The sequence below is a fragment of the Ictalurus punctatus genome, chromosome 19 (assembly GCF_001660625.3).
Source record: "Ictalurus punctatus breed USDA103 chromosome 19, Coco_2.0, whole genome shotgun sequence".
NCBI classification, from domain to species: domain Eukaryota; kingdom Metazoa; phylum Chordata; class Actinopteri; order Siluriformes; family Ictaluridae; genus Ictalurus; species Ictalurus punctatus.
Window position 1 is genome coordinate 1,704,645 of NC_030434.2, and position 57,816 is coordinate 1,762,460.

General features: G+C 41.4%; 3 protein-coding genes across 11 annotated transcripts in view; 1 reads left to right on the top strand and 2 right to left on the bottom strand.

Moving 5' to 3' along the window:
• LOC108279538 (protein PHTF2) overlaps window positions 1–10,374 on the bottom strand; it is a 25,384-nt gene extending 15,010 nt beyond the window's left edge. For 3 of the 9 annotated variants that reach the window (XM_017493862.3, XM_017493863.3, XM_017493864.3), the window contains exons 1-2: window positions 10,105–10,372; window positions 5,209–5,289 (exon numbers count right to left, since the gene is read on the bottom strand). In XM_017493862.3, coding sequence (XP_017349351.1) covers window positions 5,209–5,253 — 45 coding nt within the window. In that variant the 5' untranslated portion in view covers window positions 5,254–5,289; window positions 10,105–10,372. Of the gene's footprint in view, window positions 1–5,208; window positions 5,290–5,407; window positions 5,567–8,651; window positions 8,751–9,602; window positions 9,958–10,104 lie in introns of those variants that run through there. The other 6 variants (XM_017493861.3, XM_017493860.3, XM_017493866.3 and 3 more) reach the window with 6 other exon arrangements.
• Window positions 10,375–14,978: 4,604 nt separating this feature from the next.
• LOC108279531 (lysine-specific demethylase RSBN1L) lies at window positions 14,979–29,429 on the bottom strand. The gene is made up of 8 exons (XM_017493841.3): window positions 28,874–29,429; window positions 27,354–27,545; window positions 23,065–23,747; window positions 18,971–19,108; window positions 18,447–18,589; window positions 17,267–17,434; window positions 17,024–17,132; window positions 14,979–16,585 (listed from the first exon to the last, which is right to left on the bottom strand). Exons 1-8 carry the CDS (start codon window positions 29,379–29,381, stop codon window positions 15,605–15,607), a joined length of 2,922 nt encoding a protein of 973 aa, XP_017349330.1. The 5' UTR covers window positions 29,382–29,429; the 3' UTR covers window positions 14,979–15,604.
• Window positions 29,430–36,217: 6,788 nt separating this feature from the next.
• si:dkey-159a18.1 (sortilin) lies at window positions 36,218–48,486 on the top strand. Its single transcript, XM_017493844.3, has 21 exons — window positions 36,218–36,585; window positions 37,363–37,425; window positions 38,134–38,210; window positions 38,323–38,425; window positions 39,812–39,979; window positions 40,838–40,911; window positions 41,054–41,100; window positions 41,214–41,350; window positions 41,442–41,525; window positions 41,907–41,967; window positions 42,453–42,608; window positions 42,825–42,922; window positions 42,994–43,093; window positions 43,176–43,347; window positions 43,474–43,667; window positions 44,050–44,245; window positions 44,375–44,491; window positions 44,597–44,723; window positions 44,865–44,968; window positions 45,053–45,164; window positions 47,301–48,486. Exons 1-21 carry the CDS (start codon window positions 36,325–36,327, stop codon window positions 47,358–47,360), a joined length of 2,511 nt encoding a protein of 836 aa, XP_017349333.1. The 5' UTR covers window positions 36,218–36,324; the 3' UTR covers window positions 47,361–48,486.
• Window positions 48,487–57,816: the final 9,330 nt, after the last annotated feature.

The following is a 57,816-nucleotide window of genomic DNA, read 5'->3' on the forward strand; positions in this document are numbered from 1 at the left end:
TCATAAAGGAAACGATGCGAGTGTGAGTGAAGGGACTGGGACAGCTGAAGGAGGAGACACAGGGGTGACGAGCAGTGTTTCTGGAGTGTTGTTTGCACACTCCGGCACAGCAATGGAAAAGTCTGCATCATTCATGAGCTGCCGTCCAAGCTTCATCAAACATGTAGCAGCAACGCAAAAGAAAGCAGCATCAGGGTCAGGCCACACCAGGCAAAGAAATGCCACGTATGGAAATAGTTTATTTAAAGCAACCTGCCTACGTAATTAAAGTCATTTATTTTTTTGGTCCTGAGGTTCAATATTTTTAACTAAACATTTTATTTAAAAGGTTTTATTTAAACGGTTACTTGTGAGCAGGAATCATCTTCCTGTAAATATGCAACCTGTAATTATTAATGATGAATCATACATGAGCCCTTGTTTGGGTTGAGCAGAGACACTTGTGGTGGAAAACCACCACCCAGAGAAGGAATATTTATTTAGATAGTAATGCCGCAGAACCAGTTTAATTGGATCCAGCGCCATGCAAATTCACGATTACACACAAAGCTCACACACCAGGGCCTTCTGAACTCACGTCACACCTGCTGCTACACAAGGTCCAAACAAATCAATCGGTAGTTACAGTCTGCTAAATAAACTCCACAGTAGAGGAAGCCGGTGTAACACACACACACACACGCACACACGCACACACGCGTCTACTGGTAGTGGACAATGCTGCATATACCCTCCTTTAAACCATAAGCAAGCCTGCGTTCACTTACCACACCCAGCTCTGAACGTTAGAGACAAGAAGAAAAACACAGCGTCATGTCTCAGTGATATTTACGGTCAAATATGCTCCGTAAAGCAACAGGAGACGTTTTCAAGGCTCGAGGCTAAGAATAGAATCTGATATGTTATACGGTGCTTTAATTCCTACTGATAAAGTGCACATATATAAGTGCACATTAGGGGGAAATGAATACGTGCACTTTAAACATAATTCAAATCATTCTGCTAGAAAGATAGTCAGCTGTTGCTTCAGGGTCAGAGTTACTGAGCCCCCCCTCTGTCGGTAATGTGCAGTTCTGGGGGGGTGGGGGGTGTACTGGACTCTAATAAATACACCGATCAGACATAACATTAAAACCACTGACAGGTGAAAAGAATAACATTGATTATCTCGTTACAGTGGCAGGGGTAGGATATATTAGACAGCAAGTTGGAAGCATTAAAAATGGGCAAGCTTAAGGATCTGAGTGACTTTGAAAAGGGCCAAATTGTGATGTCTAGTTATCTGGGTCAGAGCATCTCCAAAATGGCAGGTCTTGAGGGGTGTTCCCAATATGCAGTGGTTAGTACCTACTAAAAGTGGTCCAAAGAACGACAAGGTCATGGGCGGTCAAGATTCGTTGAGGAGCCTTGACCCGTTTTAATGTTATGGCTGATTGGTGTACACATATTTGTGTTACAAATATAATTTTATCATTATTTGTACAAAACATTTTGAATAGAAAATGCAGAACAACCTGTTCCAAATTAAAATGTCATGAAGGACTGTATGTAAATAAATCATGAACGGAGTATAAAAGTACAGAATGTGGTATGTTGCGGTTTACACAAATACATACTAAGACAGGAGAAATAAAAGTGGGTACATGAACAATAGAGTTCATTACGCATTTAAAATGGTGTCAGACAGAAACTCAGTGACATGTCATCCAGCCAAACCTTGATCAGTGGACTGCTGTGTAAAGTCACCAAAATGACTCTCTTCCCTTCTTCCTCTCTCTCGCGCGCTCTCTCTTGCTTGCTCGCTCTCTCTCTCGCTTGCTCTCTCTCTCTCTCTCTTGCACTCTCTCTCTTTCTCTCTCTCTTGCGCTCTCTCGCTTGCTCTCGCTCTCTCACCCTCTCGCTCTCTCTCTCTTGCGCTCTCTCGCTTGCTCTTGCTCTCTCACCCTCTCGCTCTCTCTCCCTCTCTCTCTTGCACTCTCTCGCTTGCTCTCGCTCTCTCACCCTCTCGCTCGCTCTCTCTCTCGCTCGCTCTCCCTCCCTCTCACTCTCTCTCTCTCTCGCGCTCTCTCTTGCTCTCTCTCTCTCACTCTCTTGCGCTCTCTCTCACCCTCTCTCTCTCTCTCTCTCTCTCACCCTCTCGCTCTCTCTCTCCCTCTTTCTCTCCCTCTCGCTTTCTCTCTCTCTCTCTCTCTCTCTCTCGCTCTCTCCCTCCCTCTCGCTCTCTCTCAATCCCTCTCCCTCTCTTGCGCTCTCTCGCTTGCTCTCTCTCACTCTCTCTCTCTCTCTTTTGCTCTCTCTCTCTCTCCCTCTTGCTCTCCCTCTCTCTCCCTCTTGCTCTCTCTCTCTCTCCCACCCTCTCCCTCTCTTGCGCTCTCTCGCTTGCTCTCTCTCTCACTCTCTCACCCTCTCGCTCTCTCTCTCGCTCTCCCTCCCTCCCTCTCTCTCTCTCTCTCTCTCTCTCTCTCTCACTCTCTCTCTCCCTCTCTCTCCCCAAGTCTCTCGTTCTCCCCAGGTCTCTCGCTCTCCCCAGGTCTCTCTGTAAGGGAACATGTCCAGGTCTCTGATCCCACCTACTACATTTGAGCACAGCATCTCAAGTTCTTTCCTGAGAGGATCTCTAAAAATCAGCCTCAGGTGAGCATCAGGTCACGCTGTGGGCTTGCATTAAGTCCAGGTGGGTTTAAAGGGGTCACCTGAACAGAGCAGCCTCAAGGACAACATCCCAAATTAGCTCCATATTCGGGGCAGGCTAGAGTGAAACAGGCTCGAGTGAAACACACAGACGGAGTTGTGATTTCTGGCTCCCACATATAAACCGTCATAACATTAGTATTTCTTTATCAAGCCAAAAAATATCATTCTTTCTATGGAGATATTTAAGATAAAACTCAACGATGAATCACTACTTGAAAGTGTGCAGAGCACAACATGTAACACCTACCAGTTATCGTCAGTCATGTGACTTTTGACAGCATTATTTTGTGTTGTCTCAAACAAATCTTGCAAACGCATGAATACGATTATGCACATCAATAATCGCCGTACCGCTAAGCTTCAATTCCACTATTTCAGATAGTTGACCTTGCTGTGACTTTGACGCTGTTCGAATCAGTTTCATAAACGCTCATCTGCGGGTTACAATTATGAATCAAAAATAAAATAAAACATCCTACAAATATTCAACCGCTCGCTCTGGAACGCTAACGAGAATCTTAGACAGACACACAGATGGACAGTGCTGTGTGTGTGTGTGTGTGTGTGTGTGTGTGTGCGCGCACGTGCGCATGCATGTGCAGTATACACTGGTTTGTAAATGCCGCATGTGAGGAGACTTTAACTGTTTAACACAGAGAGAGAGAGAGAGAGAGAGTGAAACTGGTGAAGAATGACTATTTCTCTCAGCTATACCGTAGGTGAGAACAGGAACTAACTCGTCTCTCAGATGTTTCACAACATTAAATCTAAAATGTGTGATGTGTCGTACATTAAAAAATGAAACCGTGTAACTGTAGTAAATGGCTGTGATATAAGTGGAATAACAGGACAAAGGGAAGTATTTCCTAACTGATGAAAGTAACACAGTTCGCGGTAGTGGTACTCATTCAACTATATGATTGATCTTCTCCTGTTCCAGAGGGATCGTGTGACTGAAACACTTATCCTCCTGTTCAGTAGCTCCATTAAGACTGATTGGTTTATATAATGAATGTGACAGGGGTCTCCATCAAGTGCATCACAACCACTCGATTGGCTCAGAGAGCGCAGTCCAGCAATGGATCAGTTACACGCTTCCTCAACAGATCTCTGGAACTGTACAGGGCCTTCGTTGCCTTATTTTGTGCTTCATAATGCGCCACACATTCTCAGTGGGAGACAGGTCAGGACTGCAGGAGGCCACGCTAAGACCCGCACTCTCTGCTTATACAACCATGCACTTGTAATCCGGGCAGAATGTGGTGCGGCGTTGTCCTGCTCTGGAAGGCAGCATATGCTGCTCCAAAACGTGTACCTATCTTTCTGCATTAATGCTGCCCTCACAGATGTATAACTTACCCATACCATGGGCACTGACACGCCCCCATGCCATGACAGACGCTGGATTTTGGACCTGACGCTGATAACAGCTCGGATGGTCCTTTTCTCTTTGTCCCGGAGAACACGACGGCTGTTTTGTCCAAAAATTATTTGAAATGTCGACTCGTCGGACCACAAAACACGATTCCACTGTGCTACTGTCCATCTTAGATGAGACCGAGCCCAGAGGAGTGGCGGAGCTTCTGGCAGTATGGATGTACGGCTTCTGCTTTGCATAGTAAAGCCTTAACTTGCATCTATGGATACAGCGGCGAATGGTGTCGAGTGTCAAAGGTTTACCAAAGTATTCCAGAGCCCATGTCAGGATCTCCATTACAGACTCATGAAGGTTTTTAAGACAGTGACGTCTGAGGGATCGGAGATCACACGCATTCAGAAGTGGTTTTTGGCTGCGCCCTTTACGCACCGAGATCTGACCGGATTCCTTGAAACGTTTAATTATACTGTGCAGTGTAGAAGGTGAAAAGCCCAAAATCCTCCCGATTTGTCTTCGGGAAATCTTCTTTTCAAAGTGTTGGATTATTCTCTGATGCATCTGTTGGCAGATTGGCGAGCCTTGACTCATCCTTGTTCTTGACGGTCTCGGCCATACTTGGAGGCTCCTTATATACTATGATTAGAAGAATGCCTCACCTGTTTCACATCACCTTCTTATTTCAACTTCTCACATCGCTTTTAGTCCAAACTCATGCCAACTTTTTTGTTGTGTGTTGAATGAATCAATTTCAAAATAAAAGTTTTTATCTTCAACAAAAAAAAAACTATGCAGTTGATTAGGTAAAACATCAAATACCTTGTCTTTATACTTTTTTTGTTTAAATATAAAAGTCAAAGCACATTTACAAATCACTCCGCTTTGTTTTTATTAGCATTTTCCATACTGTCCCAACTTTTTCAGACTTGGGTTTATACACCATTGACTTCAACGGATCCCTAACCGCCTGTCCCGAGCGCTGTGTGATCTAATCCTTGCTATATTACACCACTGATGAGCTGAAGAACCTGCCCAAGAGTTCTCAATATTCTAAAATATAAATATGATACAAATGGCAAATCCCACTGCTCTAAACTGCTGACAGGCAACTAGAGGGATTAAAAAGCCAGAGTACTCACCTTTTTCTGGTACCACACCACCGCATCGCGCACTTTGGAAGCCATTTACATTTCACGAGTCACCACATGGGTCATTTTAGGCTGAAACAGAGAGAACAGAAGACCAAAGAGGTTAGAGGAGGAGGAAGAGGAGGTGAGCAGTGTTCCAGCGTGTAGGCAAGTCCAAGTCTCTCTGTGAACGTAGAAAGCCAGTTCTTACCTGTGGGGTAGGTGTGTCTAATACACTGCATCACACACCAACCCAGTAATATTGGAGAGTCAACCTCGCCCTTAATACCTCCCTCACTGAGCGCTCGTCTGAGAAAACCTGTCTGCGTACTTGACTAAGACTGACTGTGGTCATGCTAACTGATATTCACTGCAACATACAAAAAAAAAAAGTGTGAGAGAGTAAGAAAGAGGAGGAGAGAGAGAGAGAAGAGAAGAGAGGCAGATGTGTGTGTGTATGTAAGTGTGAAAATCTTCACTGCTGCTTGAGAAGTTTAAGAACAGGAAATGCATACAAGTAAATGAAAAACACACACACACACACACACACACACACACACACACACACACACACACACACACACAACTGTTCACATTTTCAGCTTGGTAGGTTTTGGGTAAGATGTGTGTTTTTTGCTGATTAGCTAGCACCTGAAATGTTCATCACTACTCCAATGGAAGCATCCAGAAGTGTTAGGTGATCATTTAGCTATGTTTGATGATATGTAGAAGCTGCAAAGGAGATAATAAACCATGTTCAAGTTTCCAAAATAAATATTTCACACACGCACACACACACACACACACACACACACACACACACACACACAGGTCTCATTGTGTGTAATAATGTTATCATACAAAATTACAGGTGACGTCAGAATGCTTAACCAGTATCTGTAATCATCCATCATTACACGCTGCTCCACTGTAATGAGCTCAGAGGCACAGAGGAAAGATAATACAAGCTCCCATCATGCACTGCTGCTGCTGCAAGAGTGCAGGGTTTCATTTCAGCTGCTGACATTTCACACAGAACGCTGGCTGATTTAGCACCGGAACACACACACACACACACACACACACACACACACACACGATCACCAGGGTGAGACTGCAAGATAATGAACTATAATAAGCATCAATAAGATCATCTCTAAACCTGGACTCGTGAGAATGGAAAAGATTTCAACCTTGGGATTAGTCCTCACTAATGCACCGTGTGGATAAACTACACACACACTGACTGATGTAGTTAGCAGGTTACGTAATCTGTCTGTCTGGAAGTGTTTTAAAACCGCTACTGGAAAACACACAACGTCTAAAAAGCAATGACTAGATCATCAGTTTTAAAACAGATCCCCACACACACACACACACACACACACACACACACACACACACACACACACACACACACACACACACACACACACTCATACACACGTTCCCCCACATCTAATCTCTCTGCCTTCCTGTGTCTCCATGTACAGACTAACACAAGGGAAGGAAGAGGGTTAGAGTAGAACACGATGGCGGTGATCAGCAGCATGTAAATTATTCAAATCCTCCTGCTTGGTCATGTGTGACACATCCAAAAAAAAAAAAAAAAAAAAAAAAAAAAAAACACACTCCATACGCTTTCCTCCTGCGCAGTAGTTTTAGTCCAGGATTAAGCTCCTTTTTAAACAATCAGTTCATAATCTATAGATTATTCTGCATATCCTATTAATCCATTAGTTGGATTGTTGTTGTTTTTTTTAAACATATGAAATAAAAAGAATTTAGGACAAAAGCATTTCGTTGCAGCATTTGACTAGCAACTCTTCACTAGGTTTTACGTTCCATTGTCTCTTGGCCATTCTATCTCTCTCTCTCTCTTTCATATGTACTTTGTTTTCTCTAACTAAAGGACTATCCCAGGATGTGCATTAGGAAGTGAAAATGAGAACAACTTCAGGTTAAAAATAAAACCCAAGCACGTAAGATGCTGTCCAGCTGCTACACTGTGCTAGCAGTCAGAGATATAATACACTGTGATATCTAACACACAAGCTGATCATGAGGGACATGCGTAATAACGTGAGGTGGATCTTTTGTGAAGAAACAGGTTGGGTAAGCAAACGGTTTTGGGTGAGACACACATTCCTGGGAGCTTTATTCTGTACCTTATAAGAACCTGATTTTGGATGGATTGTATGTAATGTAACTCACAAAATACTAAAACAATAAACCTTTACTAAAATAGGACATGAAAACATTTATAAAATCGTACACTACAACCTATACTAAAACCTACACTGATCAGCCATAACATTAAAACCACTGACAGGTGACGTGAATAACACTGATTATCTTATTATAACTGCACCGGTCAAGGGGTTGGATATATTAGGGAGCAAGTGAAGCGAATAGTTCTCGAAATTGATGTGCTGGAAGCAGGAAAAATGGGTAAGTGTAAAGATCTGAGCGACTTTGACAAGGGCCAAATTGTAACGTCTAGACAACTGGGTCAGAGCATCTCCAAAACGGCAGGTCTTCTGCGGTGTTCCCAGTATGCAGTGGTTAGTACTTACTAAAAGTGGTCCAAAGAAGGACAACCGGTAACCCGGCGACAAGGCTCACTGATGCGCATGGGGAGTGAAGGCTAGCCCGTCTGGTCCAATCCCACAGAAGAGATTCTGTAGCACAAACTGCTGAAGAAGCTGACCCCCTGTCCACTTCCGAAAGCACCTACAATGGGCATGTGAGCATCAGAACTGGACCATGGAGAAATGGAAGAAGGTTGCCTGGTCTGATGAATCCAATTTCTTTTACATCATGTGAACCTGCACCAGTGGTTTGGTCAGGAAAGACCTGGCTGAAGTGGTCAAGAAAAGCAACTTTTGGCTCTGGGTGAGTAGGAAGGAGAAGGGTTGGAGTAGTAACACCTAACCCGAACTCTACTTGGCAGGGAGGCATCCGTGCCACCGCTCCGCCACCAAGAGACGTTCTGGGGTTCAAGGAGTGAAGCGTTGTTGAGCGGTGGTACCCGGCTTACGACCCTACAGCTGACCAATGCCATATGTAACCAGTGGCACTGAGCATGCATTAATGATGCCAGTATGGCTTGTTACAGCCTTAGTCACTAGGAAGGCCAGTATTGCTCTGGTTGTGTTAGTCATGTTGGCAAGGCTGAAGGGTAATCCTATGGGCACCAGAGGTGGTGTGATAGGCAGTAATGCCGTAGCAGGTCAACATCTACCTGCGCAATTAATAAAAATCTATACGGAGACCTTGACTGAGACCTCTGGTTGTCAGGAGTTCTTTCCTACTATTTGATCCTTAGTGGACAGGATTAGTACACGACATGCTCTGAGGAAGGATCGCAGCGGTGTAGAAAGACAAAGGGGAAAAAGCACCGCAGAGAAAACACCTCACAATCAGATTAAACGACTTAAAAGGAAGAGGTTTACCTCAGAAGAGAGCAGCAGAGCGCAGGACCAAGCTTGCAAGAGTTTTGGGTTTAGAGGAAGAAGAAGAAGCAGCCCCCGTTCAAGGGCACAGAATAGCTCAGGTTATATAAAGAACTGATCCACATACAGCTCAGACACAAATACACCAGTGGCTCATCCATCACTCACACTCTAAATACAGCCAGCAAACACACTGTTAAACACAACATACAACACACACTGACGCACACACCAGGCCTCTCATCCTTAACCTGTTAAGCATAGCTGAAACCAAATCACCAATGTTTTCATGAACAGTTATGAATTTAGCAGCATTAAATATTAGGATTTTTTATATATATAATAATAATTTTATAAAAAACTGACCATGTGACGCAAACATCTGGGTTCTTAGACGGGTAAAATACTATTTATTACAGACATCCCTCTGACAAAATAATCCCGTCCGAATACGGCTAACGTACTGGCACAGTTCTGCGAGGACAGGAACGAGACGTAGGTACGTAAACACTCTGTTCATCTAGTTTATTTACTGTTATGACATCATGAAACTATTTCACCTGGATCATTGTTCATCCTTGGACTGCTTCATTTGTTCTTATCAAACCGGCTCCAAACTGACCACTGGGTCATAGAGACACTGTATATATACACACACACACACACACACACACACACACACACACACACACACACACACGTAGATGATCTGAATTAAATGTAAATAATTTCGACAAACAAAGACAGGCAGAGAGAGAGAGAGAGAGAGAGAGAGAGAGAGAGAGAGAGAGAGAGAGAGGGAAAAGATGGAAAGTGTGTCTCTTTTCCTCTGGCTGGGTGAGTGGGGTTAGTTTGTGAGATGGAGTAAAACCTGACACACACACACACACACACACACACACACACACTAACAGTATGGAGAACACTGAGCTGAACACAGCTCCATCCTACCCGAGCTGCTGGACTGGACACTGCAGGCTGTCTGATACAGGCTGTCTGATACAGGCTGTCTGATACAGGCTGTCTGATACAGGCTGTCTGATACAGGCTGTCTGATACAGGCTGTCTGATACAGGCTGTCTGATACAGGCTGTCTGATACAGGCTGTCTGATACAGGCTGTCTGATACAGGCTGTCTGATACAGGCTGTCTCTACACCTTCACTCAGGTGATCAGCTTCTCCACTTCATTCCCGGTCATGTCATTATTCCTGTCTGCACCGCACTCTGTCTCTCTGCCTCTGCTATAAACCCCCACTGCTCTGCTCCAGCTAGCATGCTAACTAGCACAGCGCTTACTGAGGGCTAGATTCAGAGCTAAAGTGTAAACATTAGCCTCCGCTTCACATGGGTAAGCTACTTCACCAGCCGCACAGCTGCTGGAGATAAAACACTCACCCAGTGGCTAAAAATAAACACGTCGTAAACACAGGAAAACAACCGCTCAGTCTTACCTCTGTCTGTAGCTCCCCGCTCCCCTTCCTGTCGCGGAAAAGCTTACATGCACTTTCTACTGCTTCTATATGGCGGCATCAAACTGAAAACCTGAACATGAACGCTTTAACAGATTCGCTTCATTTCCTTTTCCCTTTTGCGACTGAACTCCGATCAGTGATGAGTACTCAGCCCCTAACCTTACCCTAACCCTTACCGAGCAGCCTGGAGTATAGGCGCACCTACAACTAATCTACTGCTACAAGTACTCAGCCCCTAGCCTTACCCTAACACTTACCGACAGCCTGGAGTATAGGCGCACCTACAACTAATCTACTGCTACAAGTACTCAGCCCCTAGCCTTACCCTAACCCTTACCGAGCAGCCTGGAGTATAGGTGCACTCCCACTAATCTACTGCTACAAGTACTCAGCCCCTAGCCTTACCCTAACCCTTACCGAGCAGCCTGGAGTATAGGCGCACTTGCACTAATCTACTGCTACTAGTAATCAACCCCTGGCTTTACCCTTACCATTACAGAGCAGCCTGGAGTATAGGCGCACTCCCACTAATCTACTGCTACTAGTAATCAACCCCTGGCTTTACCCTTACCATTACAGAGCAGCCTGGAGTATAGGCGCACTCCCACTAATCTACTGCTACTAGTAATCAACCCCTGGCTTTACCCTTACCATTAAAGAGCAGCCTGGAGTATAGGCGCACTCCCACTAATCTACTGCTACTAGTAATCAACCCCTGGCTTTACCCTTACCATTAAAGAGCAGCCTGGAGTATAGGCGCACTCCCACTAATCTACTGCTACTAGTAATCAACCCCTGGCTTTACCCTTACCATTAAAGAGCAGCCTGGAGTATAGGCGCACTCCCACTAATCTACTGTTACTAGTAATCAACCCCTGGCTTTACCCTAACCATTACAGAGCAGCCTGGAGTATAGGCGCACTAGCACTCCTCTACTCAGCTTCACTGCTCTATATGTATGTATATGTGTGTCGGTGTGTGTGTGTGTGTGTGTGTGTGTGTGTGTGTGTGTGTGTGTGTGCGCGCGTGCGTGTGTTTGTGTGTAGCTGCTACAAACCAATCATGCGCATGTGTGTTTTTACTGTAAATTTGCAGGCAGAAAGAAAGTGACTTGAACAAAAAGTTTTGAGAAATCAAATATGTACTTTATTTAGCAGAGATATGTCCAAAAGTATGTGCCCCCTGACCTGCACACCCATATATGGTTCTACCCCAAACTGTTCCCACAAATTCTGAAGCACACAATTGTATATGAGGTCTCTGTATGCTGTAGCATCACAATTTCCCTTCACTGGAACTAAGAGGCCCAAACCTGTTCCAGCATCACGATGCCTCTGTACACAAAGCGAGCTCCATGAAGACATGGTGTGTTAAGGTTTGGAAGAAGGTGGAAGAACCTAAGTGTCCTGCACAGAGCCCTGATATCAACCGGTTTTCCAGGCTTTTACTACTGCTTCAGTCAGATGTTTGCTTCAGTCTCCTCTTCCGGAAGTGAAATTCTTTTCAGTTGGGTGAAGGTCTGGTGATTGACTTGTCCAGTCTAAAACCTTCCACTTTTCCCCCTGATGAAGTCCTGTGTTGAGTTGGCGGTGTGTTTTGTTTTTGTTTTTTTGCTTGTATTTTCTCATCTGTAAGTCGCTTGGATAAAAGCGTCTGCTAAATGAATAAATGTTTTGGATCACTGTCTTGCTGCATGAAGAAGTTCCCCCTGATTCATTTGGATGCATTTCTCTGTAAATTGTCAGACAAAATGTTTCTGTAAACTTCTGCTACCATCATGAGTTCCATCATCAGTAAAGATTAGTGAGCTTGTTCCAGAAACAGCCATGAAAGCCCAACCTGCAGCACTACCACCACCATGTTTCACAGATGAGCTTGTATGTTTTGGATCATAAGCAGATGAGCAATTCCAGTGTTATGGATCTGACATTTACAGTCAACACTTGAAATCTAAATTCTCAGAGAATGTATTTATTATCAATTATCAGTGTACTGAACAATCTTTTTATATTTTACTCAACCCCCGATGATAGAGTCCAAACATCAGAAAAATACCAGTCTATACAAATGTTTTCTATGTTTTTGGGAGACAACATACTTTGTAGGAATTCTGTGCAATAAAATGCACAAACCAGAAGTATTAATACACACCAAACGGAGAAGCGTTGGCTTCTCCATAGAACATGAAATTTTATTTTAATTTTCACATTTATGAGGAAAACCCTAACGGACGTGACGGTTCGGAAAGCAGCACTTACCTGACTATAGAAAAGCATAACAAAAATGCTTTAAAACTTTAACAGAGACCTCTAGTGGGTATTCAATCCACCAAACCTCTGAGACACCAGTATGGTAAGGCTGCACAATTAGTCAACTTTAAAGTGAAATCACAGTGCCACAAGGGGTTAAACCAGAGTTCATAGCGTCTCTTACGCTGTTAAGGTGTAACCAGCATGGCATTGTTCAAGACTCAGTTTAGAGACCACGAAAGGAACAGAATTGCTTTCTAGATACATCAGCAGCTATTTTAAATATTTATCATATCGGAGTTCAAATCGCCAGTTTCCCCTCACAATCCAAAGACATGCAGGTCAGGTGAATCTATGACACTAAATTGACCGTAGGTGTGAGTGCGAGTGTATGAGTATATGTTTGTGTGTTATCCCTGTGATGTCCAGGGTGTTTCCCTTCCTACAGCATAAGATGCAGGGATCTAGCATCACCACGACCCTACAGAGGATAAGCAGTGTGGAGAGTGGATGGATGGATGGATGGAGTTCAAATCACAGTCATGTGTCAAAAAAAACAATAACATAGTGATCTGTAAATCCCCATGGTGCTCTTGTTAGAATTTCATTTCTTCTATGTTACTAGAAAAAAGGAATGAATTACATTTCTAAAATGTTCTGATATACAGTAAGTCAGAAACAGATTGCAGTAATATAAGTCAGTCATCTAACAGCAGAATCTGGGTAAACAAATGTGCGCTGGTGCATACGATTAAATATGAAGCCTCCGTAACACATTATTATGGTTGTTCAGAGCAAAGAACGGAGATGAGGTGTTGGTCATAATTAGTATGGACATAATTTGGCATTGTACAGAAAGTTGGAAGTTTTTATATTATCTATATAAACTTAATCTTGAAAAAGTTATGGATGACACAGCACTGAAGCTTGGTGACTTCCTAAGTATAGCCATTATAAACCAAAAGACATCAGTGTTGTTACAAAGCGAGTGTATTTATTTCTCAGACATTTGTCCTTCTGCAAAAACGATTATTGTTAATATAACATTTTAAAAAATAGGTTTTTGACACCTCATTTGAAAACATGAAACATGGCTGGTTGAAAATGGTATTTTAGTATTGGTGGATAAACATGGCAATTTCCTTAACATTTCTATTACAGCACATTAATGCAGACCTGAATGGACAACGTCAAAAAGGGGTTTGTTCTATTGTTAAGAGCTTTATTTTTTTTAAGGTAAGGTTTATATTTGCATGGAAATACTCAGATCCTTTCTTTCTCCACACTTTGGTCGAGGTTCATCTTGGTTCCAGAACTTTTTTGGCTCGTCTCTGTATTTCTTTGTGAATTCCAGTCTGGCTTTCTTATACTTACTGCTGATGAGAAGTTTGTATCTTGTGGTTTGGCCTCGATATTTTCTGCTTTCAAAGTCTTCTTTGAACGGTGGATTGTGAGACCTTCACCCCTGCCCTGTGGATGTTGTTGGTGATATCACTGACTGTTGTTTTTGGGTTTTTCTTCACAGATCTCACAATATTTCTGCCATCAGCTGCTGTTTTCCTTGGGCGACCCGTTCCATGTCTGGTTGTCAGTACACCAGTGGTTTCTTTCTTTTTCAGGACATTCCAAAATGTTGTATTGGTTATGCCCAATGTTTGTGCAATGCCTCGGATTTATTTTCCCTCTTTTCTCAGCTTCCAGAATGGCTTGCTTTTCTCCCATAGACAGCTCTCTAATCTTCATGTTGGCTTATCCTTTTTAACAACAAATGCAGTCTACACAGATGAAACCCAGAGTTATTAATTGTTTAAACAACCAATCTAACAGGACACACCAGTCAGTCACATGTTCCAATACTTTTTATAACTTGAAAAATGGGTGCAATCAAACAAAAGTTGCCGTGTCCCAAGTTGTTTAACACGTTTAGATGCGAATATGAGGAAATGAAAGCTGAAATTCTGAGCAGTAGAATTGGTCTTGCTGTTCCAATACTTTCAGGAGGGACTGAACTGTATATGTGTGTATATTTCTTTTTCAGAAAGTATATTCTGTGTATGTGTGTGTGTTGTGCAGATGTTCTCCAGGTGCTGGAGCTGATTGGCAAACATGTCCTTGGTTCAGCAGATTGGGGGGGTGAAAGTGGTGGACCAGTGCAGAGTGGTCAGAGCATCATGGAAGCTTGTTATTCTGCACCTGGTGTACATCTGCATGTGTGATGGAGAGGTGTCCACATACTATCTGGGTCTATTAATCATGTGAAAGGCTTATTTTTGCCAAAACAAAATGCATCTGGTGTGCAGGAGCTTGGTGTCCCTGGCTGGATGCTAGACAAATGCAAATTTAACAAAAAATCAATTTTGACAACAGCACAAAAAAATAATAAATCTCCTTGTGCAGTGATCCTATGCTTTTAATCTTCATATCTCTTTAAACATAGCTGTCGTACGGTCTACACAGAGCAACTGGGGAAAGGTTGACAGGTTAATGAAGACTGCAGACACGTGTAACAGGCAGGGAGGGGCAGCCCACACCTTTACCTTAAACACGGTCAGTCTGATCATTCGGTGTAGCCCTTGTTTACATGATGACAATCCAAATCTCAAGAACTTTTTTTTTTTTATTACAAGGTTCTTAATTAGATATAAATCAAACTACACATTTTCTTAGAAAAAAAAATGTTATATACACACACTACAGTGCTGACAAAAAAAAGAGGAACAAAAAAAAAAGAAAGAAAAAAAACTTGATATAAATAAGCTCTATGGAAAAGCCTGGAGTCATTAAAAGAAGTCTGTCTCATCTCATCTTAAAAAAAATATATATATGTTCATGTCAGCTCTAATACATAACTATAGCCTACAACTTAAAAATATATTATTGGAGGACCTGTTTGGGTTTATTTTGTTTTGTATTAATCCGACCTGCAGGGTAGCAGTGCAGCTGGCCCTAAGTGCTTATGACGACAGTTCACAGTTACAGGCAGGCACTGAGGAATGTTATTCGCTACATTTGCTGTGTATTTCGATCGGTCACGGCCAAACTGGACATCCTTCCATCTCATCTCGCACTGTCGCTGGAGAAGTGGTCAGGCCCACCTTTCCTTTCAGCGTTGCCTCTTTGCATCGATAGAAATGAAAAGTTGACCCCAAAAAAGAAAAAAATGATAAAAGAAAAAAAAACTAAGAAGATAAAACCGAAAAAAAGCCCATTTAAAAACAGTTATGTACAAATCAGCATAAAAAGTCTTTCTGCTGTTCACGAGAGAGGGGGCTGAGTGGCTGGTGTGGCCGAGTGTCCTGTGGGGTGACCTTTGGGTGAAGAGAGTCTGAGGCTCTGTCCGGCCAGGACGACTGCTGCTGAGGCAGAACCGACTGGTGAAGAACCTGCGATTGTGATGGAAATGATTGGTGAACAGAAATAATCTGTGACTGAGACGAACCTGACTGGGGCGGGGCAGTCCGACTGTCCGAATGTCCAGAGCTGGTTTTGGGATTGTGGGAATAAAGATGTTTAGGTATTGAAGTAGTAGTGTGTGTGTGTTTGGTTGGCGTGGTGCCCGAGGAGTGGGTCGGTTTGAACGTGATGGAAGAGTGGCCGTGTCTACCTGCTGAGCTGGAGTGCGCGTGTTTGACGGACGTCGAGCTGTAGGGATGTTTGGTCGGCAGGGACGGCTGCGCATGTTTGGTTGGTGTCGAGGCGGGCGTGTGCTTCGTCGGCACCGAACTCAGGCCGGGCATGGACCTCGGGGCGAGTGTGTGCGAGTGATGGTGTGCTTTGGCTTGGTCCAATACAGGAGCCGACGGCGGCGTTGCTGCTGCGCCAGAAGAGGGGGCTTTCGGCGTCCTGTCAGGGAGAAGCTCTGCCTCCTCCACCTTGATCCGGGGCACGGGTGGGACATCTCTGGCCTGTTTAGGGTCGATGAAGGTGGGCGAACCTGGCACACTCCGAGCTTCACACAAGGGATCCTGCTTGATAAATGTGGAGGGGGAGGTGACTGTCTTCTTGTCCTCCTTCTCATCCTCGGCGTCATGGTGGTACTGTTTGAGGCGGACGTGCCAGGCCAGGCTGCACACCGCCGACACAGTCTTAAACTGGTGCACCACGCTGCGCGGGATGTAGTAGATGTCGTTGTCATACAACTGGATGCGAGCGTATCGGATGCCCTCACGCCTCAGCTGGTTCAGCTTGGCATCATCCACCCACTGGACACACTGAGGACAAGCACAGACACATCTGTTAACAGTGGCCACATTATTAGATAAACTTAGTGCATAGCTCTAGCTAATACACTGTCTCAGTTTCAGGGACTGGTGTGTGGCAGGTCACGAGTAATCAGATTTGGAATGGTAATAAAAAAATAAATTAAAAAAACCATAAAGGATTCAGTTATAAGACGGTTATTCCGTCTCATATGACGACACTGTCACGGTCAATTCACAGTCTTCACACACACCTAGGGGCAATTTACAGTCAGCAATCCACCTAGTGGCATGATACTTGGTGATGGGAGGAAACCTGGAGAACCCAGGAAGAAACCCTTTTTCCTTTAACCATAAAAATATTAAAACTGTACTAGATGACGTTTAAAAATACACGGCATCTAGAGCATTAGAAGAAAGAGGATAAGCGTGCAGGGACTCAAGACTCACCTGCGACAGGGGCGGCTCATGCAGATCCAGCTGTAATCGCTGCACGACATCTACAAAATCCGCAGCGTGGAAGCAGACCACGTCTTTGGTAATACGAGGAGGCTCCATGCTGCATGCAACACATCAATCAGTTACTAGTTAATGAAGTAACTTGTACATATAATCGGATCTATATTGCACAGATTTTGATGTGTGTGTGTGTGTGTGTGTGTGTGTGTGTGTGTGTGTGTGTGTGAGACTCACCCCTCTTCACAACGTACAGCTTTAAGCACACCCACTGCAGCAGTGGTCTGCCTCTCAAAGCCTTGTCCAATGTGGTCGGCGTGCGCACGTGTCCGGTCCTCAAACAGCATCTCACGCGGCTCACTTGCCCGAGGTAGGTACTGCAGGTTCTTGATCTCATTGGTTGACCTGTAAAGGGGCAAAATGTAAGGTGTCCAGACATCTGAGACTATGGCCTGGGATGGAAATTTCGAAATATTTAATATTGACAATTCTGCACTATTTACACACTATCTTACATACATTTGTAAACCCTCACAACACTTCATTTTGTATGTGGTGTAGAGTTAAAAATAAATAAACAAACAAACAAACATCATTTTCTAAATTCATTGCTGTGTTTTTGGGTCCAGTGTGTTGATGTAGTACGTTTAAATGGGGGGGGAGAAAGATACCAAACACCAGTATGGTGAATGTTTTTACAAAGGTTCTCTGAATAAATAATTTTAATAAACAGGTATCTGAGAAACACACACACACACGCATATATATACATACATATATATGTAAAAAAAAAAAAAAAAAAAAAATTTAAATAAAAAGCACACAGGTCAGATTTACAGACCGCTGCTACCCTCTTGTGGTACACTGTGCATTGTATTTATTATAATAAAGTTAACAGTTCACAATAAAGTATAAATATCTATAGAGTCATAAATAAATAAAGCCATAAATTCAGACTTTGAGAATTACAGAATATGAGAAACTGTATTTAAATGTAACCCCACCCCCTATGGGTGACCACACCCCACTCTTTGCAGACTTCCCCAGAAACATATCCTCCTGAGCATCGCTTTCAACTCTGAAGGCTTTAAAGTTTCCTGCAAATCCCTCCAGCAGTCCTGTATTACGGCGGCTGCTTGATTAAATCAAGCTCCGGAAGACTGAGATGCCCATGACCACGAGTGTTCTGAAGGTAAAATCCTAGGACTAGTTCACAAAATCTTACGCAAAATATCTTAAATAAGAGTGGGTGGGGCTAAATGGAGTAAAAAAGCGTTAAGTCCATTTAAATGAAACAAACAGATTATTTGAAAAATGTGTTTCTCCAACCCGTTCTCGTTGTTAATCCTCTCCTTGTATACAGACTACTCTGCTTTACTTTATCGGTTGCTTAAAAAAACAGAAGCCAGTGTGTTACCTTTTCCTTTTGAAAGGAGACTTTGGCATGTCAGTGACGGGGATCATCTGCTCTCCAGGCCGAACCCACATGATCGGCCCGTCATCACTCTCTGTAGGGCTTTTCAGGTTCAGACTGGAGAATGTTCCCCATGGCAACGTCCGCTACACACACACACACACACACACACACACATACAGACACAGACACACACACAAATGACTATGGAGATTCCAAAGCGTGCGCATCAGCACAACGTCTTAATATGAATATGAACTTCACAAATTGCCTAACGCTGTATTCAAGATGGTCAGTTACTCAAACAAATTCATCCACTCCATGTTGCAGATTATATACACTCGCCATCTACTTTATTAGAAACCCCTGCACATTTACTTACATGCAGTTATCCAGTGGTTGTACAGGTGTTCCTAATAAAGTGGATGGCAAGTGTATGGATTCAGACACAGCATAAAATGTGTTTGTTTACATCCAAGAACTTTTCGGCAGGTCTGCCCAAAACACACGTCTAAAATCATACTCACTTCGAGGAAGGGGGACTGCTGTAACATGCCGAGGAATTCTGGGAAGTAATCCCCCACCTCCTCATCCACGGCTCCCACCAGACTGATCTGGCGCATGGCCCCGGCGCGGTACGTCCCGTGGGAGTAGGTTCTCTTTACCTACAGCCACACAGAACAGAGAGAACACACAATCAGGGCGGGTACAACACAACTCGTTCTAATACGAACTACACCGGACCTGACCTGAGGAGGAGCCGAACCTTCCGCGTAAGCTTTACAACAACAGTCATGTGATAAACAAAAGTATGTACTTCATTAAAAGGCTTTCCGCATGACAGACGGCTCTCTGTTCAACATCTCTCCCAGCTCGGGCGTCATGCAGAGAACCGAGACGCACCAGCAATCATAAATCACACTGCTGAGGGCCAATGCACCTAAACCGACCGTGCTCTCTGGGTGGGAGGGGCATACTCTTGCTCTCTTCTGTGAATCACAGCGACACTGGCAAACCACGGGCTAGCTAATTCTGTAATTGTAGTGATTCTTTATTGTGAAAATCCTACACAAAACAGAATAAAATGTTTATAAAGCATGTAGAACGGTCACAGTTGCATCAACAGAGGATCAGACGAGTGACAAAACGCTCCAGACTTACCACCACGTAGATCACGCTGATAAACAAAGCACTTGTGCGTGCGTGCGTGCTTATGTGTGTAAAGCTAGTTAAACCAGAAGGGCCTGTTCTGCACACTCTATTTTAAAGGTCCGTCTCCCCCTCTCTGTATTGATCTGCTTAATTTTTTTTTTTTAATCTGTTTGGGTCTGGAGATCTATGACAACCAGTGGACAATAGTTTCCCAGGCCCTGGTGCACCACGTTTTCCCCCTCATCCACGTGCGGTTCTTAAACAGATAGTAAGGAGAAGAGTCCGTGACACGCAGAAAACACTGCTCAGATATTCATCTGCCCCATGTTCAGTGCTGAAAGTAACACACGTTTATCCATCTGCATTATGCCTTTACTCATCTCCACTGAGCGATGCGATACAGCGCATCATTACAGAATTTTAATATTAAGGCAAGGCTAATTTAGGCTGTATTTATAACGTGCTGCCTCGAGACACCTCCGCATCATGCCATATCGATATTTGTAGCAGCCATGTTTACTTAAGCAGCACCACTACAGTGTATTATAGTGTTACATAAGCACACACAAAGCTCCATTTCTGGGTGGTGTGTAATAAATGCCTGACCGCTGGAGAGCAGCTACAGCCCTGCTCCCTCACACAGTGCTGTGTGTGCACCACTATCTTCACTTTGCCCTCTAATCACTTTTTGTTATTTCTTCTCTCGGATTAGGACACATTAGGAGTGTTCAGGGTCATGAGTTCAAATGAATTCATGACCCTTGGAATCATGAGCACCAGAAACTAAGTGGACAAGCCACATGGTCTTCTCTCCGGAGTAAATAACTGAAATATGACATGATATTTACAGTTAAGCATCAAGAGACACACGCAAGATTAAAAACCAAGGCCAGAAATTAACCCATGTGATTATTCTGCTTTCATTTATTTCCACTGCAAACCTGGTACAGTTATTATGAATGCAAAACGCATGTTACATAGATGCAGTAACAAAATATTTCTCATACATATAAATTCTGCCAGCCCTGTTGAAATCAAATCTTTCCAGCAATATGAAGTGTGCCACGGTCAAAAGAGAACTTTGTTATCAAAATATATCAGTCTGGAAAGGGTTATAAAGCCATTTCTAAGGTTCTGGGGTGCCAGTGAACCGCAACAAATGGAGCTCCAAATGGAGAAAAGCCTGGTACAGTGGTGAAGCTGTCCTGAAGTGGCCTAACAAAATTCCTCCAAGAGGGTATAGACGGCTCATCCAGGACGTCACAAAAGGATCTGCTGGCCTTGCTCGCCGTAGGTATGGACAGCTTTTATGATGTCACTGTTAGAAAGACGGTATCCACTGCTCACCAGGAGGACCACAAAGACGCGTCTAATATTTGCCAACCCCCAAAAGCCTTTAGGATCATGTTCTGTGAACTGATGAGTAGAAAGTGGACATTTTTAGATGACATGAGTCCCGTTACATCTTCTGTACAGCTAACACAGCGTTCCAGGATAAAAACAGTCAAACATGGTGGTGGTAGCGTGATAGTGTAGGGATGCTGGACGACTTGCCATAATTGATGGAGCCACGAATTCTGCTTTTGAGGAAGAACGTCCAGTCAGCAGTCTGTGATCTGAAAGCTCATGTGCAATTGGGGTTATGCGGCAAGACAACAACCTGAAGCACAAGAGCAAGCGCCCCTCTGAATGGGTCAAAAGAAACTAAATGAAGATGTTGGAGTGGCCAAGTCAAAGTCCTGACTTGACTTAAACAGCAGTTCTTGCTCAAAATCCTCATCCTCCCCAGTGTGGCTGAATTACAGCACTTCTGCAATTAGAGTAAAAATTCCCTCACAGCAATGCGAAAGACTGACCGCCAAAGTTTTCCAAAGCCATTTCCATTTGCCTTTTTTTTTTGATGCTCAGTGCAAGCACTCATACTACAAAGGTAAACTTAGCAAAGAGCTCTAGTTCTATGAAAGTCTGGTTTTTATACACATCAACAACCATAAGCATCCTGTCCTGGAAATCATAAAAGTAGACAAGTAAGCTGAATCAATAAAATCACTTCACACGACACGTTAGGCCAAGCACGGACAGCTTCCACACACATTGTAGACCATGCTATGGTTCGGTTGAAGCTAGCCCCGGACCACCGTTTGCAAGAGGACCAAGAATCAGTTCTCTGAATCACTCCGGGGCTCGAAAATAGCTTTCACGGTACACCTGACCAAATGTACCAAACCTAGTTCACCCCTAACAATCATTCTTTAGCATGAAACCCAATCCGGTTGCTTTCTTATTTTCAGCGACTAACAGCAACAGGGACTCCGGTACTGGCGTACACTGAGACAGCAAGGCCATGCTGGCGTGGCATGTGATGGAGGTCAAGTTTCTATTCATGGTGCAGAGCAGGTGGAAAGAGTTTGTGTGAAGAGAGGACCCACAGTAACTATTCAAGAGAACAGTCTTTTTAACCCGGAGGACTAACACCAGTGGCAGTGACATGGCTTGATATTAAGAATGGGCCATCTGGCAAAAATATATCATGATTTCTTCAGGCTGGCTCAAGAGCTACAATATGATCACAATTATTTTTGGTTTTGTTTTATAAGACTGTTGTGCAAGTTACTGAACAAAGCCACAAAACTAATATCCCTACTGTTGAAAATACCGTTATTCTACAAAGAAAGAGAAAAATCAATCACAGGCATTGTACAAACATTGGGCATAGCCAATACTACAATTTGGAATGCCCTGAAATTTTTTCATGTCACCTCCTGAAGAGACTGAGGGGAGAACCCCCACCATGCCAAAACAAACAACTGAAAAAGGCTGCCGAAAAACCCTGGAAAAGCAACACAAAAGAAGAAACCAATAGTTTGGTGATGTCATTGAGTCTGTGTCTCATGTGAACTCTGTGTAGTCCTGTGTATAATGTGCATCATCATGTGTAGCTGGCCTATATACAATGTGGACTAAAAATAGTCATGTCCTGAAACAGTTATTTACTATACCTATGGGAAAGATGACTAGTCGATTACTTTTTGTTATGTATTGGTCAACTAATATAAATGCTACTCCTACCATCACCATCCTTCTCCTCAGATTTAACCTTTGACTGTAGTCAGAAACTGCAGTCACTTCATAGTGACTTTCCTTACAGTAAATATAGACAACCGAGTCATTGGATCCCTGGTCAGTCATTAGGTCAGGATAGTAATCGGATCCCTGGTCAGTCAACAGATCAGGATAGTAATCGGAACCCTGGTCAGTTATTAGGTCAGTGTAGCCATCGGATCCCTGGTCAGTCAATAGATCAGGATCATCAGATCACGGGTCAGTCAATAGATAACCGTCATCAGATCACTGGTCAGTCGTTAGGTCAGGATAGTCAGCAGATCACGGGTCAGTCGTTAGATGAGGACTGGAACTGCTGAAATGAATTTATTGCTCGTGTTCCGACTTACAGTTTGCAGTGACTCACCTGAGTGTGGAAATTTGCCATGGTGGTCGTTTCAATGTCTTTCTTGCCAAGGATCTCCATCTTTACAGGCGAATTGGGGAATTTGGAAGAAAAATATTCCAGGAAGTCAGGGAGGTAGGAGGCAGCTCCATGGACGATGCCCATGACGTAGTGCGCAGCTCCGTTATGGTCCTCGCAGAATGCCAGCGTCACAAATTCATGAGCGAACCTTTGCATCTCCTCGGGTGAGAGAACAGAGAGTTCGCGGATGTAGGCGTGCACGACCAGGGCGCCGCCGTTCGGCTGCTGCTCCACGTGCACAAACCGGCCAAATTCCAAACCATCTATCCCCGGGAGCCGGGAATGGAGCTGTGAAGTTTTCCCACTGCTTGCCGTACCGGTGTCCCCGGCTCCACAGCTGGACTTTGAGCAGCTGCCCTTCTCCTGCTTGACAGTGGCAGTAGAAGAGGAGGAGAGTGAGAGTGTTTTACAGACGGGAAATGGGGATTTGAATTCGTTCTCCGATTTGGACAGCATTCCTGGGAGCTCGGGGCTCAGCAGGGCTGAATACAGCGTTTGAATGGACTTGCTGTACATCTTGGGCCGCTTGCGTCTCTCCGCCTCTTTGTGTTTCTTTTTCTTTTTCTTCTTCGCCTTTTTGAGCAGCAGCTCCTCTGCATTTGCCTTCGGTTTCTCCGTGTCAACTAGAAGAAGAGAGACAGGGGCATTACTCAGTGAGGCCACAGAGGTAATAATGGTGGAACTGAAACAGGAAATCAAAAGTGTTTATACTTGGCTTGTGCGATACTGATTGTTCGCCGACTGTGATTTTCTATTTTAGACAATCGCAATAAATGATTTAATCATCCTGAACAGTAGGGGGTGTAGCGTTATCAGCTGTGGCAATTGTAAACAGTTCTCCACAGCAATAATTGAAGGTGTTACTTAACCCTGAACCACTATGAGTTCCTTTCAGCTAATGATGTTCTTAAGATGGGAAATAATTATTGTAGCTAAGCTTCTAAGGGTGTAAAAATAACAAAATTAAAAGTTAATATGATACATATTGATGTGATCATATCAGTCTGCCCTTTTTTTTTTGAACCATGATAACCCTTATGCAACAGAGTAGGACTGCACAATTAACCGACTATTGATCTCGATTACGATTTTGACTGCCCACGATTACATGAACATAATCGACTGCGATACTGACGTCTAAAGTTGGTCCTCCGCTCATAGAAAACTCCGGTGCAGATCAAATCAAGCGCTTCCTAAACTTACCGTCACCATAGAGTGGCGCAGGGATTCCGTCAATTTGTAATGCCAAAGCCCAGAAACGAGTTAGCATTTTAGCGCTCACGCTGCCAGCTTCGGGCTCCAATGCTATGACACTAACATGTTGCTAAATGAGACTACAGAGGTTGTCGGGGACATTAATCTTCATCACGCCGAACAAGAAAAGTCTGTGCAAATAAACTGGTTCAGGTTTGCTGTGCACAATTTCCAAAAAAACGTGGATGAAGATTCACCCACAGAGTAAATCCGTATTATGGAAAATGTTTTAAATAAAGTTTGGAGAAGTTGTGGGAAGCTCGGTGATGGTGACGGTGAAGCCGAGCGACCGTGGTGTAGATCGTTTATACCGTACGGTTAGCTGTTTATTTCTGGAGATTGTATTTAGGCTTCAAACTTCATAAATGTCGTGCTGATTTGTGAAAATGATCTTGATGGACAGAACGTGTTAGTGTTGTAATCTTGTGTTGATCAGAGATTATTTTTTGCGATAATCCAAAAGTCTATGTGAAAATCCTATTGGGTTTTTGTCGAGGGAACCGGTGTGATGATAAATTCCGGGTTTCGGTACAAAATGACATCATCCCTGTGTCACCGCTCTACTGGGTGATTTGTCTGCATCTCTCCTCCTGTAAACACTGTTAGTGACTTTTCCGCATTCGCCTGAATTGTTCTCATTTGGTTGCTGGTATTTTTTTTATTTTTACTTATGCTATATTTTGGGTACAATTTTATTTATATTTTGCTTCTACGAGATGATGCACTTTAAGGACCAGTCGTATTTGATGTAAAGATTTGTACATGAGCAGGAATGTAGCACAACATGGATGTGAAAGCAGAGGTCTGTTTATTTAAATGTGAAAGTGCAGTAAAAATATATTGTCCCTAAAATCAATGAACAATGGTGATCTCAATATTGCTCAAAATAATCGTGATTATCATTTTGACCATAATCGTGCAGCCCTACTACAGAGAGAACATTACTATTGTACCTGGAACAGAATTTCATGTTAGGTGAGCTATGACACTGGGTCTTCACCTATCCACCATGGTTTCTGGATTCAGCTAGCTGATCTGGTGTGAAGCCTTCCTAGCTTCACGTGGGTGGATATGGAGAAATGGTTATGACGTTTTTTTTAACTGTCGTCTCCTGAGGTCACTCCGAGCTGGGAAGCTGCTGTACACAGAGGGACACGACGGTGCTGAGAATATTCTCTGTTATTTTTGGAAAATGTTCGGTCTTGTAGTGGACGCTCACTCTGAAGTGGCGTTATGAAGGACAGGTCGCTGCCTCACCGCAGTGACTAACCTGAACAATGCTGCTGGAAACTCGAGAGCCGCGCTACCATAAAACGGAAACCTGTCACACCACTGAATACAGCTAGCCCATTGAAGCATAATAACTGAAATGGAATAATGACACCGCGTGAGTGTGTGTGAGAGATTCAGGCTCGTAGCGGCATACAACACAACAAAAGCTGTGCATTAGTATGGAACAAAATTAAACATTAACACCCTGGCCGTGACTGGTGTGCATGCATGCCAGGTCTCAGCAAAATGTCCACCACAACCGCCCTTTAAAAAAACCCACATTAAAAAGACGTGAACCTAGCCACAGAAGTTCCCAAAATATTTTCGCCATTCTCCAAGTCTTCGCAGTCTAACAAATATTTCATTATTGCTCATGTCTTCCAGCCACTACCTCACTTCAAAACTATTCGGATTTGGTGTAGAACCTACAGACCTGGCCAGCCTAAAATGTGTCAGATGTCACGCAGCTCGCTCTTATATGTAACTTGTATATGCTGGATGTTTTAATGAACTGAAAATGGGAATGCAAGGCACATGTTCAGGCAGTATTCATCGGTGAAGATGTGCGGTACGACCCCTGCAGGGCACAGGTGTGCAGAAGCTGTTGGAGACATCCCCAAACATCTGCAGCTGTAATTGCAGCTAAAGCTCATTTAAAGTAATGGCCAAAGGGGGGGCGGGTAGCGGTGAAGGAAACACATGCCTGCTTGTTTGTTTGTTCACTTAACCTTTGTGTCACAATAAATATATTTTGCATGTATTAAGCATACATTTTAAAGACTATAAAAAAAAAAGACGTAGAAGTGTTAAAGGGTTTAAAGAGTTCTCGCATACACGCACCACGGCTGAAGACGTTCAACTCCTTCACACCTCCAAACACTTCATGTACTCGTACAGTTCCTGTGTTAGTATCTACTGTGTTTACTTATAAGAGCTCACAGCAATACCAGAGACAGATTGATTTCAGCTTGTATTTAACTGCATCGGGTTTTCAGTGGCTCAGAACTTCTTTAGACAGGATGAAAAGTTCTTTACAATATCTAGATAATCCTCCTTGATGCCATCTATTTCACTTTTCCAGCAAAACACGTCCATAACATCGTTCTGCCACCCCACGCTTCACATTTGGGACGGTGTTGTTCAGACTGAAAGCCACGCTCTTTCTCCTCCATAGACAGCGCTGATAACCAAAAGGCTGGTGATCACCTGCACACGTTGGGAAGAGGTAGGAGCTTCTTCCTCACGCAACAGCCTTCCAGATCATGGTGATGTATGACTTAACGGTGGGTGTACATGCTGTGGCACCCGATGACTCGAAATCCTTCAACAGTTTCTTTGTTGTCGTCGTCTAAGGGTTCAGGGGAACCTTTCAGACCAAAGCTCGCGTTCACCCCTGGGAGTTAATGAACCTTTGGTTGTGTGATAATTGCTTCTAAGGAGGAAAAGAACTCGCAGAGATCTACAACTTCTTTTCTGATGACTTTTGAGGAGTTACTCAGATTTTCCACGGTAGCAAAGGCAAAAAGATCACTACATCTAACGGCAGGCGCCCTTTTACAGTCACAGGTCCTACTTATGACAGCTGGCCAATCAGAAGTTTCTAAAACTTACACCAATTACCTTAATTGACCCATACAAACTTAAACAGAGGTTAAACTTTTAACCTTTACTGTATGTACCACATCTACAGGTCTGTGACTCACCTTTCTGTGGCAGCTTCACTTCTCCGTTCTCTCGTTTGATCTCGTTCGTCAACTTGTGCTTCTTCTTCTCCCTCTCTTTGTCTTTCTCCTTCGTCTGTTCCTTTTCTTTATCCCTTTCCTTTTTCTTTTCCTTCTCCCGCACTCTTTCCTTCTCTCTCTCCCTCTCCTTCAGTTTGTCCTTGATGATGTGCTCTGGAGGGAAATAAAAGAGGAAAAGGAATGAATGAATTTGGTAAACTGCGTGTGACATGCCTGACATCCTGTAGCCTGTCAAACAAAGTCAAACAAAAAATAAGACTGGAATTATGTTTTATCTGTTAATTAAGATGATAATAAGCCTGTTGTGTATTATAACACCACTATTAGAAATACTCTCTCATATACAGTTGGATTTAGGGCAGTAATGGTACGGCTGTGTCGTTTAATACGAAGCTCTCGATTTAATATGGCTGCGCTTTGAACAATACACTCAACATGCTGCATAATAAAGCAGGCTGTTCGTGAGGTGTAATAAACTCTTAACGTTCCACAGCTCCACACTCTCTCCTCTTTATCGTCTTTATCAGGAGATTTAGAAAACAAAACTAACAAACAAGAGACACGTTTCTCCCAAGCGCACTATCTCTCTCTCTCTGCATTTAGGATGGCGTTTCCCCAGAGAAACCACCACAGTGTGTGTGTGTGTGTGTGAGAGTGTGCGAGACGTTCACATTCAGAAAGTTGAGAAGACAGGATTAGTAAATCAGGTTCGAGTTACAGAGAGCTGACCAATTTTGTTGTGTTATTTGAAGTGTTTTACTTTTTAAATGTGAAATATCTTTAGGATTACAACTGTACATTTTTAAACACGGGAATAAGTCAACACACACCAGCGCAGCACTGTGCACCTTTCTATTAAAACTGGTTCGGATCGCTGCTGGAACTGGTAGTCTAATCTCATCTGATCTAATACAAATAAATAAGCTTCACTAAATTTTTGAGAGTGTGTTATTAGATTATTAATAAGCTGCAACTTTACTTAATGTGTGTGTGTGTGTACACACAGACGACTAAAGCTTTAAAAACTAATGTAAATAAGTCAAATAATACACAATAACTTCTGATTAAGAATATAATGTGAGGATTATAAGTCAAATGTCCATGTGTTATTAATACACACAGTAAATAATAATAATGTTTTGAAATCAGCAAGTGTTCAAAAAAGTAGATTAAAACTAATAGATAATAATTAAAATTAATTCCTGATTAGCATTCTGATTCGAATTCTGAATTATCTCTCTCACACACTCTCTCTCATATACACACACACACACACATCGTGTTGTTGTGCTCTTACACTGCGGCCATCACTTACTAACGACTGAAATCCACACGCTAGCTTTAGCCACATGGCTAACCGATTAGCTTAGCCCTGCAGGCTAGCTGCTGAAAGCTACTCCGCTAGATCATATATCCGGTGTAAATCGTGCTGTGAGTGCGTGTAGATGTTGGATGAGGAGCTGAGACAGCTGCTGCGTTACCTTTCTGCACTAACTTCAGCTCTCCGTTCTCCTTCTTGACCGCAGCACTGACGCTCCCGAGGCTGCTGCTCTCCAGCCTGTGCTTCCTCTTCTCCTTCTCTCGCTCCTTGTCGTGCTCTCGCTTTTCCTTCAGCTTTTTGGGTTTGGATGGTGAAGCGAGGAAGGCGCTCTGCTTGAACACGCTGTGCACTTTGTGGAGAGGAGGCTGCTGCTGCTGCTGCTGCGGCGGCGCGGGGCTGCTCGGCTTGACGGGAGAGACGCTCCATGTTGTCGGGCTGCCATAACTCTGCTGCTTCCCCTCTCCTCCTCCTCCGCCGCCGCCGCCTTCGCCATTCAGTTTCTTGGGCTTCAGGCTCTTCTCTTCGCTTCGAACTTTTTTAGGTGGTGGAGCCTGGTGGTCCCGGGAAGACTGCGTTCGGTTTTCGGACGACGGCTTCGACTCCTTGGGCTTGGAGAGCGGGCTCTTCGTCGCTGAACCAAAGTGAATGAGGCTCATTGGCTCCGCCATCTTAGGGCTTTTCTCTATTTACTCTCTCTGCCGCTGTTTGTGTGAGAGGCAGGAGGGGGGCGGGGCTTAGCGTCTACTGTCCTGCAGGGTGGGTGGGTCGTTCGCTGACGTCAGATCGGTAGTGGGCGGAGACACGAGAAACAGACATGGCGCGTCATTACTCCTTTAGGCGGGAAAAGAGAGTGAAGCAGGATGGTGCTGCTAAACTGAGGCTCCTCATGATACACATGTTAAAAATGACCCCTGTGTCCTGTTTATTTATCTTCTGTAAAGCTTTATCCTCATCAGGGTTGTGGTCAAAGCTGGTTAACATTAACATTTGTGGGCCTTTAGTGACACCTTACTCAGGGGCTCCACTAGTGCTGCCATGGAAGCCATGTTTCCATCCAAGTTATGTATTTAAAGTGGAATATCACATAAAACATTTGTGAATAAAGCACCGTTTCCATCCCATGTGCTCAAGAGGACAAAAACCGTCACTTCCTGGGAAATCGCCACATCTCTCTCTCGCTCATTTTTACTTTTCTGAGCCGATTATCCAATCGCGTGAATTGTTGAGGCAAAGTCACTTTTTTTAATTCTCATTGGGGATTTTATTAGCTAAATGTGTTTCCATCGTAGTTTATGCACATGTCTTGTTATCAAATAAATTTGAAACAATTATCCGGCTCAGTTGAGCGCATGCAGCTTTTCCATCCAGCGTTTTTTGTTTTTATGTGATATCCAAAAATTCTCATAAGAATGGATGGAAGTGGATGGAAACATAGCTATACTTAGCCTGATGTTAACAAACTTGATAGTGCCCCTGTTACTAGTTACCCCAAGAGCCTAACTGTTATGGCTGATTTAAACAACGACAACTTCAGTGGGGGAAATAAGTATTGAACGTGTCAACATTTTTTCAGTAAATATATTTCCAATGAGGCTATTCACATGAAATTTTCACCAGACATCAGCATTAACTCAAGAAATCTGCATATATAAAGAATTCACAACATTAAAGTCCCTAAATGAAGTTATGTGCAATAAAGTGGAATGACACGGGGGAAAAAAGCATTGAACACGCTAAGAAAAAGCAGTTCTCCAAGGCAAGGAACCAGATGAAATCCATAAATAATTATACCTCCTATCTGTGCAAATTAATATCAGCTGGGTTAGTAAATTGATGGTCTCTAAAAAGGCTTTTCATTACCAAGGTGTCACACAAGAAACGTCTCATTATGGGTAAAAGCAAAGAGCTCTCCCAAGACCTTCGCAACCTTATTGTTGAGAAACTTATTGATGGAATCAGATACAGACATATTTTAAAACTTCTGAATCCTCCAGTAAATACCATTGGGGCCATTATCCACAAGTGGAAGCAACATCACTCCATCATCAACCGGCCACGCACAGGAGCTCCTCACAAGATTTCTGACCAGGGAGTCAGAAGAATAGTCAGAAGAGTAGCCCAAGAGCCAAGGACCACTCAGAAAGAGCTCCAGAAACACTTGGAGGCAGCAGATACCATCGTCACAGAGAAAACAATAGGCAATCCACTCCACTGCTCATGCTCACCCCACAAGACTCCATTCCTAAAGAAAAGGCATGTTGAAGCTTGTTTAAAGTTTGCTACAACTCATTTGGACAAGCCTATGAAATACTAGGAGAGTGTAGTCTGGTCAGACGAGAGCAAAATTTAACTTTTTGGATGTGATACTACACACCATGTTTGGAGAAAAAATGGCACTGCACATCACCCTAAAAACACTACACCAACAGTTAAGTCTGGAGGTGAAGCATCATGATGTGGGGCTGTTTTTCATCACATGGTACTGGCAGACTTCATATAATTGAAGGAACGATGAATGGAGCCCTTTACCAGGAGATTCTTGAGAAGAATCTGCTGCCAAACACCAGGATGAAGAAGATGAGACGTGGGTGGACTTCCAACAGGGCAACGATCCAAAGGAAACTCTCAATTGGTTCAGAGAAAAAAAATCAAGGTGTTAGAATGGCCCAGTCAACATATTGTCTTTAAATAAAAAAAGATTTAAAGACAATATGTTTAGAAGAATGGGCCAAAATCCCGCCTGAATATTTGACTGTCGTACAGTCTGACATTAATGATGTCAGAGATCCTATAGAGTGACGTGGATTACAGCGGGGACCGTGTTCATACAGTCTGACAAGCAACAGTCGCAAAGGACTATTGAAAATTGCAAAGTGTGCACCCGGCTTTACTCTAGTGCAGTGGTCACCCCCCTCCCCATGAAGTCCTTTTGTTGTGTTTTTGGTCATTGTCTTGCTGCATGATGAAGTTCTTCCCAATTAGATGCATTACTCTGATATCGCCATAAACAATATCCAAAACTGATTAAATAAATACTAGCGGTTTGTTTATGCCAAACTATGTGAAACATTTTATTTTCTTGCATGGCTGCATACGGTACTGATGGTAAAATAAAGCTTTCTGAAGCAATCAACTTTCCTTCCTAAATGTAGTGAGAGAGGTTCATTATTTAGAGTTTTCCACCAGTGTGCGCTAGTGACATCTGGCGGTCAAAATTGTGAAGTGCAGTTCCTGGTAGCTCATGAAGCAGGAGTTTTGGGTTCCAACTAACAAATCTGTGCACTCCAATGCTTTCAAATGGGTTTTATTTCTTAACAATAAAGTCAACTGGTAACATTAAGTATGCTGTGTATTACTTAATAAACAAAAAGCAAAAAAACAACAAACAACCCTAACTTTAAAAAAAATAATTCAATTTTCTTGAATTATTTTAGAAACACATGCCAGGGTTTGCACTTCTTTTAAGTCAATTTCCAGTCATATGGTTATAACAAAGTTTCAGACATCACTGATTACATCTTTTTGGCAGAACGAATCAAGCACCTACTGTATTAAGTGTTTCAAAGCAAAGGGTCGTATTTTCCCAGAAACATTACAGATTCAAACATGAGACCAGTGGTGAAAAATAAATAATCCACAGTCACTAATATATAAAATACATCTGCACTTACACTAGTGAACAGCGCACAGTGAGTGAGTATGAGGTATTCATTTGAAATATTTTTCCACTGAAATATAAAATAAAAGTTAGCCTGTATTAGCTCACTTAGGACGCAGGTAGACCCCAGACAATAATGCCCACCTGGACCCCAGTCATAGCCCATAGCCCACTAAATATTAAATCCTATTTTAAACCCAAGTGAACATGTATATGTGCAGTATTGGTGGATTAGATATCATAAAGGGAGATTTTTGTAAATGTCACTGAATTATTCAGATTTTAGGAGGCATAAAAGAGTGATTTGGAGCTCACTGTAATAATTAACATTAAAAGCAATTTTAAATGAAGTATTGAAGAGAAGAGATTATGACCAGGACAGAGTACTGAAACAAGCCCACCAAGGGCATATGTGGGCCACCTTCTAATATATATTAGAAGAAGGAAGCCCAGGAAGTAAGAGAATATCTCAGTAAGAGATTCAGGTGCATATTAGAAACTTTATGCACTTTCATGAGAAGTTTCTGTCCACCCCAAAACGGTCTATCATCTCATCAACCATGCCCTTTTATTTATCATAGAAAAATTAAGGTCAACTGTACTCCAACAAGCCACCAGAGGGCCTCAGAGTCATTTTGGCTTCACCTGTTCCCATTCTTACTTCAAATACTCTGATATCTATCACTAAACGTTTATTAGCATTAATAGCATTAGGCAGACGCCCTTATCCACAGTGACTTACGTTGATCTCATTTATGTAATCAAACGAGACAATGTTTTTAGGAATCCTGTCTCAATCAATCAAGATTGGCATCTCTCTGCACAGGACCTCCAGCCTGTTACTTACACACACTGTTATCTTGCCTCCACCATTGTCTTGTCATTGTTTGTCTCCCTAATGTGTCATGATTACTCTCACCTGTGTTCATTTTGCCCTTGATTAGTTTATGTATGTATATGTAGCCCTTATGTTTCTTTGTTTGAATGAAGTATATGTTCTGTGTCTCTTTATACCAGTCATTACCAAGCCATTTGATTCATCATTTGCTTCTCTGGTTTTGACCTAGCTCTGCTGTTCATATTTGTGATCTTGCCTGTCCTTGTTTATGTTGTTTGTGCATCGCCGGACCCTTGCCTGTTGTTTGACCACGCTTTTGGATTACGTCTTTGTCATGTTTGCCAAGATTAATAAAGCCATCGAGTACCTGCACATGCATCCTCATCAGATCCCTGACAGAATACTTCGCCCAAACAATGGATGCAGCAGGTGCTCGAGAGTGGCATAACGCCAAGCTGTCCATGCCGGCATTTGACTCTATCCAATTCCCCCAATTTATGTTCACAGGCAGTCCGGCTCCCTTTGATGGCACTGAATTTGCGCCAGATGGATTCCTGCTTCGGTGGCAATTTTTTTGGCTGCAATTCATGCTGTCCCGGCTAACTGAGTGCGCCTTTGGCCAGAAATCCTGGTCACCATGGGAGACCCAAGCCTAAAGAGTTTGTCAGCCTTGAAAACGGTGTTCCGGCTGCCCAGATATGAGCTTCCCCTAGAAATTGTGGGGGTTTTTTTGTTTGTTTTTTTGTTGGGGGGTAAGAACTTGTGTATCAGCTGACCATGAGCTATGTCACAGAGGGGAGAGCTGGAGACATGGCAGCTTTCCCAGTTGAGCTCATGCCCTGCTCAAGTCCAAAGCCGAAGGCGAGACTTCCCATGCCATAGCTCTCGGCTTTCACCCCATTCCAGTTCAGCTGCCATGTGCTCAAAGAACTCCATGAAGGCCTCCAGATCTTCCATGGAGGACATCTTCATGATGCAATATTGATTCTTTTCCTATGTTAACATGCCTGTCGTGTTTTATTCCTTATGTATTGTTCAAAGCCAAATATGACAGTGGAAAAGACAGCCTCCTTTCAAACACACCTCCTGACTTTCTGAAAAGTCCCTTCTGTTACATACATGTTACTGACATAATAAAATGCTCAAACAGTACAGTAGTCCTTTATTGTAAATCTGTAATTTCAAAAATGTAGGGTGGTCAAGGCTTGGGGTTGCAGAAAATTCATAATTCATAATGGCCATTTTAGGTTGTTTGCCCAAAAATGTCTGGGAACTCCTGGTCTAACATATGATGGGACTGAGTGGGAACTTAGACAGTTAAATAGAAAATACATGGATTCCCAATTGACTGTGTAAATGTTCTGTAATAACTACATAATTGCTAAATTTATGTTGCTCTGACATAATACACAATTATACATAATTTATACATAATTTATGCAAAAACATATTTTATACCAATATCTAATACTTAGCTACTTGTTTCATTTGTAAATGTAAAAATATCGTGCACCTTACCATAAATATGGACTCTGGAATTGGACATTACACTCTGAACTTACTACAAGTACATATATAACTAAAAGTGTTATATGTGTGTGTGTATATATATATATATATATATATATATATATATATATATATATATATATATATATATATATATATATATATATATACACACATAGAAAATGTGACTGTTTTTGAGCCAACTTATCACTCGCTGACCCATCCATCCATTTTCTGTACCGCATTATCCTACACAGGGTCGCGGGGCGCCTGGACCCTATCCCAGGGAGCTCAGGGCATGACGGGGGTACACATCGCAGGGAACAATCGCACACATATACTCACACTACAGACAATTTGGAAATGTCAATCAACCTACAACGCATGCGTTTGGACTGGGGGAGGAAACTGGAGTACCTGGAGGAAACCCCCGAAGCGCAGGGGGGCAGGATTCGAACCCCCCCAACCCTGGAGGTGTGAGACAAATGTGCTAACCACTAAGCCACTGTGCTGCCCTCATTCTTAATTCATAATATGTACATATTTAAGTAGTAATCTGGATTGTTAAAATTGGTTTTAAAAAATGTGATATTCAATTTAGGAACATTGCTATGGTTTGTAATAACCTAAAAAATTGGTTGTTGCCAATGCAATCAACAGATCTAAACAGATCGTTTGGTCTATGGAGGTATCTACTTGAAATGTGCGCTCTGTAGTAGGTTACACTTCTGTCACCTTAATACGACTCATTCATCTTTTAAACTTGAAGGTGAAATATGCTAACTTTCTAGAATCAAATGAATACATCTTTTATTGGCTGTATAGAGTACTGATGTAAGCAGGTTTTAAGATAAGATAAGATCGTTGATCTGGGATGTGAAATGTCAAGTTTATAATCAATTACAAAGTGCCTCCTCCGGGTTCAACTGTATTGACAGATCCAGTGATTATTTTTTTTTAATTAAAAATTGCTTTTACTTTAAAATTCTACAGAGAAATCAGTTGAGTGGGTTTGATCATCTACCCATTTGAAATGTCCATTGTGACAAGGGATTACAAAGTGCCTCCGAGTTCAATCATACTGACAGATTTAGTGAGTTTGAAGAGCAATTACTTTAAAATGCTACAGTAAAATGAGTTGATCCTAATGGTGAGCATAGAGTACTTCAGTGTAAACTGACATGAGTGACTTGAAATGAAGTAAGTTTCCTCTGTGCAATGAACCATCTAGATTTAAAACATGTATTTACGTTTTGATTAATAATAATAATAATAATAATAATAGTTGCTTAAATTATGTTTTTAGTAAATGTGTTTTTATTTGACTGAATGCACTGAAAGATTGAAGAAAACGTTTAGTCTGTATACTCACAGACACTGTGAAAAGTTGTGTGTTTGTTTTGTTACTTATTTAAAATGGTAATTTAATATCAAAGTTAAGTTGCTGTGGTTGTGCCGTTACCGCGAAGTGTGTACAAGCCGCGCCCATAAAAATCTAGGTGCGGTTCCATTAACGGTGATTTCAGGAGGAGCGGCAGGTTTAACCGCGGTGTCTGGAAGCGCGGTGTCTCTCACACTGCTGGGGTACTGAGGTACTGATGTACTGATGCTGGATCACTGTGGATCAGTGTGCGCTGTGCGTCTAGATGACCTAGTGATGATCTGGAGACTGGCTGCTGTAGCTCTTACAGGTTCACTGGTGCTTGTAGATGCAGGGGTGCTGTGTGAAACACTGACTTTCTCCAGGTCTCTTCCAGAGGACTTCAGCGCTTTTCGGACCAAACGGTCGCTCCAGTCCAACTTCGTAGAATGTACGACTCCCGTGAGTCCCAGAGAGCACACAGCCCTGGAGAGCAACACGTACGAGGTGAGAGAGAGAGAGAGAGAGAGAGAGAGAGAGAGAGAGAGATGTGTACTATGTATTTGTCTGCTTAATGGTAACTGTGTGACTCCACTGCCTACATGCTACATTGTATGTACCTGAGCTAGTCTGAAGATATGTAGTTATACTATATTGATATCAAAAACCTTTTAAAACTAGTCAGCTCACTCTTAGAATATTCATATGTTCCCAGTCCCCTGCTGGAAAAACAAACAAACAAACAAAAACATTAGAATGGTATCCACTGGTCCTTAATGGTATCCACTAGACATAAAAATGACCAGTAGAGTCCCATTACAGTTTCCATTAAAATCAATACAGTTCCCGTTTAAACCATTAAAGGGTTTCTATTGTTTTTGTTGTTGCTGTGTTGCAGCAGGTGTGTATCAGTGCTGTAGGTCTTCATCATACACTTTGGAGTTTTTTGTACTGTAAATAAGAACAAACAGGTAAATTGTCAGGTGTTACAGTAGTAGTGTTCCACACTGAGGACTGAGGACGTTGCTGTGTGTTCACTCGCTGTGTACACACTGTAGGACTGATCAGTGTTCAGGGTTCTAACACAATCACACAAAAGGTAACCGGGTATGAAGCGACAGATATTATAGCAGATCCTTAGGTATCCATGCATAGCTTTCTTTTTCATACTACTACTACTACTACTACTACTAATAATAATAATAATAACAATAATCGAAAACTATTTCTATTGTGTATTAACCAGTATGTTATATGTAAAGTTTCTGTTCTTTTCCATTATAGACTGTCTTCCACGGAGATGACGGATCTAGTTTTATTCTAGCACGGGTAGGCGATGGAACTGGGGTAAGTAAAAATTTTGCATGAAAAAAGTGTTAGGAATCGTCATATCTTTTGACGTGTTTTACTTTAGTTTGTTTACTATTTTCTTGGTTGTATTTTTAAAAAAAAGCATTCATGTGCATTCGCATGGCAGACACTTTTATTTAAAGTAACTTAAAAATGAGGCAGAATGATCATACAAGTGCAGTAAGACTATGTCTCTTTATGGTAGTATTAATCAGTCCATACAGGATTTCTCAGAGTTCTTTTTTGTGATCGTTACAGCCAAAAAATGCTTGATTTTACTACAGGTTTTTAAAAGTTTTGCGGAGTTTTCTTGTGCTTTTTTTTTTTTTTGCGGAAAACTACTTGAATTGGGAAAATCGCAATCGCACAAAATTGTCTTTCGCAGTAATGTTTGTTGGTAAATGAGACCTTTTAGCTGTACTCATTTTCGACGCACGTGAATCAGAGAGGACTTTGGCTGAATGCGTGTTGTGATGACGTGTCTCTGACCAAATCTGCGGAAAATCTGCAGTAATTTTGAAATAAAAAGAGAAAATATTGCAAAGTTTGCTTGATATTGTGTTAATTGAGAAATTGAAAAATCCTGGCAGGACTGACTGGAGTACAAGAGTGCTATAAAGAAGACTAACACAGTAGACTGATGAGTAATACTTCTGAACTGACCCTGACGCGAACTGTGTAAAATCTAAATCTCTTTTCTCTCAGGTTATTCTGGTTTTATCCACAGTTACCGCGCCACTGGAATCCATTTATGAGCGTGGCTCCATGCGACTGTACAGGAGGTTAGTGCACAGCAAGCGGTGGTCAATTATGTGGTGTTATCCGTTCTTGTTAATCTCTGTTACACACTTTACCAAACATTTTATAACCTAGTTTTTCTCTGCTTTCTGCTAGTGAAGATTTTGGGAAATCCTTTCATGACATCTCGTATACCATCAACAGTTCCTTCATAAGAAAGGACTTTGGGATATCTGTTGGACCGGGGAATTCACAGCAGGTGAAACCACTTTATAGTTGTTTAGCACATTCATTGAAACACAACATCGCTGGGCCTCATTTATCAGATTCTTTAGTAAAGGTGTCTTTAAATGTTTTTGTAGGACAACTAATGAGATTTTCAAATCTGGTAGATTTGCAAAAGTGTCATTAACGCTGATATTCTTCTTACTCAGAAGTATGTTGATGAACGCCGTTCACCCAAAAATTTGCATTTAGTGACGTCCACAGGACAAAATAGCAAAGTGGAATTTATTTTGACTCAGGTCTAGACGACCAATTTATAAAAAAAAAAACTAAAAAAAAACGAGTAGTGTAACAGCACCTAGAGATGCAGTCTAGAGACAAATTACAGAAATTTCAGAATTAGGTGTGTATCTAGTGAGGTGAAAGGAAATGGTCTGACATTGAAATTATGCTATGATTAATTGTGACAGAAGTCTCTCACTTCGTACACCAATTCATCCCTCCCTGGTGTCGGTGTCGTGTTCGGAAACACAGGAGAGCGTGTGTCGTAAAGGAAACCTGATACACTGGGAATGCCTGATGATGGCAGTACATTAGGGAATATACGGCACGTTATAGATCAAGACATACCAGATCAGTCTCTCATTGATCATGGTATTGCGCAGCGTTAAAATAAGATGCAATGGCACCCTCCTTTTTTTTTTTTACAGCAGCATTTCTTTTTATTCAATTTAATGCCTGGTCTTATTTATCTTTTTTTCATATTATGTCTTTAATGAACAACATTAATATGACGATGTGTGTGTGTCATTGAAATTTAAGCTTGAGTGTTATATAAAATTGCAGTAACTCATCTGATTTGGAAGTGATCACGGTTTTACAGTAGTGTGTCTCTTTATAAGTCTCCTTTCGTTTGGATACGAATATATATTTCTGAACGAACAGGAATTTCATGAATGCCAAATTTCAGCGTAAATTCCCCTACAAACAACCTACAAAAAAATTGAGCTCATATCCAGCTTGACGAATTAGGTCCATCAAAAGGTGGAGGAGTAAGCGTAAGCGTCGTGTCAGATTAGGGAAAACAGTCCTGAAACGCTGTAATGCTCTTGAAAACGAATAAATGTGTATTATTTTAAAAAACAACAACAACAATTTGTATTAATCTACAAACATAAATGTGACAGCTGATCAAGATCAAAGAAAGTATTAGCAGGGTGCAGTTCACTTCCATCTGTAAACATACTATTCATTCTGAACAGTCCTGTATGTTTTTATCAAATGTCCTGGCTTATGATGGACAGAATTAACAGAGACAGAAAAAAAAAGCTTTCTTGAAATTTAAACTGTTTTATTTCACTATGTACAGTAAGTCACGTTGAAACTTTGTCACAGCTATTGTCATATTATATTTTCACAGGTGATTTTGACAGCTGAGCTACCCATTACCAGTGTCCCAGGAGGACTTATATTTACCTCCACAGACTCAGGAAAGACGTTCAGACCAGTACAGCTGCCATTCCACCCAGCTCAGCCCATTTCCTTCCATCACCACAACCCAGACTGCCTCTTGGTCATCAGCACCAAGGTGAGTCAAATCAAACCTCCAGTGGTTCAACATTCAGTGTGATAATAAATAGTCTTTGTACCTTGTTTTGATTGTAACTATCTGATGGTAAATCCTATCATACAATTCAAACTTAAGTCAATACTTACTCCATACTTAATTTAATGTTGCCCTTTTACAGTAGGGGTGTACAGTCTTATCCGGAAAGAACCGAGCAGAAGCCACACCTGAGCCTATTTAAAGCCAAGCTCAATTGATTAAACAGGCAGAATCAGGTGTGGCTCCTGCTTGGTTGGGATGAAAACCTGCACCCACACCGGTTCTTTGCACATAAGATCAGACAGCCCTGTTCTACCCTGTTCACCATCTCTGTTCCTTGAGATCTACCTTCCTGCAGGTTTCATCTCCCACTAAAATCCAACACAGCTATTTTAGTTGATCAGGAACATTTTAAGGCGATGATTAGATGGTCAGGTGGACACCATTATGGTTGGAGCTAAAGTCTTCTGGAAGGTAGATCTCCAGGAACAGGGTTGGTGACTACTGGTGTAGTAGTCCATTGTTAGGATCTTTCAGTTTTAACTTTTGTTCTGGACAGTTTTCTGGGAACAGTTTGTGGAACATGTCCCATTAATGTGATATAATAGTATCTCCTCCTGCAGAATTATTGATTAACATAAAATGTCTTTATGTATATATGTAGTATGTATGTACAATAGAGTCATGTAAGACGAACGATGAAATCCTGAAAGTGTTTTCTTAGTTAGTTCAGGTGAATTTGAGTTAACAGTATGCAGTATACTAGCTGGGCATTTTAGAGGCAGAACCCAGACTTGAATCATTACAGAGACTGCTCTGTTTCTTATAACGTGTTTACAGGGCAGTCTATGGCTCTCACAGAACTTTGGGAGCAGCTGGTCTAAAATCCATGACGGAGTTTACTCTTTTACATGGTGAGATCGACACTGCTTTAATAATATAGATTGTGAGAGACACGTTTATTTCTATTTCTAGTCCTGCTTGTCAGAGGGACTCAGCACTGTCTTTTAATCTCTCGTACAGTTCCTTCTCTTTTTTCTCTTTTTCTCTCTGAAGGGGACCTGGCGACACTCTTTTTTTCAGTTATAGCCCTAAAGACACAGGTGAGAGTTCCTTGTTCACTGTTCCTTGTTCCTTGTTCAAGGATAAATAAATGAAACAAAAGCCGTGTAAATGGTTTCTTTCTATGTGCCTTCGCGATTTCAAACGGATGCAGCGGAGGCCGACAGGCGAGGAGACCTTTTCTTGAGACGCACGCAGGACCTGGGCCGAACCTTCTCCACCATCGCTCAGAATATTTTCTCGTTTGGCTACATTGGAGGCTTCCTCTTCACCTCCGTCATGGAGAGACCGGTTGCAAAAATGCATCCACAATTAAATGTTTGACCATAAGTTACACTATGCAGTATTTTCAGCTTTACGTCTGATACATGTTTGTGTGTAGGGTTCTCCTCGGGCTATTTACGTGTCTTCGGACCATGGCGATCGATTCACCAAAGCCGTACTCCCATCAGCCACCTCAGAGCAGGTGAGGAAGAATGACTGAATGAACTTACACACTATATCCATCACCTTGTTCAAATTTTTCACCTGGTGGAAGGTCAGAAATTTAAAACAGGACAAAACAGAGGTTATTTCCTCACACGCACACACACGCACACACACACAGAAATGCTTATGCACATGGCTGGAGATTTGTAAGGATGCTGGTCTCAGTATATTTTTATCGATTCAGCAGAAAAAAGACTTTCTCCCACAACCTCTATGTTGACAGTCTGCCAGGTGCACACACACACACACACACACACACACACACACACACACACACACACACACACACCTAGACATCCACAGAGCTGTGTCACTCAGGTGTTTATCATACCCGCATGTTCCTACTCTCTGTTTTCAGTTCTACTCCGTTCTGGATGGTGATGAAGATATGATCTTCATGCACGTGGATAGCCCTGGAGGTACAAAATCTAACAGATGATCTTTCTCTCAAATGACTTCGTTCTTAAAAATACTAAGTACTTAAGGATGTTACCGAATCTAAAGTGACACATCATGTCATCCTGGTTTAATGTGAAACCACTTGATTTAAAAAAAATATTTTTTTAAATATACACAGTCTAATGCTTTATCTGCTCGGTTTGTCTGTGTTGCTAAGTGCTGACCAGACAAGTCCTTGAAAGTGCTGACAAATCGGGACTATTTGAGAAACTAGCATGAAACCTGGCTTTTTTTTGGCTTCATATTTCACTAATCCTAGAAGGTGTAGCTAAGGCAGAGGGCAGTGTTGTTGTTTTTTTTTGTTTGTTTGTTTTCAGCTAAAATGCAGTGGCAGTGACTTTATGGCCATGTCTGAACAAAATGAGAAGCTTGACAGGGACAAAGAAAGCCTTGACTAACCTAAGACTCGGCTAACACTTTACACTGTGTGATCCCATGCATGTAGATGAGACGTATTTTGGGACAGTGTACACGTCTGATGACCGCGGCATCCTGTACTCCAAGTCTCTCGAACGGCATCTGTTCGGTGGCGAAAGGAAGAGCGACTTTACAAATGTGACGTCATTGCGAGGAGCATATCTCACCAATGTTTTGGAGGAGGGTACGATACACATTCATGCCCTGTGTTCGTTTTATGATCAGGCCTCTGTGTCATACAGTGGTAAAGAAATTAATTTTGAATATTTTTTGTAAGGCAAACTGGATTATTAAAAGGTTTGACGTGCAGTACAGTGTGTGAAACCTGTCTTCTAGTCTATCAAGTCTATCTATGTGCTCGTCTTGTGAATTCTAAAGCGCGTTGTAACGTTTGTTACAGATGGACGGATTTGCACAGTCATCACATTCAATAACGGTGGAAAATGGCGGCCAGTAAAAAAGCCGAAAAACGTGGAATGCGAAGGAAGAGTTAAAAGGGTACGTACATTTGGTATTAATAAAATGTTTCAGAGCAGACAGAGATAACACCCTGTGTTTGTATGTTTCAGTGTAACTTGCACATTCATGGAGAGCACAGCCACTACAGCGGCATTTCTCCCATGCTGCCTCTGTCTCATCCTTCTGCTGTTGGTCTGATCATTGCTCATGGTAACAACCCTGAACCAGCATCGGCTAATCATTCACATGCTGTCACCCAGTGTACGAGCCTACAGCCTCTGTATTTTCACAGGCAGTGTCGGGGACTCCATTTCTGTGTCTAAGCCGGACGTGTACGTGTCCTCGGATGGAGGGTACAACTGGATACGTGCGCTGAGAGGACCTCACCAGTATGGCATACTGGATTCAGGAGGCCTGATTGTGGCTGTGGAGGTTCGCAGAGATCGACAGGCTAATGCGATAAAGTAAGCTCTAGGAAATTCACATAAATGATGTAGAAATCATAGCAGTTCAAGCTTGTTTATACAAGTGTGTGTGTGTGTGTGTGTGTGTGTGTGTGTGTGTGTGTGTGTGTGTGTGTGTGTTTTCAGATTCTCCACAGATGAGGGTCAATGTTGGAAGGCTTATAATTTCACAGAGCATCCCATCTTCTTCGCTGGCATTGCAGCTGAGCCTGGTGCCAAGACTCTGAACATCAGTGTGTTCGGTTACCGGCCTGATGATGACGATCAGCCCACGTGGGTTGCAGTGACTATAGACTTTGAGCAGCTTCTAACCAGAGAATGTGAGTGAAAAAATAGTGGCTATGAGTAAAGATAGAAAGTAAACTTTTTAACTTTTTAATCTGTTTTTTTTGTAGTTTATTATAATTCAGTAGGAACATGATGTGTATTGTGGGATGGTTACTTTCTAAATGAATTCCATTATATTCTATTAAAGCTGTATTCAGTGACATTTTTCATATTCATTTTTTTTCTCTTCTCTTGAGAAGCAAGCTTGAAAAATCTTCCATTGAAATACAACCCTATGAAGTTCATCCTTTTTGTCAGCCTATGTCAGCTTCTATTTTCTACTGCGGTCATATAGGAATAAACACTGTAATACATGTTACAGCATTATTAAAGCAGTATTAAAATGTTTCTCTGACTGTTGGTGATGTTCACCAGGTGGTGAACCGGACTACATCGAGTGGTTGGCCCACTCTGATGAAGGAGAACAAGATACAGAGACAGGTGGATGTGTCTTAGGCTACAAGGAAACTTTTCAGAGGCTGAGGAAGACATCAGTCTGCAGAAAGGGGCGCAACTACGTGGTCAGTAAGCACCAGAAATCGTGTCCCTGCTCCAGAGAGGATTACATGTGGTAATGAGACACCTCGTTAGGACTCCAGTATCCTGTGACATACAGTATTTCTTGCATCAACCAAGATTTTCGTCAAGTGAAACAGCCTCTGACATAATCTCTGTGTCCATTTATCTCTCTTTATTATAGTGATTATGGTTATTACCAACATGAAAACAGCTCTGAATGTGTGAAACAGCCTGCGTTCACAAACCAAACACTGGAGAGCTGTTTCAGTGGGGAGGTAGAGGAGCTCCAGACAACAGGGCATGTGGCATTCCATCATTTTATTTCATTTAATCTCTCATACATACAGTATATACACACGCACGCAGATTCACCATAATGACACTTTGTGCATTATATGTAAAGGTATCGAAAGCTTCCCAGTGATAAATGTGAGGGTGGCTTTAGCCCCCCACGTCAGATGGATGCCGCCAAAATGCATTGTGGGAATACCAGCCAGCCTCCCCCTACCAGCCATCAGCCTAATAGACTAGTGAGTAAAATTGCATTCCTTAATTTCCACATTCAGATGTAATGATAATGGATTTGGCAGTTGACCTGCTTGAGATTAATTCAGTGCATGTGATTTTTTTGTATGTGATTTATTTTTTTTAAACACTGTAACTTCCAAAAGGGGGTGTGGTTGCTGATTGTGATAAGTGTCAGTGTGGGGGCTGTAGCTCTGACTATCGTTACCGCAGTTATCATAACAGTCCAGAGGATGAACTACAGGCAAAGGTATGACTTCAGAATTGATTTGTGTACTCTTTCTCCTTTATTCTTCTACTATCACACTTATGGATGTCATTCCTGCCTCTACAGGTTGACATCCTTCCAATTCTCAGCTCTTCAGCTGCATGAGGATGAATTGTGCACTGCCTTTGCAAGCACTCCAAGCAGTAACCAAGCTGTCTACCAAGAAGAATCGGATGATGTGGGTCAGATGATTAAGTCATACGATCTATGCATTGCATTCAGTTATCCCTAGAAGCAGTATTATAGTTTTTTTCTATGGAATGACAGATGAAAATAGCAGTGTAGTGCTCTGAATTAACAACAAAACAATATTGCTATAAACGTTGGTCTGAATATCCAGTTAGATCTTGATCAAGGTTTTTCAACACTCAAAGCACACTGCCCTGTACAGTTTCAAGTTCTCCTAATGCCAAACACCCTAATTCCTACTCAAGGAAGGTTTGGTACTCGCTCATAAGATGGCTCATGCACAGTGGGGGGGGGAATAAGTATTAAACACGTCAACATTTTTTTCAGTAACTATATTTCCAATGAGGATATTCACATGAAATTTTTTGCCAGACATCAGTATTAACTCCGCAAAAATATAATTTCAAATATAAAGAATTCACAACATTAAAGTCCATAAATAATGTTATGTGTAATAAAGTGGACTGACACAGAAAAAAAGTATTGAACATTCTAAGAAAAAGCAGTTCTCCAAGGCAAGGTAAGACAATGGAACCAGCTGAAATCTGTAAGTAATTATACCTCCTATCTGTGCAAATTAATATCAGCTGGGTTAGTAAATTGATGGTCTATAAAAAGGCTTTTCGTTACCAAGGTGTCACACAAGAAACATCTCATGATGGGTAAAAGCAAAGAGCTCTCCCAAGACCTTCGCAACCTTATTGTTGTGAAACATATTGATGGAATCAGATACAGACATATTTCAAAACTTCTGAATCTTCCAGTAAGCACCATCAGGGTCATTATCCACAAGTGGAAGTAACATCACTCCATCATCAACCGGACACACATAGGAGCTCCTCACAGGATTTCTGACCTGAACTTCTGAACTTTTTGGTTCTCATACTACACACCATGTTTGGAGAAGAAATGGCACTGCATATCACCCTAAAAACACTATACCAACAGTGAAGTTTGGAGGTGAAGCATCATGGTGTGGGGCTGTTTTTCATCACATGGTACTGGCAGACTTCATATAACTGAAGGAATGATGAATGGAGCCCTTTACTGGGAGATTCTTGAGAAGAATCTGCTGCCATCCACCAGGATGAAGAAGATGAGACGTGGGTGGACCTTCCAGCAGAACAACGATCCAAAACATATAGCAAAGGAAACTCTCAATTGGTTTCAGAGAAAAAAAATCAAGGTGTTAGAATGGCCCAGTCAATCACCTGACTCGAATCCAACTGAACAAGATTTAAAGACAATATGTTTAGAAGAATGGACAAAAAACACACCTGAATACTGCGGCCCATTAATCTCTTCATACAGGAAGTGTCTTGAAGCGTCATTACAAACAAAGGCTTCTTCGCTAAGTATTAAATAAATTTCAGTTAGTGTGTTCAATACTTTTTTTCCCATGTCATTCAACTTTATTACACATAACTTCATTTATGGACTTAAATGTTTGGATTTCTTTATATGTGTGGATTTCTTGAGTTAATACCAAAGTCTGGTGAAAATTTCATGTGAATAACCTTGGAAATATATTTTCCTTTTTAAATATATTTCCAAAAAATTGGAAATATATTTACTGAAAAAAATGTTGATGTGTTCATGAAATAATTTATTTTATTATTTGAACTAGTGTCCATTCACAACATAATGTTGTCCAAATTCTTATCAGACAAGCTATTCTAATCAAATTCAGTTTTATTTTTATAACATGTTTTAACAATAGACATTAGATGTAGATTGAGATACCTAATGAGCAAGCCAGTGGTGATAGTGGAAAGAAAAAAAACTTCCTGAGATGACATGAGGATGAAATCTTGAGAGGAATCACACTTGAAAGGAAGCCCATTATCCTCTGAGTGGTAGTGGATAGTGAGGTTTTACACAGGAGTTAAAGTGTAGTTTGTAAAGTAGTGGAAACTGACAGTGATCAGGAAGGAGGATGCAGTTTCAATTAGATCTCACACCACAGGATCTCACTGGAGTGGGGTGAATGGTACAGATGCAAATCAACTGGGACATATTGATTGGGATAACATGGAAGACATATGAAACATTGTAGCGTAATTTCAAAAGTTCAATCAGTAGTCGAATGTTTTAACCACTGAGCTACCACTACCTTTCATTTCAGGTTGTTTTCAACAGCATGAACACCGTTGTTCCTGAATCTCACACAGATCTGAAATGCTGAGCAACTTTATTTCACAAACTCTTCTTGCTGTCCATTCAGTATTCACGCTCGAATGAGTTGTTTTTTTTTTTGTTTTTGTTTTTTGCTGAGATGGAAATAAAACTCATTAACAACACAGCAACACGATTAAAAAGTGTGGGTCTGTTCACCAGACTCACATGCTGGTAATGTTCACACTAAATCACCCCCCCCCCCCCCCCCCCCCCCCCCATATGCACATAACTTATGATTGGATTATATAACATGCATTTACAGTACAGTGCCCCCCAAAAGTATTGGAATGGCAAGGCCAATTCTTTTGCAATTCTTTATTCAGTTATTGCAAACAAGATATATTCAACCAAACATTAAGTGTTACTTACCTTAATTTCAGGGCAGTGGTAGCTCAGTGTTTAAGATGTTGGACTATTGATTGGAAGCTCCTGAGTTCAAATCCCAGCACTGCCAAGCTGCCGCTCCTGGGCCCTTGAGCAAGGCCCTTATCACTCAACTGCTCAGTTATACAAATGAGATAAAATGTATATTACTCTGGAGAAGGGTGTCTGCCAAATGGTGTAAGTTGTTAAACACATATAGATGGAAATGAAAACTGAAATTTATCATCTTATATTCATCTTTTGATCTCAAACCCAAATGTCTTCAGTATATTGCAAAAACAAAAGCATTGGACTTGCTGTTCCGATACTTTTGGAGGGGATTGTAAATGGTCTAAAGTCAGAATGAACATCCCAGTTTACCATGACTCACTATGCCCTTGCATGGCCTAGATCTTTTACATAAGCGACAAGCTATTTAATGCCTGACCAAACCACCTATACATAAAGATAAAAACTCTGAGTCTCAAACCGTAATTGGATGGTCATTCCATAGGCGTGCGGGCTTTGTACAGCCCCTTGCTGTAGTTTACTACTTTAAGCGGTGCTGTCTCAGTACTGTATATGCAAGTATAAATTTAGCCATGTTACATTTTGGAGATGAAGAGGTTTGATATTGGAGGTTTAAATCGCTTCTGGTAGTTATTCGTTTTAGGATAATTTGAGGGTATCAGACCTAGTACACAAACTGATATTGAGAAGGAAATCAGTGCAATTAATTCCATCTGTTGAATTAAACAATCTATATTGTATGCTACAAAATTTTGGTATATGTGCTTTGATGGTGGATTATTTGTAATTAATTTTGTTACTGTATTAAATACAAATCTATTTGTTATAAATGGTTATTTCATAAGTAATCCCCCCTGCAGTTAATATGTCAGGTTATCAATGTTCCATCTATTTTTTTTCTCGCTAAGCAAAATACCTTTCTACTGGGTAGGTCCTTCTGCCATTTGAGGTCCTTTTGCCACTTTCTGGTTAGCATTAGAAGAATAGCCTGGGAACACAACTCTCAACAACATGACTCCAATTGACTAACTTTTTTTATACACATTTTTGTGTCCAGGTGTAGAACTTAGTGTGGTAAACCATTATTGGGTCCCTATACATATAGTTGCAGTCGGAAGTTTACATATATTCATTGATTCAGAATGATTGTACAACAAACATCTTTAATAAAAAATAATAATAATTTGGTTCACAAGTTTTAATTCATTTGGGGTTTTCTGTAATCAACGCAGGACCAAAATTATACATACAGGGTCAAAAATATACATACAAACACTTAGATTATTAATTCAGTGGTGCTGAAAGCTCCAAAATATCCTTTAATTTGCCAAGACCCAGGCCTTTTAATTTCCTGTCAGTGATCATGATTGACTGCAGCTGGCAGCTTCACTGTGTAAACATAAAACGGGTTTGTTTGACAGCGCTCATTGGATTGACCAACACACAGTACTATGAGAAAGTCCAAGGAGCACAGTGCAGATCTGAGAGCATGGTGGAGTTATACAAGTCATTAATGTCTCTTGGAGCCATTTCTAAACAATTACAGATTCCAAGATAATCAGTTCAAACAATTGTACGTAAGTACGAGTTATTGGGAAGTGTAGCCACTTTGCCATGGTCTGGAAGAAGACCCAAACTGTCACCCTCAGCTGAGAGGAAATTGGTTCGGATGGCCAGGAATAACCCAGGAGCCACCAAGGCACAGGCCTGCCATGTACTGGAAGCTGCTGGAACATCAGTGTCACTGTGTACAGTCAAGAGAGTTTTAAATCGCCCTGGACTGAAAGGCCTTCAAGCCCGTGTAAAGTTTGCGGCTGACCATATGAACAAAGAAAAAGCCTTCTGGAGGAAAGTTTTATGGTCAGATGAGACAAAGATTGAGTTGTTTGGCCACAATGACCGGAAGTATGTTTGGCATTCAAGAACACTGTACCAACTGTTAAGCATGGTGGTTGTAGCATTATGGTCTGCGGCTGTTTTGCAGCCAGTGGAACTGGTGCATTGTACAAAGTGGATGGAATAATGAAGGAGGACTACCTTAGAATTATTCAGCATAATCTCAAACCATCAGCCAGACGGTTCAAACTTGGACACAATTGTGTGTTACAGCAGGACAATGACCCCAAACACACATCAAAGCTGGTTGTAGAATCGATAAAGCAGGCTAACATTAATCTTTTGGAATGGCCTTCCCAAAATCCTGATCTCAACCCTATTGAAAATTTGTGGACTGTGCTTAAAAGTTTAGTCAGGGCCAGGAAACCAACAAATGTCACTGAACTTTACCAATTCTGCCAAGAAGAGTGGTCAAATATCCAAACAGAATTCTGCCAGAAGCTGGTTGATGGCTACCAAAAGCGTCTGCTTGAGGTGAAACTTGCTTAGGTCAACTAAATATTAGGTGTGCTGTATGAATATTTTTGACCTTGTGTTGACTACAGAAAACCCCAAATAAATGAAAACATGTGAACCAAATTCTTGTTTTTGTTTTTTATTAAAGATATAAGTTGTACAATCATTCTGCCCCAGAAAAAGAACAGTTCAAAAAAATTATTGAAAGCCCAATATTGCCATGACATTCATGTTCATGATGAATGTATGTAAACTTCCGACCGCAACTGTGTACAATGTTTTATAGATTCGGTCCTTCTTGGGAGAAATCTGAAGGATGCTTCAAGGCAACTAGCAAACAGTCAGATCCAGCAATACAACAAAAATAACCTGGTATAAGCTACATTGGCAAGGAACATTACGGTAGTGGACATTGCCTTTGATAATTTACACACCTCTACAATGTTAACCTCAGTTACTTAGGAGTGGTGGATCTGTGGGCAGATCTTAGCCTTGGCCTTGCAACTATGGCACGGAGATATTGCCCTTTCACCCCACCGTGAGGACTACGTTTCCACCGTTAGGGGTTCACTCTTTATGCCTAAAGCACCCAGGCCTTCTTCTACCAAATCTACTGCTCTCACTCTCATGCTAGTCCTCTCTAAACGCCCGGATGCCTATTAGTCTACACTTCTCACAATTAAAACTATTCATGGAAGAAAAATAACAAAATTCTAGTTAAATAACTAAAGATGTTGCAGATGTTACTTATGTTTGTCATTACATTCTGATAAGGAATTCAGGCAGCCCCTGTTTGCTGTCTTTAAAGTAAAACCTTCAAAAAATGTGGTAGAAAAAAGTGGGAAAAAAAGGATGTGACAAAAAAAGAAAACATACAGCAATTGCTGCAAATGATAAATAAGAGTGCAGAAACGCCTTGCATAGTTCACTATGAAATCCAGTATAAATCACCATAAATCCAGTGTAAAATTGATGTACAGTATACTACTTCCACACTATGTGTTACAGTGGATACTGAAGTGCCTTGGAGTAGATTTGTATGTAAATTAAAAAAGTTGTTTAACAGTCACTAAAGCCAGAAGTTATAGGTTAGTAGTTTATTTTTAAAGCAGTGTTCAGTCTGGTGACTCCCTTAATATGTAGAACAGTCGACATATTAAATAATAAACAGTGAGTGAGGGAGCAATTTAGTAACAGCATAGTAACTGTGCATGGCAGTGGGCCTATAAGCCTGGATTTAAGACACTCTGCTATACAGTAAGTGAAAAACCTATTAAAGAAGAGCTGTGTTCATGTGTGCCTAATGCTTCTCTCTGCGTTCTGCTAATTTTGCACTGACACTGACGATGCACTTTTGTTCTGTTTAGGATCTTATTGAATGAGCAGCGTCTTCCGAGTCCTCAAGTGTGTCCTGTGATTACCAAGTTTTGCAATGGTTGATGGTTTTCAGACATCTTGTGTAGAATTATAATACATTTGGATTGAAACACCGAAACGGATCTGTGATTCAACTTAATTCATCTTTAAAGAGATCATAGATAAAAGGTTATCCAACCGCATGATACTCAAAGTTCAGCAGCATGCATGTTTTATTTTAACTAGCTTATATATATATATATATATATATATATATATATATATATATATATATATATATATATATATATATATATATATTATAGATTAAGCAACTGAGATGCAGAGTAATGCCTAACTGTTTTTACTTGATTTAGTCTTTTTTTTTCTTTAATATAAACAAAAACAAAGTTATGTATCATGATGTTGTACAATATTAGGAGCAGCTATGGAATGTGTCTTGGGTCTCATCATGATCAATGTCGATTTCTGGAACCAAAATGTTTTGTTTTTTTTTTTTTTTGGGAATAAAGCATTTAAGAAACTATTGTAAAAATCGTTTTCATTTCTTTTCTTTTTTTTTGTTGGATGATGAATGGTAGTGATGAATGAATGACGTTCTCTGAACACTTGTCTAACCAGGTTTCTAACACATAGAAATCCTCTAGTGAGTGTGTGCAGGGATGCCGAAACCACATTGTGTCCTGAATCGTGTCCTGTACATTCTTTTCATGTTTGTGGAAAATCCTTGCAACCAATTATGAATTACAGTTGTTTGAGGAAATTAGGCTCCACCCTCCAAGAATTGGTTGGCATGTGGTTGCCATATTATTTAGAAATCTCTCTATTTTTGATCATTATTTAGGCTCAAATTGTAATGAGCAGTTTTATACCAATGTTGTTAAGATGTGACAAATATCCTAGGATGAGTAAACAAAAGTACATTTCACATATGATGCAAATGACCTAAAAATCTAAGTGCGCTGGATCAAATGGTTCTTGAGGCTTTGTGCATAAATTAATTTTCATTGTGGTTTTAACGGATGAGATATGGCCCAAATGTGGCCTATATGCAGCACCATTAAGCTGATGGGACCCATCACTCTTGACTGAGAAGTGAAAGCAAGTATCACCTGCTCACCATGTTTCATGGGTTTATTAACTACGGTTTGGTCTGCACAATGAGTTTTAAAGGTGATGCTACTGGGATGCTGGTTGATGCAAATGCATCAAAATTTGCATCACACATTATTATTCCCTGTTGAACAGGTCTTTAAAGATTTGTATAAGCTGAGATGAAAATCATTATATCATTTATTATTATTATTATTATTTAATTGTTTAAATATGATCCTCCAATGGCACCTTGAAATCATTGGCCATTCTGGCTTCTGTGACATAGCCCATTAAATGTATTAAATCCATAGTCCATGAAGATGTATAAACTCATGTCACTATTTGGTGGTGTAATATGATACTGCACATTTTTATTTATTACAAATCAACATCAGTTGAGATGAGGTTCTTATGTTGGAATGCAGTGTCTGGTTTTTAATATTTCTCCTATAAATGTTTTTGCATCATTTGTTTAATTGCGTTCTCTTTATCTAATTTTAGGACTTGGATGAAGATCTGCTCACATTTCAAGGCAAATTTACACAGAAATATGGAAAATTGTAAATCGTTCACAAAATTTATAGCAGCACGGTATAAGAAAAATGCGATGTCCTTTAGCCATTATACAAACACAGGAGTGGAAGATTTTTCCATCAATGAAGAATGAGCCATCTAGCTAAAAGTGAACAGAATGCAAGAAGGTATACCAAATAATGCCACTAGTGGGCAGGGATCGAGTCAATGTGGCATTTAAATCAATGCGGGGGGGGGGGGGGGGTCACCTTAAAAAATTAATGCACAACGACATACTAATGAGGAACAGCTGGCTTTTGTGAGTGTCTAACTTGTAGCCTAAAATCGTACTGTACATGGAAACAATTTAATGGACCCAGGGTGTGGAGACAGTGGTTTTAGTAATTAACAGCATCCCAATCTGCGTATAAAGAAATCTTATGTTCATGACCTTCAAAGTTGATCCTCTGAACTCCTGGCTCAATATAAATGGCAACCATGCCAACCTTGGTGTTTGCCATGCATTAAAGAAAAGGAGTCAGATCTTAATTGCATTAATACATATAGTGGCCAGGGAGATATCTAGTCCGCTCTGAAATTTTTCACTATACACTGAAGACATTTGGGTTTGAGATGAAAAAAAAAAGATGAATATTAGATAAGAGAACAGAATTTCAGCTTTCATTTCCTGATATTTATATCTAGATGTGTTAAACAACTTAGAACATGGCACCTTTGGTAGTAGACAACCCAATTTTTAGATGAGCAAAAGTAATTTAACAGATTAGTACGACAGTCTTTACACTTAACATTTGCTTACAATATCTGCATCAAGAATGTGATTCACTGACCACCAAATTGTTGTATTTTTTCTTTTGTGATGCTTTTCCCGGTTTTTACCACAGCCCGTTTCAGTTTTTTTTTTTTTTTTTTGGGGGGGGGGGGGGGGGGGGGGGTGGGGGGGGTACTCCCTTCAGTCTCCTCTTCAGGAGGTGAAATGTTGCTCAGTTGGGTGAAGGTCTGGTGATTGACATGTCCAGTCTAAAACCTTCCACTTTCCCCCAGATGAAGTCCTTTGTTGAGTTGTCATTGTGTTTTGGATCGTTGTCTTGCTGCATGATGAAGTTCCTCCTGATTAATTTGGATGCATTTCTCTGTAAATTGGAAGACATATTGTTTATGTAAACTTCTGAATTCATTCTGCTGCTACCATCATGAGTTCCATCATCAATAAAGATTAGTGATCCTGCTCCAGAAGCAGCCATGCAAGCAATGACACTACCTCCACAATGTTTCACAGATGAGCTCGTATGTTTTTGATCATGAGCGGATCCTTTTTTTCTCCACACTTTGGCCTTTCCATCACTTTGGTAGTGGTTCAGCTTGGTTCCAGATCCTCTGAGGCTCATCTCTGTATTTCTTTATGAATTCTAATCTGGCTTTCTAATTCTTACTGCTGATGAGTGGTTTGCATCTTGTGGTATGGCCTCTATATTTCTGCTCTCGAAGTCTTCATGGAATGGTAGATTGTGCCCCTGCCCTGTGGAGGTTGTTGGTGATGTTACTGACTGTTGTTTTGGGGTTTTTCTTCACTGCACTCACAATTTTTCTGTCATCAATTGCTGCTGCTGTTTTCCTTGGCCGACCCATTTGGTGTCTAGTTGGTAGTACGCCAATGCTTTCTTTCTTTTTCAAGACATTCCAAATTGTTGTACTGCCTGTGCCCAATGTTTGTGCCTTTGGTGCTTGGACCCCTAATAACAACAACAACAAAAAAGCCCAAAATAATTTATTGCCAGGTTACATAGAACAATAAAGAAACAATAGTTGATCATACTAATTTTTTTACATTTATTATTATTTTTTAAAAAAGTGCAAATAGCTCAGTGCTAATTATGTGAAATGTGTGCTGAAAGCTGATTGGTTGACAGTGACCATGTTTTTTAAGTAACCCTGTCAGCATTTTAAAAAATCCACATACAGATTAGCACAACAGTGCAATTTCAATTGCAACCAGCATCCCTAATGATGGTGGTGAGGAAAAACTCCCCGAGACATCATTAAGAAACCTTGAGAGGAACCAATCCTCATATGGGTGATAGTGTGATTATACTGTAAATAATTCCCTTTTATTACTGTATACTAGAGTGTCAAGCAGAAGTAGAGTATCAGGATGGGCCATACAGGGCTGGAAGACAAACTCCGCACGCATAGGGCAGCGGCGGGAATCGAACCCCCAACCCGGGAGGGGTGAGGCGAACATGCTAACCACTAAGCCACCGTGTACCCTACATGCAAAACATTTTGCTGTGGGGAAAAGGCTGAGCTCTTGCTGAATCACCAACCTGAAAATTTTAATCATCCTTTTCTACTTTCTTCTGTAACAGCTGTAAGTGTGTTATTAGCATTAGGAAGAGGTTTAATTTGTGACAAGTCTAACCACCTGGTTCTGGTTCTCTCAGGGTCTAGTTCCACTAATAAGGACGTGGGAGAATGACTTTTCACAGGTGGATAATGATGCAAAGATTCCTTGTACTGGGTTATGCACAGAAATATTATATTGAGCTACCTTCTGATCCTGCTGAAAAATAAATCTCACTCAAATATTCAAGGTTTTTTGTGTGTTGCTGTGGCCAATGATTTTGCAATCAGAGATGTAATTAACAAGAAATTTAGAATACAAAAAAAAAATGAAGCAATATCAAAGATGATTGATTCATGAGAAATTAGGACACAGGACAGGGAGGAGGGGAGCGGGAGATTCCCATCAATGATATCAGTCCTGTGACTGGGAGTTTGGGATAATGTAGCAAATGATGCTCAGGAAGGGCTTTTTTTTTTTTTTTTTACCCATGACAACCAATTCTTTGACCCAAAAAAGGTCAGACTTCAGACTGAAACTGTTGTGCTTTGGTAAGGTGGAGTAAAAATCCAGCAAGGCTCTCAGTGCAGCACTCACAATCTTTAAGTGTGAGTGCTGATCATCACAAGTACATCGCAAGGACATCATCGTAATATTGGACCAAGACTGAATGGGAACACTTAGAAATCACAGGAGCTAAAACGTTGGCCACAACACCATTCAAAATGGACGGACTATCACATTAACCTTGGGACAAAGCATACCTTTTAGCCTTGAGTTTTTTTTTTTCTTTTTCGAAACAAAAGCATAATTTGTCCATTTGTAATTTCAAGTGAACTACAAATTGTGTGTGTGGGAGACAAAACATTTTTGGACGGTTAGCTACAATAGGGTGAGTTTGGGACATTGGGACAGCATTTAAAGCAGTATACAGTTATGGAGGGAAAAAAAGTACACCCTCCTTCAATTCTATGTTTTTATTTATCAGGGCCTAAATAACAATTGTGTGGTCTGCAGCAACTTCTATCCACAAACCACAGCAGATCTCAATGTGTAGTCATTTCCCCCCTAAAAGTAAACATTTAGAGACCAGGTAGGAAAAAATAAGTACAGCCTATAATTCAGTAACATGTAAAAACTTCCTTCAGGAACAATATCTCAGAGTAAATGTTATTCTGCAGGAGTCTCATCATTTTGGAGAAATCTTACCCCACTTTTCTTTACAACATCGCTTCATTTCATTGATGTTTCAGGGCATTCGTGTATGCACAGCTCTCTTAAGATCTTCACATTGAAGAAGAAACATCTCACCACAGATGCTTTAATACACTCTAACAAAAGAAGAGCATGTTGGATGCTGAAGGCAGCAAACAAGACAGGTGACTGGGTCCATCTATATATGGTTGCTGACCAACTTCATTGCTTCATGGCTAAATTTTGTTCACACTCGATTAAACACCGACAGGATGATGATATAATCTCCAGCATTTGACCACAAAATAAGGTAAAATGCGGCATAACGGTTTAGCGTCCAAACCGCAAGAGCTGTACAAATCTATTCATGAAGTCAATAAAACAATGCTGTAAAACATAATGGAACAGAAGTTATTCCATATTGGGTAAAAACAAACAAACAACCCAAAAAATATCCACAGGAACTTTGCCATGTTGCTCTGGGGGACGTCCCTGCGACATACATTTGTCATCCTCTTCATTAGGAACATGTGTACGCCTGCACAGTCTTGCAGTTATCTAATCAGCCAATCATGTGGCAGCAGTATAATACATAAAATCATGCAGATACAGGGCAAGAGCTTCAGTTAATGTTCACATCAAACATTAGAATGAAGAAGTGTGATCTCTAAAGTGTGACTTTAACAGTGGCATGGATGTTGGTACCAGATGGGCTGGTTTTCACACATGTAGAGTTTACACAGAAAAACACAATTCTGAGTGAGCAACAGTTCGGTGGGTGGAAATGCCTGTTTTTGGCTGACAGGAGTGGAACCTGATGTGGTCTTCTGCTGTTGTAGCCCATCCACCTCAAGGTTAGATGTGTTGTGCATTCTGAGATGCTTTCCTGCTCACCACAGTTGTACAGAGTGACTTTTTGAGTTACTATAGACTTCCTGTCAGCTCAGACTAGTCTGGTCATTCTCCTCTGATCCTCCCTCAACAACATGGTGTTCCAACCTGCATCCACTCACAGGATGTTTTTTTTGGTTTTCGCACAACTCTTAGACTGTTGTGTGTGAAAACCCCAGGAGATCAGCAGTTTCTGAAACACTCAAACCAGCCCATCTGGTACCAGCAACCATGCCACAGTTAAAATCACAAAGCTCACACTTTTTCTTCATTCTGATGTTTGATG

Bases quoted from the DNA above. Each gene is read 5' to 3' on its own strand.
- LOC108279531 (XM_017493841.3), bottom strand. From the start codon at position 29,381: ATGGCGGAGCCAATGAGCCTCATTCACTTTGGTTCAGCGACGAAGAGC. The intron at 17,435-18,446 runs GTAACACACTGG...GCCCCTTTACAG, and splicing joins TCTCCTTTCAAAAGGAAAAG to GTCAACCAATGAGATCAAGA. The intron at 16,586-17,023 runs GTGAGTCTTGAG...GCTTGTCCTCAG, and splicing joins ATGAGCCGCCCCTGTCGCAG to TGTGTCCAGTGGGTGGATGA.
- si:dkey-159a18.1 (XM_017493844.3), top strand. From the start codon at position 36,325: ATGCTGGATCACTGTGGATCAGTGTGCGCTGTGCGTCTAGATGACCTA. The intron at 42,923-42,993 runs GTACGTACATTT...TGTATGTTTCAG, and splicing joins GCGAAGGAAGAGTTAAAAGG to TGTAACTTGCACATTCATGG. The intron at 43,094-43,175 runs GTAACAACCCTG...GTATTTTCACAG, and splicing joins TGGTCTGATCATTGCTCATG to GCAGTGTCGGGGACTCCATT.